At 37.1% G+C, this 68,684-nt stretch overlaps 4 protein-coding genes across 8 annotated transcripts; 3 read left to right on the top strand and 1 right to left on the bottom strand.

Annotated features, from left to right (window-relative positions):
* Window positions 1-15,802: 15,802 nt before the first annotated feature.
* LOC131302206 (uncharacterized) lies at window positions 15,803-18,514 on the top strand. Of its 3 annotated transcripts, none has more exons than XR_009191689.1 (3): window positions 15,803-15,954; window positions 16,071-17,426; window positions 17,511-18,514. XR_009191689.1 is itself a non-coding variant. In XM_058328769.1 (3 exons), exons 1-3 carry the CDS (start codon window positions 15,828-15,830, stop codon window positions 16,429-16,431), a joined length of 336 nt encoding a protein of 111 aa, XP_058184752.1. In that variant the 5' UTR covers window positions 15,803-15,827; the 3' UTR covers window positions 16,432-16,709. The 3 variants fall into 3 exon arrangements, 2 of the variants coding, with proteins under 2 accessions (XP_058184752.1, XP_058184750.1); XM_058328769.1 differs by lacking the exon at window positions 17,511-18,514 and having other exon boundaries at window positions 16,071-16,273; window positions 16,426-16,709; XM_058328767.1 differs by lacking the exon at window positions 17,511-18,514 and having other exon boundaries at window positions 16,071-16,709.
* Window positions 18,515-27,980: 9,466 nt separating this feature from the next.
* LOC131302125 (uncharacterized) lies at window positions 27,981-33,396 on the top strand. 2 transcript variants are annotated; one of them, XM_058328759.1, is made up of 6 exons: window positions 27,981-28,197; window positions 28,313-28,445; window positions 30,380-30,483; window positions 31,153-31,297; window positions 31,385-31,525; window positions 31,711-33,396. In XM_058328759.1, the coding sequence occupies exons 1-6, from the start codon at window positions 28,157-28,159 to the stop codon at window positions 33,085-33,087; spliced, it is 1,941 nt and encodes a 646-aa protein (XP_058184742.1). In that variant the 5' UTR covers window positions 27,981-28,156; the 3' UTR covers window positions 33,088-33,396. The 2 variants fall into 2 exon arrangements, with proteins under 2 accessions (XP_058184742.1, XP_058184744.1); XM_058328761.1 differs by lacking the exons at window positions 27,981-28,197; window positions 28,313-28,445 and adding an exon at window positions 29,960-30,096.
* A 1,043-nt stretch (window positions 33,397-34,439) lies between these two features.
* Window positions 34,440-40,659, bottom strand: LOC131302180 (ras-related protein Rab5-like). Of its 2 annotated transcripts, none has more exons than XM_058328765.1 (8): window positions 40,483-40,659; window positions 39,163-39,240; window positions 38,902-39,069; window positions 38,294-38,342; window positions 36,375-36,448; window positions 35,219-35,312; window positions 34,866-34,990; window positions 34,440-34,674 (listed from the first exon to the last, which is right to left on the bottom strand). In XM_058328765.1, the coding sequence occupies exons 1-7, from the start codon at window positions 40,519-40,521 to the stop codon at window positions 34,890-34,892; spliced, it is 603 nt and encodes a 200-aa protein (XP_058184748.1). In that variant the 5' UTR covers window positions 40,522-40,659; the 3' UTR covers window positions 34,440-34,674; window positions 34,866-34,889. The 2 variants fall into 2 exon arrangements, with proteins under 2 accessions (XP_058184748.1, XP_058184749.1); XM_058328766.1 differs by lacking the exon at window positions 40,483-40,659 and adding an exon at window positions 39,443-39,852.
* A 22,161-nt stretch (window positions 40,660-62,820) lies between these two features.
* Window positions 62,821-63,306, top strand: LOC131302237 (uncharacterized). The gene has a single exon (XM_058328770.1). The coding sequence runs from the start codon at window positions 62,869-62,871 to the stop codon at window positions 63,214-63,216; it is 348 nt and encodes a 115-aa protein (XP_058184753.1). The 5' UTR covers window positions 62,821-62,868; the 3' UTR covers window positions 63,217-63,306.
* Window positions 63,307-68,684: the final 5,378 nt, after the last annotated feature.

Here is a 68,684-nt window from a genome sequence, read left to right as displayed (position 1 = left end):
TTCCAATCAACACCAAAATGTTTTCCCGGTACGCAAAATAAAAACTTAACAATAACAAAAAAAATTTGAAAAAAAATTCAACAATTTACCAATTATCAATTTAACAATAACACAATGGATTTGATAAAATTTGCTAGGTTGATTAGTATAGGGGTTTACCCCACAACACATTTCGACCACGATGGAAAGTGCAGAGATCATCACACAAGCACGTGCTAACATAATTGTCATGATCAATTGATCCTCCTCCTCGTTCAGCCTAGAATAAAGCCATAACGAAAATGTTACGTTGTTTTCTTGTACTTACTTCCAAACTCAAAATTTTGTGGTTAGGTATTATGAAAAACAATTAGCTCAGCCCAAGAACCTTACAAATTTCGTTGGACTTCTGGATTTATTTTCCCTATCAGGGGAAGTCGACAATACACACCCCTTAAAAGGGTGTATCATATGCATATATTTTATGGTTCATTCATAACATTTTAGCGTGTTTCGTAACTTTTGTTCTAGAATTCATAACTTTTCAGCAGTACGATTGGTAACATTTTCATTATGATTCATAACATTTTGGTATATCTCGCAACATTTATACGATTTGTAACATTTTAGCATTACGATTTGTAACATTTTCTCTATAATTCATAACATTTTAAGGGATGCATATGATACACACCCAAATAAGGGGTGTGTATTGTAGTCTTTCCCTTTATATCAAGTCTACAAAACAAGAGAAGAGGTAGACGAGACAACACAGTTGAGAAATTAAATGGATTCATTTTGCCGACTGCAATTGATCTTGACACAAGGCTTAGTTTAGTTTGGTTTGGTTTGGTTCATAGAAAGACTTTTCCACCCCCGCGAGAGTTAGTTTATATGAATTAACTTTTCCAAATGCCAATTACTTGAAGTTCTCCCCCAAAAAAAAACGCCAAAAAAGACAAGAGTACTAACCAAAACTCCAAAATGTCAAATACTAGTATCCTATCCATTGGCCGACATGCACAAGTGTGTCAAGGAGTCACTCCTTCACCAGCCCCTGCCCCTCTGTCTCCAAACGAAACTATTCTTTTTTCCCCATTGGCTTCACACAATCCTTGGTTATACAGTTTATAATTTTTGTAGCATCGGCACCTCCAAAAAACCTAATAATTCCCCCTTCAATTAATCTATTGTAATTTCCCTAGACGTCATCCAACATTTTAAATACCTCTATGAAACCCCAGCCAAGGGGAAAAAAGGTTACTACTACATCAGTTTTGACAACGCGGCATTCATAGGAAGCGAACCCTTTAGATGTTTTATTCCATTTCTTTATATGGTGCCAAAAAGTAGATCATGCAACAATAATAGTAGAGCAACAAAGCAAGAAATAATAGTATATCTTGAGTGGAAATGTATCCAAACTATCAGTCACTTAATTGAATTGCATAAACAGTGATGTCAGCCTCATCTAAAACTAGATCATGCAACAATAATAGTAGATCGTAGTATTGCCGAAATGATAATGTTTTCTCCACCTAGCTTCTAATGGATACAGAGTAAGGTTTGAAAGTAGAGCAACAAAGCAAGAAATAAGAGGGAATTGCCAAACAAATGTTAACAAACGACATATTATATACTAGTACTAGAATAATGCCTCTGTCTATCTCAGATCCCTCAAGTCCCTCCGTTGTATCCGCAAGGACTGTGCCGCAAAACCTCAATGACGTTACACCCAAAAATAAATTGACAATATTGATCTGTTAGAAAAATTAATTTGTAATCTTCTAGAATAATATAGAATAAGTATTTAAATATCTTAGTTAAAAATAATTAGAAGTGTGTAGAAGTAATAATTACACTAAAAGATATTTGTATTTATGCACATGGGTAGAATTAGTTAATTCTAGAAGATGAGAGATCTTTTATGTAATTAAGCATATGTGCTTAACTAGACTTTTATAGAGAAAAAGAAGTCGGTGGAGTAGCTCTATAAATAGAGCATTGATATACTTTTCCAGTGAATGAATGCAAGCTTAAAGCCTTTAACTCCTTTGTATTAATTGCATCAATCATCCCTTCCTTTCTTTACAACCTACTTCTCTTGTCCAATTTCATTCAAAATATAACTAAACACCTCAACATGATCGTCGTCTAAGTTCTTGCGCATTAGGTAGTGTATGTTGGGAAGTGCATCGGGAAGCATCTCGAACAATTCCCGTGATGGTGTTTCAGACCACTTGCGGTCTTCTCTAGGGGCAGCAGGGTCTCTCTCGTGTTCAAAAGCCTCTCGTAAGTAGAGTGAGACATCGTGACCAAATTGATAAGCATCTTGGAGTACTTGACTTTCTGGATGATACATAACCGCACAAAACCTCGGTTGCCTTTGATCATTCAGAGCATACCTATGATCCCATGGGAGCCGGTCTTTCCAATCAGACATTTCGGCCTCGGGAGTATTCCCATCTAAAGGCACAACATCAAAGAAGTACACATTGTTCTCCTTTATAAGCTCGTAAATCTTCTTTTCTTAATCAGGTGATGGAGTTGAGTGTTTTCCAGAAAAAAGTGGTGAAGAGTAATTGTAAAGAGCAACTCTCCTAGCTTGCTCTAATGTCATGTCCCAGTTTGGCTTATATATGCGCCGATTCAAGAGGGGTGCATCCACTGGTGTACAACAAGCCGTTGTGAAACTGGATCAGCTGGAGGTGGATATAAGTGCAAGATATCTTCTAGCATATAGCGAACTAATACTGGATCCCTTAAGATCCCAACGTGTAAAATCTCCTCAGTACACTATCATGGTTGTGCCGGGAACCACACGGTGGTGATAGGTGACACTTTTTTAGTTATTTCAGGTGGCTCTAGAGGTTGAAATTCAGTGTGGACGTTAAGTGTGTCCAACAAGTTGCTGCAGAAGCTGTTTTGCTGGTGCAAATTGTCTAGTCTTCTTGTTATAGCCCCAAATACCTCGAGGAATAGGGGGCCCATTCCTATTACTTTCCCCGAATTCATCTCATATATTTCCATAGGAGTATGACCCAATCTCCATTCCTGATAACTTTGATGAATCGTACTTGTCGTTTCCATAAGAGCCATTGAAGTTATTTTGCCAACCAGATGATTCCCAAGAAGGATGAGTAGAGAGAAGATAAAAAAACAACATTACTCCTGCCATTCGTATTCCAAAATTCGAAGTGTGAGAAACATAATTACCAAAATAATGGGGTCAATTTAGGACTGTGAATGAAATTGTAAATGATTTGTTTCATGGCGTGCACAAGTAGTAAACAAATATCTTGGGTGTATCACGGATTTAGGGTCTTACCCTACAGGTGCAATTTCTCCATTTACATAAGCAACCAACTGGGGCAATCTACTAATTGAACTCCATGATAGCTTTGTAAGTTAAACCTTATATCAATCATGGATTCTGCCAATCCCAACCCAAAACAATCAAACAGTATTAAATAGCTAGTCAACTCCAAATTCGGACCTAAGTAAAAATGAAAGCCAAGCACTGAGACCACACATATTCAATGCATTACCATAGGGATCACCAAAGGAAACTTACAAACAACCATACCCGCCTTTACAATTATAACTTTGTCACTTTGAGTAATGAAAATATCATTATTAGTTACGAAAATGCCATCATTCATCTACATCTCTCTCTTTTCAAAGAAAAATCTACATCTCTCTCACTCAAAAAAAACCTTACATAAGCACTAGCCGGTTAAAAAACTGAAAGGAAGAAAAAAAGTTCCCCACATTTTCCCTTCCAAAAATGCCCTATTTAACCATACGAAATCTAAAAAACTACCTAGCATCTAAACCCATCGTGCGTAGTGTAACGCCCCGATTTTTCTATAGCAATACAAAATACTTTCTTAAGAAAAATTTGCTGAATAAATATAATTTTTAAAAATAAAGTTTAGCTATTACAATCTCAAGATAAATTTACTGATTAAAAAAAAATACATTGACTTCAAAGCTGACTCTAGGCTTGACACGGATCCCAAGCGAACTCGATCTCTGTTCCTGGTATTCCTCTTGTGTCCAACTGCTTCTTCATTGAATCCTGCACCCTCTAGCAAATTGATCGCCGAAGCAACCGATTTACCAGGATACAGACGTATCCGTGAGTGATAAATCACCCAATAGAATAATCCAACCCAACTACCCCTCTTACTTTACAGTTAGCAAGCAACAGGATAATAATAATGTGAAGAAGTAAAACAAGGATTTTTCACATAAGTTGATTTATTACTATCCATCAACCTATCGTGTGATCTAAGATTTCATCTATAAGACCTTTCCTCCCCAACCGCTAGCCATGTCCCGTCCCATGAGATCACTTCCTTTTACTGTCGCAAATACACCTAAGTTATGTACCAACTGTGCATCTCAATAACTACAACAAATGATAAGTTTATCATGCCGTTACATAACTAGGGTTCGCTTATCTTATTCACCACTTCACAATCATCACTGGATTCCCGCCAGTATCAATTCATCACTGGACTCCCACTAGTTTCAATTCATCAATTATAACTGGACTTAATTTGCCAGTTCCAAATTATCATATCCAACTCATCACATCTCAAAATTCCGCCTGCATGCAATTTAAAAATAAAAATTTTCAATTCATCCATTACCTAGCATCATCTAGGTGAATTTTATTCGCATATCACCCCATATCTCTAGGGTCCAATCTAGCATTCAAATCAAGTATCGGTACAATATACAATTAATTCGATAATAATTAAAACAAATAACAATCAATGTAATCACACAACTTTTATGAGTGGGCCGTTGCCCTTAGTCTTGTATGGCCACGATGTCAATAATAAAGTAGAAGTTTTATAAAAATATATATATAATTTTTTTTTTCTAGACTCTCATTAATAATTTCTAAGAAATTAGATTGATTAAAAAAAATAATTACATACATTACATAGGTAAAAATATTAGAATAATTATCATAACCTTAATAAGAGTCTTAAAGGTCCTATGCAATATGTTCGAGTGTCAAAAGTTGGGTTCGGAGGGTCGCAGGATTATTAAAAAAAAGATATTAACGAAAGTTGTCGAAAGTAAAATAAATAGATAATAAATAATATAATAAATAAAATATGTTGAGATTAACAAATTTTCATCCTAGGAATGTAAAGAGTCTAAAAAAAATTATTCGGGCATTAATGACATGAATTATGAGGTTGCAAAGATTTTTCGTTTGAAAACTTTGTAAAATAAATAATAAAAAGATAATTAAATAAAAAAATTTGAAAATAACAAGATATCATCTTTGAGGTGCGAGAAGTCTAGGAAAAATAGTTCAGGTGTCAAAAAAATTGTTTAGAAGGTCGCAATGATTTTTCGTTTGTAAACTTTGAACGAAAATAAGTAAAAATTTAATAAATAGATATTAAATAAAAAGAAAAGATTATGATATTAACAGATATAATTTTTGAGGTGTGAGGAGTCTAGAAAAAATAGTTTAGGTATTAAAAAAATTATTTGGGAGATCTCAAAGTTGTTTCGAAACATTTAAAATTACTAAATAAGAGTATTATTAACTTAAAAACTTTTATTATCCAACTAGATAAATTAAATTGATATAATTGATACGTTTTATATTAAGATGATATTACACTGTAAGAAAATAATATCAAGTAAATAGTTTTCATAATATTAATATCATAAAGATTGTAAAATAAAAATATCAAAAGGGTCATCTTTGACGTAAATAATTACAAATAAAGTGTCTAGTTCAAAGATAATATCAAAATGATGAATATGACAGAAAACACACATTGAGCTATATTTTCCGTTCGGGCTCATTTCAAACCCTAATAACTAGTCAAAACAATTCAATTATACTTAAGGAAATGTGGAGAAGAGATTGGATATGATTATAATACCTCAAGTTAGTAGAATTAGATCAAAAATCGAAACTTTAAATTTGGAGAAGATGACTTCGGGTTTGGTCGAGGGGGGACCTTGGGGCCGAATTGGATGATATTTAGGGATGCTTGGAGTTGTAGGAAGTGATTGGAATGGGGGAATTGGGTTTCGGTTGAACGTAGCTATGAAACCCATTTTTCTCATTCTAACTTTCTCTCTCTAAAACTCCATGGATTGAAGCTTGGTTTTATTCTATTTTTTTCTTCTTTTCTGGTCGGTGGAGTGTGGAAAATTTCGTGGTATGCTCGTGGGTCAATGGGGTGGGGTATTTATAGGTGAATTTTGGTGGAGTAGAATAGGATCGAATTTAATGGAGTTGGGTTCATGGAACTTGGTATGGACGAATTGGAACTGTTTTTGGGGTTAGAGAGGAAGTAAGGAATGGATATGAATGAATTGAATTTTGGATTTTGCTTGGTGATGAAGAAATTTTTTGGTTTGGGCAAGGGGGATGGATTTGATTTTTCTTGAAGGTTAAGGAAGAGAGAGAGAGAGAGAGAGAGAGAGAGAGAGAGAGAGAGAGAGAGAGAGAGAGAGAGTGTGTGTGTGTGTGTGTGTGTTAAGGCGAGAGAGAGTTAAGGCTGGAGAGAGAGAGCTGTGGGAGAAAGAGAGAGGCGGCAGGAGGGAGGAGAGAGGTATGAGAAATGCATGCATGCACGTAGGAAAATAAAATAAAATGCATGCATGTATATATTGCATGCATAATTGAAATATATAATAATAATAAATAATTCTATTATTATTATTAAAGCTATTATAAAAAAAATACGGTCAAAAATCCGGATCGTTACACGTAGATTTACCCATAATTAGTTAACTCCACTTTTGTCCCTCGAAACATTGAAAAATAACTTTGAGGGAAATATTTTTCTCCCGACTATAGAGAAGTGCTAGCTTAATTTGAAAATCGAGGCAACCAAATGAATGTGTATGGGAATAAAATAAAATAAAAACTGGTTAGCCACTCGCTAATTTGATCAATCTATGAAACAAGTTAAGTTCCAGCTACCTAGTCCCCAAAGAATGATGGAAAACATTATGACTAAATGTCCACAGTTACCAACTCATCAGTATCCCATGGAAGTCATGGAACTACTATTTAGAAGCTAAAATGTTGATGTTGGCAAAGAAAAGTTTCAACAGAAGAATCATTCTCATAAATTTAGCCTTATCAATGTGAAAAACAGCACGAAACCATCTCACAAATCATGTAGCTAAACAACAAAAGTTTCACAAACATGGAAGAAAATAAATATATAAAACAAAACACCGAATATTCATGCAAAAGCTACTAGAATAACCTTGAGGTCGACCAAGCACCTGATCAGTGATGAAAAATGAATGGTGGAGAAGCAGCTGAGGTGATTATCAAAAGGGTGTTTGTTGGAGAAGCAGCTGTGGTGAAGTTTTGAGGGGTTGGAGGTTATCAAAAGCAGCAACCTACCTAAACTGAGAACTAATTCTTCGATGAGTGCCAAAAGAGCAGGATGTTTAGATCTTACTGTGGGTCGATTCCTCCTTTGGAAAGCTAGGCAAAGGCAGAAGTACTTGAGGGCTAAAGTGAGCTATAGTCTAGGTCACTTTGAAAAAAAAAAAAAACTATATGTACAAATTTTGCTCAATTAAATTTTTTTTTTAGCCCAACCCATTTCACCAACCTATTTTCTCTCCCTCTTTCCTACGTTCTTTCTTTCCATTTTCTCTCTCGTACTCTCCTTCTCTACTACCATCAAGGGTAAGGGTTCTTGTTGATTGTTCAGAACTGAAAACCCAGTTAAATTGACTCAAGGAATTTCATGAAATCTCATGGTGCTCAATCTTTTGATTCGGATGCCATAGAAAAAGCGACTTCAAGCTACCCATTGGTCAAGATGTCGATCAAAATGGGTTCATTAAGCTACCATCTTCCAAATTGGGTGGAGGACTGACATCTAGGGTTTATGCTAAAGCCAAAAATTGGGCTTTCATTTTTCAATCTTAGAGTCCATCACTCTTAATGAAGCTGGAACATTATCCTAGTCTCCAACAAAGTAAACATGCTACTATTAAAATCCTTGAATCTCTCATTCATGAGGAAAACTAGAATTTCTTTAATCTCTTATCTAGTTTATTTATTTTTACGTTTGACTAGAAATACTATTCAAGTACGTCGAATTGCGAGGCTTCAGATTCGTAAGTATTCCCTTATTATGCAAAACACTAGCTGGTGTGTGCTTAAATTGGCTCTTATATTATTAAATGCAAAGTACTGACCGATGTGCTTAGATTTTATTGATTTAGTTAATGCAGTCATGCAAAATACTGGCTGGTGTGCTTAAATTTTAAATTTTTAGTTCTTACAATCTTATTTTTTAGGTTTAAATTACAATGTAATAACAACAAAAAATCTGAAGCATTTTTTGAGATTTGTTGATATCCAAGAATTTTTATGGGAGCGACTTTTTCATATTGTGCATTTAAAGACACCACTATATTAACTTCTACGAAATAGATATCCAATATTCACACTAGTTACAATCTGAACATTCACAATATGTGAGGTAAATGGTATGATGATACTAGCCATACGCGCGGTGCATGGATTGGATTACAAATCTTATTTATTAGAGATTGCATATTATATACACTATTTTACCTATAGTTGTTAAATACCTACAATACATGATATATACCTACGATTTGTATTGTCTCATTCGGAGAATGATACGTATCCACCCTGTATCCTTTTTGTATATAAATTACACTATACGACCGCATATCCTAATTCGCTATGTATCGTCTGATTTTTTATTTGAAAAAAGTTGAACCTTAGTTCAAGAAACGGAAACCGAAATACATTAATCTAAGTCATTTGATCTGATTATAGAATCATTCAAACCATTTGATAGACATTCAACCTTAATGTATGGCCTGTATAAAAGAAAAAACCATACTTTGAATGTATTTTGCTTGACTTTTCTTTTCCTAACAAAGGATACAGAAAACTTTAATGTAATAGGTCCCAATTGAGAGACTTGATATTTTGCATCTTAATTTTTTTAAAATGTAAGCATAATTTGTTGGTGGTATTAGGTGTATTTGCTTTTTAATTGTCTATTAATTATGATTAACGTTGTTGAATCATAAACTAAATTTAGTATTTGACACAAGAAAGTTAAGTCCAAACAAGTCCAATCGACAAAACCCAAAGATAGAAGATATTATTGAAGAATATATAAATGGTATTTAGTTTTTAGAAACTCTAAAATATGTAGCTTTAGAAACTCTATCCTTGTGAAATATCAACAATTTTTTGTGAGAATTAGTCACATGTGTAATTCTAAAATTACCTCAAAATTTATCGTGTTTGAAAATATCTTTGTACTAGAGTCTTCCATGGAGTAGTATAAATAGGGATGAGTTCTAGCTATTTTGTATCAACCAAAAAAAAAAATGTTGAGTTCAAGTGTCTAATTCTCCACTCTTATCTTTAGTATTCTCTCTTTTTCAAAAATCTTGTTCAATTAAACAATAGAAATTCTTACTCTTTCAACAAACGTATTTTAAGATATGTGACACATATCCCGATATAATCTATATAATTGAAAACACTGATTTTGGGTTAGCCCGGGATAGAATCCATTCTTGATTCTGCCCTTGAAGCTAGGTCAAACCAGAGGAAGGAGAATGCGGCTAAGGATTTTGTAGTTGGGACTGGCGATTTGAGGGTCGATTAGGGTTCCGTTTGGGGATTTGTTTTGAGCAGTGATGATGGCGTTTTGAGGGGTTGTAGCTGCGGCGGCGGTGGTTCAGGGGTCGTAGTAGTCTGGAGATGGAGTTTTGGGGTCCGATTTAGGGTGATTTAGGGGTTTGATTTGAGACGTTGGGTTTTGTTTTGAGGCAAATCTGGACAGCAGTCGAGAGGATTTCAATAAATAGCAAGTGGAACGATGCTCTTTCCACGGTGGACTACTCGCCATTGCTTCTCTTCATCTTCTTTTGCTTGGCGATTACGTCCACCAAAGTTTACTCATTTTTTGAATTGATTTTCTATCACCTGGGGAAGTACGTAGTTCAACTCTTGACGAAGCTTCTGTTCGTTTATCGGGTAAGTCGCTGGAGAAGAGTTGCCAGAGAAGAGGGCTTTCAGTTGGGCATTTGGAATTGGGGGTGCAGATTTGGGGTAACGGATAAGCTAGCTTTTCTCTTTGCCCTGTTTTTTATTTTGGGGAAAAAATGGGCGATAAACTTGTGCGGAAAGAAATGACAGAGAAGAGAGAGAGAAAGAGAGGAGAGGACTAAGAGGGCCCAAATTTATTTCCACGTAGACTACCAAGTAGATGTGTGTATAATATTCGTTCCACCACCACTAGAAAATCAGTAGAAAAGAAAGAGTCCTCCAATGGAGTTTTAGAGAGAGAACGAAAAACGGGTTTCTCACCTACACCACCTCACTATCCGAGTTGAAGCTTCCAACCTTCTAGCACGACCTTGAGCATCTTGGAACCGTTCCCCACTCACCCCGAGTCATCCCCAAAGTCTCATGTTCCGGTCGTCTTCTCTTATTGCCGAAAATTTACCGAAACCGTACACCATAATTTCTGACTGAATTCAATGTAGAATCGTTATCCTACCATCCCCTAAATATATTTAGTCTGTAGATGTTAGTTTTGATGGATTATAATGGCTGGAAACAAACTCATGCATCAAAATCCATAAACCGAATTTTTTCCTCTGTTTTTTTGAAAGCTACAGTAACTTGAACGTTGAGTTCTTAAAATGTTAGACCGAAATTACAATTTGCACCTTATGTTTACTTTAGTACTAAATCTGACCCTTACATGTTACTATTACCTTGTAGATTTGAACCCATTTGGTGATTTTATCTCGTTTCCATGCTACATGACTAACTTTTATTCTTAGGAATGTGAAATGCCTACTATGATCAGTATGCTTTTAGTTGAAATGGATTTTATCATATTATTGTGAACATGTGTTAGTAAAATAAAGTAAGACTTGTTATGTAAAACCAAAGATTTTTACTACTAGTAAATGTTACTCCTACGAGATAAGTAAAACATATTTTATCTAAAATTACCAGGATAAAAAGAAAAGGAAAAAGAAGAAGATAAATATTTATTAAAGAAACTGACTATTTTACTTGTAGTAAAAAGATAAATAAAGTTAATAATGTCATTTTAAGAACTAATAAATTGCTTTAAGAAAATTTAAGAATCCTAATTAAAACCTAAAGCTACTGTGTTACTTTCATAAAAAAAAAAAATAGAATCTACCTAATACACTTGAAAACCCTTAAGTAACTCAACTGTACATCTAACGTGAAGTATTTCAAAATTTACTATATGCCTAAAGTCTACAAATTTATTGGTTCGTTTCTCTAGATCAATGAATGTCCAATTAATGAACTTACTTGTTGATGAAATTTAAATAATTCAAATGGCATCGATCCAGTCATAAAATACGATGTGTTTTATTTATTCGCACAATATCAATTGCTATACTCACTTTCACATTGAAACGTATCCTGTCTATTGATTAAGTTGTTATGAATTTATTATTGTTGTACTTGTTCGATCGGACTTAGATTCACGGGATAGTTTACGATGAAAGAATGAGTAGACGTTGTTAGGTTAATGGAAATCTGGTAATGTGTGGAAAGAGTGTGTGTTGTAGATATCTGAAATGGGTGACTTGGTAGGGCCCAAGGTGCTAACCGAGGCCAGCATGTGATGTGTTGTGTGCGACCCTAACAGACGGTTATGTCATGGGTAACTTAACCCCATGTTATGGTCTAAGTGAAACATATTCGCCTAAGACCCCGGGTGCAGAACAAGCAAGAGGTGGGTTGTCCCATGAAACGGGCAGAGTTAGTGGTGTGGGAGGAAAGGATCTTGTGGAGAAGATTTTAGATTTCACTTTAAGTTAATGGATAGTAAGAAAATGATGACGTGTTAACGTTTCTGTACCTTCTTTTGATATTGATTGTTATATTATTCAACTGTTTGGCTGTAGAGTAAAGGTTTAGTAGGGTTGACATTTATCTACTGAGTGTCAACTCACGACATTTTTACGTCTGGTATCGAAGAAGAATAGTACCACCAACCTAAGGAGCAATACATCATCGAAGACCTCCCGAATCAGGAAGGGGAGTTCGTGAAACTGTGGGTGAATTATTAGAAGAAGTTCTATTTATTTTTAATAATGTAATTTCAATGTCAAAAGTGCTTGCACAATTGTTAGACTCTATTTTATTTGATAATATGTAAGACCTAATTATGTTGACTCAAATTTTAATAAAACTTCCACTGTTATTTAAATGTCTTTTATTTTGAAGAAAGTATTTGGAAGATCTTTTAAATAACATTTCCGAAAATCAGGGCGTTACAGTATAAAAGGTCAATTTTGGACTCTCTTATGATTTTCATTGAACACGCTACAGATATAAATAGAAGGATATATATGATTCTACGAAAACGCATCTACATAATGTGCGTTAACCAGGTGGTTTTTTTTTTTGTTTTTTGTGACAACATAACCAGATGATAGGCATCAATAAATCTAAGAACTTCTTCACCCACTTGAAAATTTTCACGGATATTTTATACGGAGAAATTCTGTATTGTGGTTGAAAGTTAAAGGAAGTCTAAGGCTATATTATCTTTTAGCGTGCTAACATCTTTTTTTTTTTCTGTTACATCTGACTTGTAACTCTATTTGGGTGTTATTATTTGGAGCAATTTAAATCGGAATAGCTTTGTGTAGTAGGCCGGATTAGCATGTATGAGTCCACAGGCCATTTACACCCAAGTCCCACTGGGCCCATAGGCCCAAAGCAAGAACAAGAGTCCATCACCTGTTTGGGAGATACCCGGGTCGACTGTCCCAAGTCGTGTCAGACTGCAGCGGATAAGTACTGCTGCCCCTGTACGGAGAAGATCGGTTGGGCCACGTGGCACCATTATCGTCCGGCCACATGGCAAGGACAAACGGAATGCGACGAGTTTGGCTTAGGGATCGTACGGTCCAGCCATGTGTCATCACTACGAAGGGCCACATGGAGCGGTCCCCTTATGGCCAGAGGTGCGTGCGACTTTCGGCGGTCATCGGTATGGACGCGCAGAACCATGCAACCCTGTGCGACCACGTAGCTGACCAAGCCCCACCTACCGATGACCGCGCAGAACCATGCAACCCCGTGCGACCACGTAGCTGACTAAGCCCCGCCTGACAAGCTGAAGAAGCTCAAGGATGAATCCCTTCTAGCACTTGGGGGCGGACGGTGTTGGTGGTCAGTGACATCATCCAACACGGGACTGGGAGCGTACTCTCTCTCCAAACTTCACCCTCAAGGCAAGCATTCCTAATTCCCCTATATATATGACAAGGATAAACCCTAACAATGTATGCTCTCTTCTACCACTAAGTTCAGTTTCTTTTCTCTGTACCGAAACTAACTTAGTCATCGGAGTGCCTGCCAGCTACTCTTGGCCGGTGGGCATTAACTGTGCGTTTCTTGTCCAGTGACAAGGAAAGATAGAGAAGAGCTAGCAAGTCCATCCTAGCTAAGCCAAACATTCTACATCAAGTGAGATAAGTTTGGGAGTTCAGATTGAACACCACCCCACACTTAGCCAACCTTAGTTCTCCTAATCTTGCTGGAGTATTGTTTTTTTTTCTTCCTTTTGTTGTATATTTCAAATTTAGACCGAGTATAGTAATCGATCTGTTATATTCGAGTTAGGTACTGTAACAATAGTCATGTATATATTTTTTGATTCGTGCCACTACAAAAAACAAACATCACGGTTTTAATTTACCCGTGATCTTAAGCATTTAATCACGGTTGCGAAGACTATCCAGCCGAAATTGCTTCTCCTATCTTTAATCATGTTTATAAATCATGGTTGAAAACTATTAATGATCACGATCTTAAGTTGTGATTACAAACATCCAAAACCGTGATTGATACATGATTAAGATTTCAATTCTTGGTTAAAAACTGTGAATAGACAATTTTAGTCACAGATAAGAAATCATATTAAAATTGTGATTGAATCTTTCAAGTTCTCGTTCTTCTGTGGAATTTTTTTTTTTACTCATAACTCAAGTGCATCAAAAATGAACAATAGCACAAGTCCAAAATTCAGAAAAGATAATTCCAATAAAAAATTATTACTCGTTCATAAAAAATTGTCAGTCCTACAATGACCATCTCATGAATTTTATCACTACAATAAAAGGTGTTACAGATACTTATACCACATAAAAATTGTAAATTGCCTAGTAAACTGTGACATCCCTTTTCAGTGAAAAAATAATAATTTAAATTGACGCAGATTATTAATTCTTTCATTTTGCTTTTTCAAACTTCTTTCTAATTAAAAAAGATATTGATTCCAACCTCGAATAACTTATAGTAATTTATTTTTATACTGTTATACATATCATACGTTGCATGTGCTAGTTAATTTGCATGTGTATATGTAGAGCTGTGTGTATATTAGATTATTAGGCTGCTTATTTTTATTTGAGACGGATTTAATCTTTAAAGTATATTTAATTTATATGGGAGATAACTTTCATTTATTTTTATATACATTGAGGACTGGGTATATATTATTTCAACGAAAAGAGAGAGACCTAGGGAGAGAGAGAGAGAGAGAGAGAGAGAGAGAGAGAGAGAGAGAGAGAGAGAGAGAGAGTCGTTGTGGTTTTGGGTAGAGAGTACATAGAAGAAAAAAAGAAAAAAAAAGACAAAGACAAACAAAGCACATAGTAACCAATTAATAAAGAAAAGATCACTTTCAGATCAATTCTCTCATTTGCTAATTCTTCCCGTGCTGCAAAATAAAATTTCATTACAACTTCGTTTGATGATTGAATTGTTCTTTTCTAGACTTTTATAAGGTCAATTATCTATTCCAAAAATTAGGCTGATTGAACATGACACATCATAATCCTGCTCTTCAACAAGTTGCACTTGTAAATCTCATTTGATAATTGCTCTCGTGCGGTGCCGCAAAATAAAGTTCATTACCATTTGTTAGATGGTGGAATCATTCGTTGTCTAGACTTTTATCTGTCGATTATCTATTACAAATTTACAATAATTACGCAGATAGGACATGGTTAAACATATTATCGTTTCAATACATGATCGTTTCGGGTTTTCTTTTTTCTTTTTTCACTAAGCAAAATAATTTATTAATCATGATTGCTTCGTATTTGCCTTAAGATATTTGAACCGTCAAATCTTGACTACATATTACTCTTAACTACTATATATTATCATCAACCTCTATTAATGGGCCGGATCCGACAGTTCCGGATTCGATAAGACTCAAATCCGATAAGACTCGAATTCGAATCCGAAAAATTCGGACCCAATCTGAAAATCTGAATCCAATCCGAAAACTTTTTTTCTTCAAAAATTTTAGCAAAAAGAAAATTATATATTTCAAAAAAAATATTTTCTGAAAAAATTTTTTGATAAAAATAAAAATAAAAATAAAAAATAAAAATACAACTTCTTAAACATTTTTTTTTCAAAATAAAAAATTTACTATTTTTTTTAAAAAAAATTTAAAAATAAAGTTCGGATTCGGATCGATAACGAATTTAATCCGAATCCGAATCCGATCCGTATTTGGATTACCGGATTCGGATTATCGGATTATCATATCGACGTTATCAGATTCGGATCCGGATTCGAATCGGATTTTTCGGATCAGATCCGGTCCATTGACAGGCTAGCCAAGCCCATCCATTCCTTGTGGTCCGAGAAACACCTGATTTTCTCCCCATGGCGCCAACAACATTCTTGCTCTGCATTTAGCTTGGCAACTCCCACTCATGGTCCTCATGGAGAAAGGTAGGTCTGAATGTCAGCTGAAGATTGTTCGTTACCACTCCCCAATCCCCAACTATTCTTCTTCTTCTTCTTCCTCTCTCTCTCTCTCTCTCTCTCTCTCCAACTATTCCTCTTCACCATTCCAAACCACACCCATGGTACGTTTAATCACTACCCCACTTCAATTTCCCAAATGGGTTAATATTTTTTTTCCTTGTAATCTAACTGTTTTGGCTCTGGTTTTCTCATTTTGTTACGTCTTTCGTTATTGCAGTCTGTTACATCATTGCTGTTCAGGTCACTGATGAGGCTGCTGACAACCTTGGTGGGCGAACCGGTTTCCTCTGTAACAACGTTGCTGTACTACAGCGATCTCCTCCCTCAGAACCTCTTGTTGCAGCGACTGGTTCGACACGAATTGCTCGATCAGGAGAACTATCTGTTCCATTTCCTCGTCAACTTCTTGAGATGTTTTTGGTAGACGCTCTCTCCCCCGTCCCCGATTTCTAGTCTTTATTCGAAAGCGCCCCGATAAAAGGAATTTTGAAACGGTGTAGAAAAAATTCGGAAAATTATTTACGAACTATACGCATTGTTTTTAGATCTGAATTTTGGCATTGACTCTGCAGCAATGACTAAAAATTGGGGACATAATAAGGAGTATATAGCTAATTGATACAGTCAGCCGCGACTATCAACGATTCGACATCCAATGTTGGAGTGATCGATTTTTTCAGCTGTTGATTGAATCGTAGTCGATCCGGCTCTAATGTGCAATAGTGCCGTTGATTCTTGGTGAGGTTTCAGCTTAATTTTTCATTAGGCACTCTGATAATACGTTATATGTATGAGGGCAGCTAGATGTATTGACTGGTGGACTGGAATTAAATTTCAGACATTTTTTCTGAGAAAATTCCCATGTGTTATTTTTTAGGTCTGTTAATTTCGCGTTGCCATGAATGTCAACTGTTGTAACTGTTAAATACGCAGCCACACAGAATTATAAGTTGATTGGCTCGCAAACTGATTTCTTTTTTTGAGCAATTGTGTCACCAGATGAATTGGAGTACCATTTTCATTGAAATGCTTGTGACACAGATGTCAGGAACCTTCCGATGCGTGTGGGTATCACATGCATCGTGTGGAACTCACAAGTATCCGATGGTTCCGTACATCTTTGTGCGTTGTTGTTTGCCGATTATATTCTGGGTTTGACCTACCCGGTCAGGCCATGCCGCAGGGTTCAGGGTCAGCGTCTCCGAAACCTAGACAGGGCTATTGAGATAATTAGTTGTTAATGTAATTGGCATTTTCCGGGTTAAGTCAAACCATTTTGTTTATTTGTAATTGGGTTTTTGGGCGGTAGTTCTAGTTTTGATCGAGTCTAGAATTAATCTCCACCGGTATCTCAATATGTGACGATCAAGCTTATGCAATGCCCGAAGTGCTTGGAACACGAATCTGAAAGGTATACATGCGTACACTTCATTTTGCATCTAGATTAAACATTGTTCATGCATTGTATAATCATTTCTGTGCCTAGATTTCCATCAATTAATGTTGTTCTAAGAAAGTTCAGTCATTAGTCTAGTTGGGGCTGTAAGTAGTACTAGCATGTGTGTGCTCGTTTGTTTTGTCTTGTGATGGAAGTGGAAATTTTAGGCATGGGTGTTGTATGTCTATCCAGAGAGTTGGAGTTTCCTTAGAGTCTTAGCGCTTTGCAGCGCTTCGGAAGACTCAGGCTGTGAGAAAAGGAGAAGCGCCTCCGTGGCGCCTCAGCGCTTCTCCAGCCCTTTAAAAAGGAAAAACGCCTCCTCAGCGCCTCAGCGCTTCTCCAGCGCTGTTCTATCCTTGAGTGGCGCCTTTGTAGCGCCCTGGCTCTTCTCCAGCGCGTTTAAACGTTTGCTTGGCGCCTCCGTGGCGCCCCGGCGCTTTTCTGGCACTTCACCTTTTTAGCTTACGTGTCTCTCTCTCATTGGTCCATTGTAGGGCTCCGGTTTATATACTATGTAAACACATTTTAGGGGAGGCTTTTGCATCAGCCCACTTCTAGAGATAGAAAACCCTTTCACTCTCATTTACTTTATGTTTTGATGCATTAGAATGATCTAATCATTTCACTTGTCAATCTAGTGTTATTCTCTAATACTCCATGAATACACTCTAGATTGATTACTTTTGTCCAAAAATCTTCATCACACTCTCATATGATATACTTGGGCTTTTCTTACACTTGGATGATTTAAATTTAGTATTTGATCGTCTTTAGTCAATCTAGAGAAATACTCTAATAATCATGTATTCTCTCTAGTTTGACTTGTTTTTCAAAATCCTTCACATTTTTCCACATTAATTGTTGCCTATGATACTATTTGGCCGGATGATACTGGAGCAGTGATGAGGGGAAATCGAGGCGTTGGACTCGTGGTGGCTATGGGATCAAGAAGGAGCTCGGGGAGCTACATCAAAGTGGTGGAGTTAGGTTAAGCTTTTGGGGTAAAGTTGTAATTCCTCTCTTTGCACTTTGTAAACCTTTTGATCTATATCAATTTGATAGTTAGGCCGTGGTTTTATGATTAAGGTAAGTTTACCCTAAGTAGTTTCCACGTATATCCTTGCATTTGACTTCTTTAGATTTATTGTTTTTGACTTTAATTGTTAAATTGTTAGAATAGCATGGAACTCAGTTAATGGATTAAAATTGGAGGTTGCGTGAAATTTTAATTAGTCGTCCTATGCAACACCACCACACACACACACACACACACACACACACCCCCCCGGACTCTTTTATTGCTTAATATAATTTCATTAGTGATATAAACCCTAGGTTATAACTACATGCTATACGCCACAAATGTAACTCGTATATATAAATGAAAATTGGTGTGAGCCGTAGATGTAATCATCTACACAATTGGGGAACCATGCAATATCTCTGTTTGTGGCGTTTTTTGGTTTACAAAAATGCAATGCTGAATCGACAGTAATTATTTGATTAACACAGTGGCATAATTTGTTGTTAGCAAACTGTTTTCACAACCATATCTAAGAATCTGAAGCTTCTAAGTTCAATGGATAAGGGGGTTTTGGATTTTGACCTTAACAGTAACATACATGTATATAGAAACTAAGAAAACATGTTATTTGTGTAAGTTATCCCTTATTTGTCAAAAACGAGTTCCATCACTTCTCCTAAATTCAATTGGCGATAGGGAGTGCTTCTGGTCCTTATGTTTTTTATGGCACTCATCATATTGTACCAATATTGTACCGTATGTCTATTTTTAGACTAATTGCAAAGCGACATTGTGTTCCCGACAATTCAAAATACTAGAAGGCATAGAAAACAAAGTACTAATAAAAGGGGCTCCATTTAAACTGGGAGCTATGTTCTTTGCGAGCAAATACTCACACTTTTGTCTAATCGTTTTCATAGAAAATAAAGTACTAGTAAAATACTATACATCTCCATCAATAGTACAAGAATAAAATGATAAATTAATTTGCTGAGGCACCCATCATCTTCCATCATAGATCTTTTGCCTTTATCTACCAGAATCTCAGTTAAACAATGCTTAATAAGTTCAGGGAAAAAAAAAAATCCAAGCAAATTAGAGATATTAATCCTGAAAAAGGGAAAAAAGAAAAAACACCTACTAAATCTTGCTTCGCGATAGCATTTGACTAGTGGTAACCGTGTGACACTACGATTAACCATGTGGGTAACCATGCGTGCTACTACGATTAACCTAGAAACCATGTGGTTGGTCTCACCGAAGTTAAAGTGTAGGCCAGTGGTTGACATGGGACATAAAACCAGTATCAAAGCAACATTTTCACATTATCGATTGGGTCCGAAACCTTGCGACTTATTGACTATGGCCACTAGCAAAAAGACATGTGAAATATTTTGTGGTGACTCTAGTATTCAAATCCTCAAGAGCGTGCGAGACCATAAAGGTGGAAAATTGTGACCCATCGTTCCACCTTGAAAGTCTATATATATGTGTGTATATATATATATTAGTCCCCTTCTTATAAGGACTACTTTATTTTAACAAAATGCGGACCTCCTTTTTTCGATCGAATTTTGATGATCCGAGCTGCTCAATGTGTTCAAAACGTGATTTTAAGGGTACCTTCTAGAGATCAACAAAAAAAAAAGGCCGGAAAGGGCTTCATCCAAGCAGTTTTTGTTTGTTTTTTATCTAACGGTTCAAATAACAACTGCTCAAATCAAGCCCTTTCCGGTCATTTTTTTTGCCGATTTTTCACAAGTACCCTTAAAATTACGTTCTGAACACATTGAGCAACTCGGATCATCGAAATCCAATCGGAAAAGGCGAGAAATGGGAGGTCTGCATATAAGATCCTCATTTTAAGGTCCTTACCTGAAGATTTATATATATATATAAATATAGAGAGAGAGAGAGAGAGAGAGAGAGAGAGAGAGAGAGAGAGAGAGAGAGAGAGAGAGTTAGGTTCCGGTGAGGGATCCCTCATTTTATTAAAATGATATAAAATGAGGGACTCCCCTTCCCGATTGAATTTCGATGATCCGAGCCGCTCAAAGTGATTAGAACGTGATTTTAAGGGTCCCCGTGAGAAATCAGCAAAAAAAATGCCCGGAAAGGGCTTCATCCGAGCAGTTTTCATTGAACGGTTCAAAAAAAAATTGCTCGGATGACGCCCTTCCCGGTCATTTTTTTTTGCTGATTTCTTGAGGGGCCCCTTAAAATTACGTTCTGCACACATTGAACGGTTCGGATTTTCAAAATTTGATCGGAAAATGAAAGTCCCTCATTTTAACAAAATGAGGGATCCCTCACTTGAAAATTCCTCTATATATATATATATATATATATATAAAAATCCCCTTCTTATGAGGACTACCTTATTTTAATAAAATGTGGACCTCCCTTTCCCGATCGAATTTCGATGATCCGAGCCGCTCAATGTGTTCAAAACGTGATTTTAAGAGTACTTGCTAGAAATCAGCAAAAAAAAAAAAAATCGGGAAGGGCTTCATCCGAGCAGTTTTTGTTTGTTTTTTATCTAATGGTTCAAATAACAACTGCTTAAATCAAGGCATTCCCGGTCATTTTTTTTACCGATTTCTCTCAGTTATCCTTAAAATCACGTTCTGAACACATTGAGCGGCTCAGATCATCGAAATCCGATAGGAAAAGGCGAGAAATGGAAGGTCCGCATATACGGTCCTCATTTTAAGGTCCTTACCTGAAGTTTTCTGTGTGTGTATATATATATACACGGATATCGTAGATTCAAAGTTATCGCATAAAAGTTTCTTAAATGACACTTTTAATAATGTTAATTTCAAAAGAGTGATTCTTAATAATTTCCAGGCAGAAAGTTAAAAAAATAATTTAAATTAGAGTATTATGATAAAAAAAAAATTTAAATTAGATTCAAAAGCATATTGATTTTATGATTTTACAATACTAACCTTCACGTGATTTTTCCCGTGCATAGTACAAATTTGATGCTAGTGGACAGAAAACCATTGGGATCCATACAATTACATCAAACAAAACAATAGTAACTTCAATTGGCTTTCCTTCTTTAGTTTCGTGGGTCCTTAAAAAAATATTTTACATTTAATGAATGGATTGGATCGTTTATGTGGGACCCGTAATGGACTCCACATCGTGATCTGTGCATGATTTGTGTGCAAAAAATCTGTGTGTGTAGACTTACTGTTTCACAATTGAGTGTTTTCTTCCAAAAATGGTGTTTCCGGTAGTGAATAAATTGTGAGAAATTTTTTGTAGCAACAAGTTGTTATGTTTCCGATAGTAAATAACTTGTTGGGAAATGTCATATTGTTTCTGATGGTGAATAAGTTGTAGATGAGTTTGTGAGTAAAGTTATTGTAGCAATTTTTTTTTTTTTGTTGACAAGTTGTTAGTTACTGTAAAAGATATGGTAAAATGCCAAAACTTGTTGATTTGTGCCAATGACATGCTAAAAACGCCTAGGTTTTTTCTGTAAATTGCTATTGGACACTCTCTCTCTCTCTCTCTCTGTTTTCTTTTTGTTTCCCTCTTCTCGGATCCCCCTTTCTCACTGCCTGGACGTTGTGTCCACATATAGACTGAGCAACAAATCACAATTGCATTTGTTTTCTCCGCTCACCCACGTCACGTTGGGTATTTGGACGAGGTTACAAGAGCTGTTCCCCACTTTGTCCAAGTGCCAACGTGAGATTTTCCATTCAGATTTGCACCAGTCGTATTAGTTGAACATGGTAGGTTTGTAGTGTGTAAACTTTTATCGTTTATCATTGCATTTTTAACGTGTTCCACATTCATTTTTGGTGCTGGTCAATTGGCTAAGGAACTGCCAAAGATAACAACTATACTCTTCACACGTGGTACCCGTTTGGCACATCCGGGCCGTTCAAGACACTTTTGGACGGCTCGGATTGAAACCCTCTCTCCTCTCACCCCAACACTTTCTCTCTCCTTTTTCTCTCTCCAAATCCGAGCCATCAAAAAACGCAATGGACGGCTTGCACTGAGCGGGCACCACATGGTACCCACCAGGTACTGATTTTTTTTCCCTTCTCTCTACTTTCTCTCTCTATACTCTGCAAGTGGAGCAGAGTGCAGTTGGCCTCCGTTCATACTCTCATGCACAAGGATAGGGTTTGATCCCTGTAAGCTCCATCCCCTCCTCCAATTCCCCTAGGATAGTTTAATTTAGGATTAACAAATGAAAAAAAAAAAACCCTCTTTCTCTGTTAGGGTTTGTCTGCGCGGGGTTGTGTGGAGAGGCCGCCTCCCACCTCCATCTCCCCTCTCTTTCCTCTAGTCGGCCGCCCATCACCACCACGCCGCCTGCTCTTAACTCTCTCCTCTGCCTCTCACTCCTCCTTCGATCTAGTTCTACCTTTCTCCGCCTCCTTCTCTTGAAACCCGCCTCCTCCACCGCCCTCTCCCTCACCTCCTCCACCCCTTCCATTGCTATCATTGTCCTCCTCCGCGGCTTAGGTGTGGGTCAAATTAGGTGCTATGATGCATCTTGGGTAGCTTGACTTTCCTCCGGTGAATAAGTTGTTTTCTGTTTTCTATTTTTGTTATTTTCTTGTCTCCCTTCAGTTTCGGAGTGGTTTGTTCGCTGCGTTGAACTTGTCCCACTCTCTATGGGTGTTTCTGTTCCCTCAGTGAGTTGCGTGAAAGGGAGGACGGTGAGATTGGTCAAATTACCGCTACCATTCTCATTACCTTTAGCGTATTATCCTTGTGTGAAGCTTATTTTCATGTGCATTTGTGAGTGTCCACCTTTCGTCTTGGAGATCGTCCGTGTATAGCACGATCGTTGAGGTCTGTACGTGCATGTACCCAACGACGGGCTTTGGTGTTTGAAAGTCTGTAGCCGAACGCGGGCAGTTTTTCTGTTCTTTCTTGAGCAATGAAATAATCTGATAAGTTTGATATCCAATAAAAAAAAAAACAACGCGTTCGCAAAAGTAGTCTACCAAGGAGCACGAGTTATGAGGATCAAAAAAAAGGAGCACGAGTTAGGTTAGCAAGGCACCTAAACTTAGCTAAACAGAGTGCACGTGGTCCGTACTATAGGCACATGTACTAGGTTTGATTTTGTGTACCTCATCATTATTATTATTTTTTGTAACCTTTTGATGTTATCAAGCCATGCATGTGCTGAACTTATTTTAATTTCTTGCTAAATGCATGGCAAAAGAATAAAGAAAACATTAACTTGAGATTAATGTTCCTATGAGGGAGTTAACAAAATTACTACCGCCGTCCTAAAATAAATGTATGGTTTGCAATACGAGAACTTAAAAATAATACGCTTAAAAAAAAATTCAACTTCTTTAATAAATTAACAAAACTCATGGATATCTAATAGATTGTCGAAAAGAGTTTGAATTTTTCTTGACAAATTCGCATTATTTTTAAGTTTTCATTTTGCGGACCAGACATTTATTTTGTGACGAAGGGAATACGATTCAACAACTTGCAAATGGATTTACAGAGATTAACAGAAAGTTGCAGAAAACTGTGAGCGGTGAGGCGAAATGCAGCAGTGAGAGGTTATCTAACCAAATGTTTATGGATTGCGAACAAGAGTCCATAGGGAAATTTTTATAAATGGTCCCTCTAGTTTGCATGAATTTTCATTTTCGTCCCTCTAGTATCAATTGTGTTACTTTTAGTCCTATAATTTGCATTTTGTCTCAATTTCGTCCCTCTCGCTTACGGCGTTAATGAAACAAACGGAATTGGAGGACAAAATTGTCATTTCTCCTCACAGAGGGACTAAATTGAGATTTCATGCAAACTAGAGGGACTATTTCTATAATTTTGTTTTTTACTTTTGTTTTTGTAAATAAATTTAAAATACATCATATATAATATATTTCTCATCTCATTTTATATTGAATAATAAAAAATATGTTGAAATTTTTTAAAATTTTTATTATATACATCACAAAAAATATGAGAAAACTCGAAAAACAACCTTTATATTAATTGTCTTGGTCTTGTATTTTTTTTTCAATTGAATTTTCACTATCGTTATTTTTTTTTATCACATAATTAAAAAGAAAAAGTTGTTCAGTAGTATTTAGAAATCTTGTAATTGTGTTTAATTAAGCAATAAAACACTATTAAATATTAAGAGATCAAATACATTAAAATATGGGTATAAGTGTATTTATTTTGGGACTTACTCATAAGATCAATCATATAACAAATAAACACGGATTTTAAACATTTTTTTATTGGGTGAAAAAATAAGAAGATTATAAGAACATGATACAAAGACATTAGCTAAGGGGTTGATTTGTGCATTTTCTAATATTTTTGTAATGTGTAATGAAATATAAATTTTTCAATATAATTTGATTACCCAATAAAAAATAATTCTGTTGTCAAATACATTACTTATGGTCTTTTTTTATTTTATTTGAAAAAAACGAAAGTAAAATGTAAAATTTTAAAAATAATCCCTCTGGTTTGCATAAAATTTCAATTTGGTCCCTCTGTGAGAGAAAATGACAATTTTGCCCTTCAATTCCGTTTGTTTCATGGACGGCGTCAGGGAGAAGGACGAAATTGAGATGGAATGAAAATTATAGGGTTAAAATTGATACAATTAATAGTAGAGGGACGAAAATGAGAACTCGTACAAACTAGAGGGACCATTTTTAAAATTTTCCCGAGTCCATATCCATTCCCTAACAATTTCCGAAGAGTTCATGTAGCTTTATTCAATACTCTCTCCGTTCCTAAATGAGATTCCATTTTCACTTTTTCCTGTAATTTTTATTTTGTTTATATCTTTTAATTTATAATATTTTTTATAATTTTAAAAATTGTCTAATAAAATCATAATTGAGATCTATCAAACAAGATTCACATTAGATATTTTTAGCATTATATATTAAAAGATAAAAAAAATAATTTTTCGAAGCGTCCGAAATGGTAATATGAACTCTCATTTAGGAACGGATGGAGTAATTCTTTCACAAATCTATATCTGTACATTCAAAGTTTTCAAATAAATTTTTTTTTTAAAATTACACTCTGAATTACAATGAGAATTCAAAAGAGTGATTCCTTAATACATTAATCAAGGCAGAAAATGATTTATAGTCATATTCCATTTTGTGATTGTACATAACTAAAACTGATCACATGATTTTCTCCCCATTTTGTGATTTTCTTGCTAAATGGCAAAAGAAAAAAGAAAACATTAACTTGAGATTAATGTTCGTATGAGGGGAGTCAAAAAAAATTACTACCACCGCCCTAAAATAAATGCCTGGTTCGCAATACGAGAACTTAAAAATAATACGTTTAAAAAAAATTCAACTTCTTTAATAAATTAACAGAACTCATGGATATCTAATAGATTGTTGAAAAGAGTTTGAATTTTTCTTGACAAATTCGCATTATTGTTAAGTTTTCATTTTGCGGACCAGATATTTATTTTGGGACGGAGAGAATACGATTCAACAACTTGCAGATGGATTTACAGAGATTAACAGAAAGTTGCAGAAAACTGTGGGCGGCGAGGCAAAATGCAGCATTGAGGGGTTATCTAACCAAATGTTTATGGATTGCGAACAAGAGTCCATATCCGTTCCCTAACAATTTCTGAAGAGTTCGTGTAGCTTTATTCAATACTCTCTCCGTTCCTAAATGAGAATCCATTTTCACTTTTTCCTGTAATTTTTATTTCGTTTATATCTTTTAATTTATAATATTTTTTATAATTTAAAATTTGTCTAATAAAACTAATATAATTGAGATCTATCAAACAAGATTCATATTTAATAATTTTAGCATTATAGATTGAAAGATAAAAATAGTAATTTTTCGAAGCTTCCGGAATGGTAATATGGACTTTCATTTAAAAAAAAACAGAGGAAGTAATTCTTTCACAGATCTATATCTGTGCATTCAAAGTTTTCAAATAAATTTTTTTTTAAATTACACTCTTAATTACAATGAGAATTCAAAAGAGTGATTCCTTAATACATTAATCAAGGCAGAAAATGATTCATAGTCATATTCCATTTTGTGATTGCACATTACTAAAACCTTCACATGATTTTCTCCCCAAATGCATGGTACAAATTTGATGCTAGTGGACAGAAAACCACTCTGAACCATACAAATACATCAAACAAAACAAATTCAATACTCCCAGTAACCATTTTTGACAAAAACAAAAACAATAACGTTGGGTTCGTCTTTTCCTTAAAATTGCATCTCAGGATTTGACCGTTGTAACGGCCGTAATGCTTTGGTACCCTTTTTTCCCTACTTCGCCATAATGGTCCCCGAGACTTCTGACACCCCTCTCTAACAAGCATGTCAGCACCATTTCTTTCCATGCATGCGACACCATTACACGCGGTAGAGTCGAGCTTGTTTCCCTCGATTCTGAGCGGTCCACGTACACAGTCTCAACCTAAATCCTCAAATAGGCTGTGCTCATCTAACGGCCACGGTCTCTCGTAGCCCAATTCGGCCGCCCAACCCACTACTACTTCTTTCTCTCCCGGAAATACCCTTCCTTCTTAACAAGGTAAAGTATTCGGTACCTGTTCATTCTAAACTTCTTTTGTATTTCTGGGATGATGCGGTTTGTTGGGAAAAAAAAAACTTTTTGATATTTCTTATTTCAAAAATAATTGCACTCTTTTTTGAATTTTGTTAGATAAATGTTAGTACATTTTTTAGAATTAATAATTCGTCTCCATAAAAAGAGTGGAAATATTAAAACTATTATGATCAAATTGTAAAAAAATCACTAAAGACGATAAAATACCAAACATTTGATTTTTATTTTATTTTAAGTGTCGTCTCATATGATTTTTTTTTTTAAATATTTCGATTCACATTTATGGTTTTCTAATTTCTATCATCGAGAAAATGATGAATACCATAAGATACAACGAAAAACTAAATAATAAATTACGAAAAGTTAAAAATGAGTTGATCTATGTCAACAAATGTTTGTGTATAGACAGCTTTGTGGGATCTAGTTGCTCGGTTAAAAATGAGATTGGATCATTCACGTGAAACCCTAAGTGAATTCTACAAAATCGTTAGTGCAAAATGTGTGCACAGGGCATTTGTAGCTTTTTGAAAAGGCATAATTCTAAGGAAATTGACGAAATGGATACCAATGGGGTACTGGGCACACGAGGCTTATTCTGAATCTCACACAGATGATTTGTGCCGTTCAATAATTTTTTTAAAAATTGAGCTAGTCCATGAAAAATTAGCTCAATTCGATATGCATAAATGCTCGATCCTATCTTCCATTTTTTATTCAAATTTCAAACCAACAAAATGGATACTGATGGAGTACCGACTGGCATACGGGGCCCATTTCGGGTCCACAAGAATTGGTTCAATAATTTCTTTTGAAAAAAATATCGAGTGAACTTGTAAAAAATCAGCTCAATTTAATATATATAGGTGCTCAATTTAATTTTTCATTTTTTTAATTCAAATTTCAAGATACGTATAGACGGGTTCCCAATAAAAAAACTTCGTACTGTACGAAAAAGTATGCGGCACTAGTGAAGTACGAGTATGAGGTCAATTTTGTCCAATAAAAAATTGATGACTTTTGAAAATTTGTTAAGACCCCTGTCGTGTACTCGCATTCAAGCGCACGTCTCTCTCTCTCTCTCTCTCTCTCTCTCTCTCTCTCTCTCACACACACACAATAAGTATATGCAGAGGGGAATATAAAAGTGGATCTAATCTAGTAGTTATCAACTAATTGCTTCTTTTAAAAGCAATTTGAGCTTCCGAGACCATCGACGACGAACAGAGATCAACTACTATGTTGGACGGAATTCTAGGGCGAGGGTTTACCTCCAAATGGTTACTCTTTCTCTCTCTCTCTCTCTCTCTCTCTCTCTCTCTCTCTCTCTCATATACATATATACATATACATATATGTCTGTACGGCGTTGTTGATTAGCGCATGGTGGTGCAGCAAGTCGTTGATCAAGCCGACGAGGACTCGAATCGAGCTGATGCGGAGGAGGGAGGAGGCGACGCAGAGGTTTCTCAAGGGAAATCTGGCTAAGCTGCTGTCTAACGGCCTCGACATCAACGCCTACGGAAGGGTAAAGCCAAATTGAACTACTCAACGATCCACTGTCCGTTCTTTTACGTCGTCGTTTCTGTTACCTATTTGATCTGATTCTTGGTTTATTGATTTATCGTGGTATACTGTTGATCTGTTCTTTTGTTTGTTTAACCCGAGAGAATTTTGGAGTAACAAAACGAAGTTTGGAATATCATCACGTGTTAAAAGTCATTAGCATGATTATTGAAATCTGACACTTTAATTTTTAATTTTGTATGAGGAGTTTAACTCTCCGTTTTTTTTTAATAAACGTGCTCTTAAGTCGGTTTGTCTATCGTTTGTCTATCGTATTAGATGGTTGATCCGAAGAAAACTTTCAATGCAACGGGCAACGGTTATTTGTAACAGCTCTTTCACATGGGTGGGACCTACACATACATGGGGCCCACATTATGTGAGACGACGTTACAAACAATCGAGTTGATGCAGAATTTTCTTTCAATGATCCGGTCTTTTGTTTGTTTTACTGGAGAGAAATTTGGAGTAATAAAAAGTAAAAATAGAAGTTTAGAATCTCACGTGTTAAAAATCATTAGCAAGATTATTCAAAATCGGATTACATCACTTTCTTTTCTTTTCTTTTCTTTTTTTTCTATGATGGTTTTCGCTCTCGAGATTTATATTTATAAATGCACTTAAAATTTGTGTCGCAGACTTGCATGCACTTGTGTTTAGAATTACATGAGACATGATTTGCAAATCACACTCGAAAGACAAAGTCGGAGTGCACTTGTAAAAAGAAGTGGAGAGAGAAAATAATTCCTTCACTTTCTATTCTATTCCCCTTCATTTTGAGTGCAACTTTTAAGGATTGCACTTAGATTTTAGACTAGTTATCCAGTTATCCTATGCCGTAATAAATCTTGAATTTGTTCCCTGGGGGATTGTTATCATCTTGCTTTATTCACATATATGCCTGAAGCTCCGATTGACTGCTTCAAGTAGCAAGATCATATCTACTTTTCTTACGTTACCAAAAAAGCTTTGATTATTCTGTACAGCAAAGATAATGTACTACTGAAAAAAGGGATATAGCTAATAGAGTTTTCAGGGAGTTTGTTTTGATCTTCCAAGGGCTGCTTTTACTCTTCATACTTAGTTTGTCTGTTTTTCTTAGTTCCATGTTCATTTCTCAAGTTCATTGCTGCCCGTGAGTGGTATTTACTGGAGACATGGTAGTAAACCGTGGGTACTGTGCAGATCTTGAAGAAGAGACATGTATATATGCTATTTTTCTTCTTTAAAACTCACTTGGTATTCAGAAGCAGCAGTTTTCTTTGAAATCATTTAAACTTTGAGCTTGATCAGCTGAGGTGTGCATCCGCAAATCCGTGGTTTCTGTTTCTTTTGTGACATCTTAAACTTCTTATTATAAGAATCATCTTGCATTTAAAATTTATTTCAACATCTATGGAAGAGAATCATGTTTTTTATTTCATCTGCTAAAGACTCGAGCATTGGAATTCATGCCTAATTTGTTCTTCTCTCAAGACTGTGATTTGGTAAATTGGTGATGTCATGCACTACGTTGGAAGCGTTAGATATTTGCAAACGATGCTTTGCCTCGCTCAAAAAGGCGGAAAACGCGGAATTGTATTCTCGTGCTGAACAGGATGAAACAAGAGTGGGTAGTAGTTCTAATTTGTTAAAGATTCTTTGTTAAGGTGTTATCCCCTGCTCCTTTAATTTCACACACTTATCTTTGACCAGTGATTATGAAGGAAACATGTTTGTAATTGCCAATCCTGTATGCACGCTGTAATTTCAACTTAAAGAACAGAATTGACTTAAGCCATATTGATCTTGCCATTCATTTTTAGGATGAAATTTGACATTCTTTAGCTGTCGTTTTAGTATGTACTATTGAGAGATCTCTTATGATGGTATTGTTTTATGTGAGGAGGTGAACAGACTGAAGAATATATTGCTGGATTGAACCTCTTGTCATGTTATGACTTCATCGAGCAGTCCTGTGAATTCATATTGAAGCAGCTTCGTGTCGTCCAAAAACAGAGGTGTGGGCAGATTGCAGTGGACTGTTCATAAAATCTACATTTTTTACTTTGCGATAGTAGACATTATCTGCGATTATGTTGCCCATTATATTTGTACAGACTGTCCTTGTTTTATATCTTGGCTTGTGGGACAAAGCATAATGCATGAAAGTACCAAGAAAATGGATGTGCCCCACTCCCAACTGGATGTTGGATATTTTTATAGTCTAGTGGAGTTTAAGTTTAGATTGTACATACTATAGGAAAACATATAAAATCATCACTTTTTATATGAACTTGTGTATTAACGTCTTGAAGTTAATGATGTCAAACATGCTGAAAACTATGTGAAGCTAAATGGGGAGAAATTAGAGACGGAAAATACTGCTAGAAACATACTATCCTTATGTTACTTGTAATCCACCTGTTCAATGTGCTATCTCACTTTTATTTCCTGGTCTCTGACTCTTTTTATATCTAATCCAGTCATGTTTGTGTTAGGACAATACATCACCTTCTAGGTGTATACAGTGGATAGATTAAGGTAATAAGTAGTGTCCGTCCTGATTCCGTCAGGAAGATAAACATATGCTGTGCAGTGAAAGATTGGGTGCTGTGATATGTGGTCTTTGATTGAAGTCATTTGGGATTAAATTGAACTTTGAACTTGCTCCATTATTTTCTTTCCAGGGAATGCCCAGAGGAATGCAGGGAGTCTGTGGGATCCCTGATGTTTGCTGCCGCAAGGTTTTCTGATATGCCTGAGTTACGCGAACTCAGAGACACATTTCAGGAGAGATACGGAAGTTCTCTGGAACATTTCGTAAATCATGAGGTGATTTTTGAGAGATATACCCTAACTAATATAATGAAGAATTCATAGTTTCGATTCTCCTCCTAACCTCCTCGATGTTTTCGTCAGTTTGTTGAGAAAATGGCTTTGAAACCTCCCACAATGGAGAAGAAACTCCAGTTGTTACAAGACATAGCATTAGAATTCTCGTTAAATTGGGACTCCAAGGGTTTTGAGCAGAGGATGGATAATCCCCCTGCATTTGCACTGGTATGTCCTTTAGTTTTTTAGCCTTTTCATCTCAGGACATTCTTCCTTCTATCATAACGTCAAGGGGATTGTGTCTGTCCTTGAATCTTCAACCACTTTTAGTAAATTTATCTTCACATGGGAATCCTGTTTCAAGACTTCATTCGAGCCTAAATTGTTCTGCATCTTCTCCGAAAATTTTGCAGGACCAACCAAAGAAATACATGTCTGTACACGGTAATGATGAGAAATTCAAATTACCTATTAGCATGGAAACAGCCACAAAGACTGATAAACGAAATGAATTGTCTAAAGGGAGGACAGAGCCTACAAAGGACATGCGCAATTGCAAGGAAGATAGTTTCTTGAAGAGAGATGAGTTGGACCGTCAGTTCTTGAGAAGAGAGGAATTGACTGGTGATAGGGATAAGCCACTTACTCCGAAAAGAGACAACAATGGTATTCCCTATCAAGGAAGACGAGAACTTGTTGCAGAAAAGCATGATTCTCTGAATGGGAAAGAGGATAATGCCCTAAGAATAGTTAGACCAGGCCATTCACCACGCGGGAAAAGGACAGAATTTGTGGAGTGTGGATATGAGGTGCAGAATGGTATGATGAACATTGTCTCCAAACGAGATGGTCAGGCCCCCGTAACAGATAGAAAGCCAGAAGTCACTGCAAGAGTTACAACAGTCCCATCAGCTGGTAATAGCCATTATGGTCGACCAGAAATGGCTAACCCAAGAAGCTCAATTCAGGAGGAAGAAACGGAGAGGTTGAAGTCGTACCCAAGTAACGCCCTACCTCCACCATACCTGAAATCAAAAGATAAATTCGTACCTCCACCCTATATAAAGTCAAAAGATGGAAATTGTGGAGCTAGTACAGAAGCTAAGCATGCCAGTTTTGAGTTTGATGGTACTGCTGTGAACCCTTCAATGCGTAACAGAGACGGTGTGGTGCTAAGGTCAGAGAAGGCCCATAGAGAATCAGATCATTCAAGCCTTGAGGACCAAGTTGTTGGATCCACGGAGAGAGTTCTACCGTATCGGAATGATATACCGCTGCCAAGGCCAAGATCAATTAGGAGAAAGCCCTCCAAATTGTCATCCAATCGTGATGATCTTGGTAATAGCGAAGATGCCGCAGGAAAGGGAAGTTCAAGTAGCAGAAGAAGGGACGACCCAAGAAGGGGTTCGCCAATCTTGTTTGAAGAGGACCAATATTGGAAAGATGAAGAGGAAAGGAAGATAGATAAACTCCTGCTACATTACAGTACGAAACCATCAACCTTTGACCCAGACAAACTAAGGAGAAAGTCTAGACCTCATGCTTCGGACCAGATACCTGCTGCAGTTGGTGAGACATCTCATTATAGAATAGCAGGCCGCAATACGGTGGAAGCGATGGTTCCTCTTCCATCAAGATCTGTTTCTCTCCCTCGTGAGCCAACTGCTATGCCAGAGGTAGTAAAAAATTATACTCGTGCCAATTCCTTTCAGCCGGAGAAGCATGTACATCCCAAATTACCAGACTATGATGATTTGGCCGCCCGGTTTGCTGCCATGAGGGGGCGGTGAAGGGGGAAAAGCAATCACAAATTCAGGGTTTAGTACCATTGTTTACTCACATGACTGTCTGTATCCATTAGTTCCCGTAAATTCTCCTACAAGTATTCTTCCATGCTTGGACCTACAAGTACATGGCTTTGCAATTCAATTACCAAACCGGAGCTGTTTTTCTCTCTTGTATGCAGTTGCCACATATAGGGAGTTTGATTTCCTTTCCTCTGCTGTTTGGTTTAGTGGTTGTAACAATTAACAAAACATTAGATACGACATTTTCCAGATTAGTACCTAGTATGTGAGTTGAGATTGAGATTGGTGCTATCTTCGTACAGTATTCACTAATAATAGTTGTTTGAAAGATGATTTTGGTGCCAAAATTTACGGTGGAGGATTGGCGATGCCATTTGGTTTCTGCTTGGATTTTCACCAGGTAGTCGTTGCTCTTTATGTCGGATCCAAGTAGTTGGTCACAGTATTTGGTTAAAGACACATTTGCAAGATTTTTTTCTTTTTCCCTGATAACTCATATGTATGGACCAGCTTATTATTTGCTGATGAAGGCGCCATTGCCTTCGGTTTGGCTTAGTTTGATTCGCTTCCACATTGTGCTTAATTTAGACGGGTTCTCTTTATTTTCTTGTTCCCACACCATGTTCAGGTTTATTTTCGCGCACCTCAAGTAATACACGGGAGATTAATTCCACTAATCGGGTGTTTATGAACAGGAATCTCCCATCCACTAGCTGGGTGTTCTTTACAAACAGAGTAATTATTCTACATATTGAGCACCGTCAATGGGTGTTCTAACATTCTTTTGCACTATATATTTTTGTGGGATTTATACACTTAGTATTGAACCACCAAAAAATGTATGGTGAATAAGGGCGTCGTGCTCCAAAACTATGTAATGATTTTTCCTACTTATGAGAGAACCTGACTTCATTAATTGCATGTACTTTTTGTTCCAAATAAGGCTGCTATCGGTTTTTGGGGTGGGTGCTACACATTAATGGTGAGAGTGAAAGACTAGTCAAAATTAGTCTGCTCAATTAAGGCTCAGAAAACAACGCTGCCGACGCCGGTCACATACCGACAGCTATGCAAGGCTCACTCCAAGCCCCACACGGATAACCTGACACACTGGCACCTAAGTGCCTCTCACGACCGTTTGAGCTACAACTCATGGCCATTTGTGGTGGATTTATCAAGGGGGGAAATGGTAGGAAAAACCTTGGCATTTTGTAACCTCATTATCTTTCTTCTCATCTTTTCCTGCAACTTTTCCTTCCCTTCATAAATCCCTACAAAACTATAGGAGATACATAACCAGCCATGGTGCGTACTAGCAAATCTCCTAGTTCTAAGGTCACAAATACATTCTAGCATCTTTATTCTTTTTCAGTTCAATGTTACCATCTTGTATAACTTGGGCACGTAAAACGAATTCGATTGTGTCACAAATACATCAGTTTATTTACATACAAACCAATATTCAGAACACATGGCTTCTACAAAGCATCGCGTGTGCTTAACTTCGATCAGCCAAAACGAAATTTCCATCTTCCCGAATCAATATCCTTGCAAACAATTCTGGAGCACCTGTTTATGTTAAACAGGTGGAAGAAAAATGATGTTTAAGTGTGATAAACCATAGAAAAATAGCTTCCAGATAAGTACTTTCAATACAGAGAATATGATTTGCAGCTTCATACCAGCAAGTGATGAATCACTTCACAAGTACAATAACTTTTCAGGAAAATCCAAGGATTACAACCGAGAAAAACACTTACTGTTTCTCTTCACAAATGCCGGGATCAGCTGGAACAACAAAATCCTCTTTGCCCTTCTTGTGATCTTCTTCTCTGTAATTTCATCCCGCCCGGCTTGGTAGGGGAAGCTTTTGCCAATCTCTTTCCTGCAAGAGATAAATAATTATAAGCAACAACAGATGCTTGTATATGAAGGCTTGAATAAATGAATACCAGCCAATTGAAGCAAAGAAAAGACAGTGCCAGGTATTAGACCTCTTCAGTCCTTCGATTAATGCAAAAGATCTCTTTTGAAAAACTTTTTGGCCTTTAAGCAACAGATATTGTCTAAAATATACCTGAACTGCAAAATGATAAGCAATGAATGTACTCACCGATTTCATAGAAAAGCTCATTGACATTTTGTGCAGTTTTTGCAGAAGTTTCTAGGAACATCAATCTATTATCTTTAGCATATTGCTCTCCTACCTGCAATATTAAGGATTTGAAATGTGATTTCAATAACTTAGATAAATATATGAAAGAGCATCGTCCAAAAAAAAAACAGCAATACACGCTTGATAACTTAGAGAAACGGGGGATTGACGCGTTTGTAGAGAAAGATCACGACCTTGATGCATGAAAGTAAATGAACCAGCAGGCCAACAAATAGCTTCGGTTCTAAATACAAGATGAAGGGATGCGAAATGGTGAAGGCGCAATATGCGGGGTTCAGATGGCTAGTTTTGTCAAGAAAAGAATAAGATATGTGCCTCCAGAAACATTGAAACGTGTGTTTAATTTCCAAAGAGAGAAAACAATAATTATTAGTTGAAAGGACCCAAGCTCATCAATATATTATCAATGACGTCTTTAATTTGCTAATACAGATTGGTGAATTTTTGCTTAGAACTTTGAATGTTAATGAGCTGTGAAAATAATGCAGACAACTTGTGAGGGTGATGTGTTTTCTCCATCTCACCAATTGGAAAAGAACCAAATTAGTCCCAATAAGAGAACCTTGAAAATTTAGAGAGTAAACAAGTGAAGAAACGATCATACAGCAAGGTGCAACATTACCAATGTGGACCAACTCATGCACAATTAGTGCATAGGAGCAACAAGAGGGGGCAAAATTCAAAAGTTGAGGCCGTAAGAAAGGGTATGCTTGACTTGAATTGTCGAGGAATAGTTTCACGAAGAGCAAAGTGGTGAAGAATGATCTAAAACCGACTACGAAACAACTTTGGATTTTATCCTTTAGAGTCAAACTGAAAGAAGAAAAAATAATAGAAAATACAGTGGTGATCTTCCAAGCAAAACTAGCACACCCAGGAGTCATGGGAGGAAGTTTTCAATAACAGGTGGCCCTTTCTTGCATTGGTACTGGTGAAACAGGGAAGGATAATATGAAAGAGAATATACACCAATTTAAAAATTAACATGCATATTTCTCTTGATCCATGATTCCATGAACCCATACAAATTTTCTTTATATATCGATGAATCATAACATGAAGATAGGCAACGCAAAGAAGATGAGTAGAATACCTCATTCTCAACCTGTCTTTTTGCTTCCAAGTCAGCCTTATTAGCCACTAAAACTGTTACCAAGTTTGGATTACCTACAACAGCAAAAGGTTACCTTTTATTACCTGTTAGATAAGCAAAGAGCCAACTTAAACACTGAGTTAGGTACTTAGTCCGTACTGATATGATGAAAGATGTAACTAGCGGTACAATTTCAGATGTAATTAGTGGTGGCAATTTCAGGTAATGCATATATGCCGAGGAACTAAAGAATGTCCAATTTCGAAGATATGAACCATCTACGGAAGTTTGTATACCATGATAATTCCAACACAATTTAGAAATGCTATCAGTCCCTCTCCTTGAAATTTAATGGAAAACCTAATTTGAGAAAACAAAAACAAGAAGGATCTAAGTGATGTTTTTGCTCTACTCTTGTCAATCCTGCTTTAGTGGAGTCTAAATCAAGCGACGAAAAATATCTTCCCAGATTTTTGTAGAACACCATATATTATCTTGTGGCAACAACTCTACAAGCAAACATGCCTACTTTTATCACCACAAGCAATAATAATTCTGGTTCCAACCAATAAAGATGTGGATACTGTCAGTTGGTGCAGTTATATTATTATTGCTCATTGCACATAGCCAAGTTATACTTATCGATATTTCATCACTTTATCTTCTATTGAAGCCAACCTCAACCATCTGACAAATTTGTTACTTCCTTAAGCAGTTGAGCAATACTTTCAGTTTTATTTGGCTGTCCACTGTTCTAAAATACAGCCCGCATGCTTATAGTTGTCTTGTTGAAAGTTCCTTTTACATATGCACATCTAGATGCTACAATAAATCCTTCTCAAAAAAGTCAAACCACGATTGAGTGTATCTTACTTTTAGTGTAATGTACCCTCAACATCAATCTCTTTCTCTGAATGTACAATAAATCCTACATGTCAAAATCATTCACTCTTTGCCCTTCAGTATCAACTAGCCATCAACATTAATACACTCTCTTTGCATTCCGGATTTGACTAAAGTTAAATTCCATGCATCCCATAATTCCAACTCTAACCTTATTTGTCTTAATCCCTCTTGATTCTACACCTTCTCACCCGGCTTTTAACCTAGCATTTACCTCTACTTCTGTTGCACCAATAGATTTCATCAACCACTACATTGAGCTGCTAACTGCTGTTGCCAATCTACTATGGTGATGGAGATATTGCTGGTATCTCCTCCGAGTATTAATATAATTGCTGCAAACATACCTCCCATCAAAATGACTCATTTCCTAGCTGCCATTCATGTCTCTAAGCATCCTATCATGGGCTATCTCTAAGCCTATAAAATCTATATGCATATGTTTCTCATTAACTATGTTGACCTCTAAGGCAATCTAACGTCTAAACTAATTCTCTTACTCTAGTTCCACGTCTCAATCTGTTCTTTTTCATTCATTAACTTCATAGCTTGCAGCATTATAGTATTGGAACTATAATAAAAAAAAAAACTTGTGCTTTGAAGTTGGCTAAAAGGTGTGCATTAATTGGACTTTTGTGTGGGGGGCAATTGTAAATTCATTACGTCATTGGAAAGTTAAATATAACCTTTTGTTTGAAGATATACTCACAAAGCGTGCCATCAAAGATTCAAAACTGAGCTAAATGGTACACCACAATAAGGATCACAGGATACTAGATGAAGATGGTTTGCCAGAGAAGAAAATCTAAAGGAACAATAAATGACAACTACACCAGACAATACCACAGCAAGTACTACAAACTTCATCCCACACTCAAATTCAAATGCTTAAGGGTTCAAAAGGAGGAAAAATATTCGGTCTAAGGGATATCAAGAACGCTGAGTGGCATGGCTCTATATCTCAGCCCATAAAAGCCCTCAGCTCAGGGTGCATGGCACAGATTCAGGTAATTTACCTTGCCTTTGTAGTTCTCGCACCCACTTTTTGCCTCGTACAAAAGAATCCTGAAGCCAAAGCACCGAGTGAATGTTTGGTTAAATGATATCCAGTATTTCAAACTAACAAATATGTGAGTATTAATGCTTTTGTACAAGAAAAAAATGGCCAACAGATCCTCTGTTAACACAATGCAAGTACTGAAGCTTTTTTAGTGACATGAAATGAAAGTTCCAAAACCTTTAGACGGATATAAGTATAACTATAACACCAGATATCATCATCCTGTTCAAAAAAGAGACTGATCTGACAGACTCTTAGAAAAAAAAATGGATGTGTTGTGTCAATAAAAGAGACACCCTATTACTAAAGCAGAAGCAAGATATAGCATGTGCAAATACTCCACTTCAAAAGAGCAAGGACGAAAAAGGGAAATCTATGAGCTTTTGTTCTTTGACTTGGCAAGATGGACATGTATTCTGGGACATTCAAAACTGGACATGTATTATGTGAAGGAGGGAGTAGCAAATCACAATTCAAAAACCAGTTTATAATAGCAAATGGAATCATATATGAACATCTGCATTAAAAAGCCACTAGGGAGTAGTAGTTTGATAAATAACCTACCATGCTGGTGATGTCATAGACCACAACAGCAGCAGCTGCACCACGGTAGTACATTGGAGCTAAACTATGGTAACGTTCTTGTCCTGCTGTGTCCCATATGTCAAACTTAATCGTACCCTCGTTTAGTGACAAAACCTGAGTGAAGAAGGCCGCTCCGATGGTTGACTCCTGCAGATTATATCCATGTCAAGGGGCCTGCAAAAGAGAAGGTGTCGAACGGAACAAACTAAGAACCAATAAAAGACAGACAGTAGAGTGAACCTGGAATTCATAAAACTGGCCTTTGACAAATCTCAAAACCAAACTGGTTTTTCCTGCTCCCATGTCGCCAAGTAATACCTGGGAAAGTAAGGTTAGCAATGTTAGAATGTCAAGTAGCATAGCCATCAATTGGCTGAGCAATCAATTTCAAAAGAGAGGTACAAGAAGGAGCTTCATAATGATATTCCGAAGTACAAAACTCGTTTGATGTTAAACTCAACTGGTAAAACGAGGAGCAAATCAATAGGAGTCTAAAACCAATGCAATTTAATAGTAGTACCTCTTTGCCGCTATGGTATCTCCTCCTTCAATCAATTTTCATCATCCCACTCAAACGCAATTCCATGGTATGAATTTCAATAGTAGGTATCCTCCAACAAAAACACCAAAAACTCAAGGATCACGGCAGGCGTTATCTAAACTCTTCCTATGGGGAAGATTTTGATTGTGTTTGGAATGTCTAAAAAAGCCCTCTTTTTTTCCCCTCTCTTGGAAAAAGTTCAGTGCCAAGAGGCCTTTGGCCCAACGGCATGTGGTTGGAAGGGAAGTGCACATTTGTGAGACCATAATTAGTCGGGATGCATAGGGGAGTCGAACTACGAGCACAGAAGAGCGTGGTACCGCTGCTCATCTCTAAAGTAAAGGTAAGATTCTTAGCCCTCTTGGCATCAGGGGTGCACTTACTTAGGTGCTAGAAGTAAGGAGGTCAGGAGTTCAATTCCTCTAAGATGCTATTCTAACTATTAACTTTCGCCGGGCAAAAAAATGAAAAAAGTTCTGCTAAGACACAAAAAGGGCTCAAATTTGATTCTTTACCACCTAATCTACCCATTGTATTATAGCTTTGGCTTTAAAATTCAGATTGTTCTTTTTCTTCTCTCTTTTTTGTTTGTGTGTGTGTTGTGAAAGGCTAGGTGAACTTGGAATAAACACCGATCCACTTGGGCTGGCAAGTTCAAAATCAAGATGTTCAAACCTCCACCAAATTTATTCTTACGGCAGTAGGCGTACAAACAAATCCATCAGAACACCACTTCTCTTATTGAAGATATCGAAAGCCCAACTAACGTACAGGAATTTAATAACAAATTTCATTTTTTTTGTTGAAAACAATTCAAATAGTTGTTCCAGTTAAGATCAGAAACCAAAATCTTCACATGAACTCAAAAATTCACAACTGATTGAAGTTCACAACCAATTGACAATCTACGGTTTGATATGAAGACTCCGTAAGCGAATTGAATTGAAGAGCATACGAAATGGAAATTGAAGTAAAAAAAGTTAATAGAATCGTGAAAATAAAGGGAAAGACATACCCACCAGCTTGGCTTGTACGTTCTTGTTTCCTGTCCTCGCCATTCGATCGTATTCCGGAAATCCCACAGAGGGAGAGAGAGAGAGAGCGCTCTAGAAAGAGAGAGAGAGAGAGAGAGAGAGAGAGAGAGAGAGAGAGAGAGAGAGAGATGGATAAGTTGACAACGAAACGCGGTACACCAGCTTCTACTTTTTCTATATCTATGCGAGAAGTGATGAGAGAGAGAGAGAGCGCGGGGGAAATGAACGTTAGGTTTGATTTCTGTTTGACTGGTAAGTTAGTTTTGCTCAGCTGTAATCCAACGGATTATCTCTTCTTCTTTTTCCTTTTCCAATTTAAGAAATAAGTACTCCGTCCGACCATTTTTTAGCGTTCACTGCGGATCTGCGTGTTATTTTCAATTGCTTAAATTTTTCGACGTATATTGTTAAAACTATGCAATGTGAATTTTGTTTAATAGATCTCAATTATTTTTATAAAATAATAATTTTAAAAACATAAAACATAATATACGTCGATAGATATAAACAATGAAACGATAACAACAAACAGGGCGTCACATCTGGCAATAATCAAACGCAAGACAATCCTTGTTGGTCTGGGAGGGACACCAAAATAGACTCTATTTTCAGTAAGCCTTTGAATATAAAGAAACTTGTCATTCGGGGTTGGAATTTTCTCCTAATTAGAACGTTCAGCCATCCTTGGAAATTGACAATCCCTCAGTTTTTTCATCGAGCTTGTGTCTCAGTTGTTGAGGTATGCGCCAGAAGGAAGTTTATTTTTCTAGTCATGTATGTTAGTTAACGGCAGTTTAGAGGTTATCTATAACCATGAACCCCAAACCTGTTTCCCGTGGGACTCGAACTCAGGAACACCAAGATAGACTCTGTTTTCAGAGAGCCTTTGAATATAAAGAAACCTGTCATTCTGGGTCGGGATTTTCTCCTCGTTAATTAGAACCTTCAGCCATCCTTGGAAATTGACGAGCCCTTTTATTTTTTTCATCGAGCTAGTGTCCCTCAGTTGTTGAGGTATGCGCCCGAAGTAAGTTTTTTTTTTTTTGTCATGTATGTTAGTTAACGGGGGTTCAAAAGTTATTCATAACCCTGAACCCCAAACCTGCTCTCCGTGAGACTCGAACTTAGGTCACTACTGAGAAAAGAAATGAGACGACCAACTTGATTTCCCTCAAAAGTAAGCTTTTTCAAGAACCAATGAATTGTGACCTAAGTTCTTTCGCCTCAACCCAACGCTTCCACCACAATTAATTGAGATAGAAAGCATGACTTCTCGCGAGCCCGTTCTACTGTGGGTCGGTTTACAAACTCCATCTCAGGAAAGGGGGAATATGGATAAAAAAATATCAAACGGAAGGAAGGACAAAGTGATTTTCGCAACGCAACCTCTGGGGAGGTCCCACTATTTTTGTTAGAAACTCAAGGCGTGGTGAGTTGAAAATTGAAATCGCAGAAGATTGGAATCATCCCCCGCTTATGCTTATCATTCTCGCTTTGCCTTCGCGTTTTCAATTCTCATATTCACGAATCTTTCTTAACACTCATGAATTTTAATTGTTTGTTAGGTTTTGATGGACGCTTTCATGTTCGCAACCGCACTCCCGCCACCGCCCTTCCGCGCATTACATGACTTAGAGATTAGGTATGTTTTAGGGCTTCCGAAAAGGCGAAACCCTAGAGGATCTGCTACCCTTCCTTGTGTCGGAGAGGACATTGCCGCAAAAGATCTCGGTTTTTACCTGTAATCCTTTTATATTAATTACGGTTTTAAAACCGTAGTCTATGGAGCCGTTATTGATTTCTCTCCTTTTTTTATCACTGTTTTTCAACTTTTCATGCATTCTCATGAAAACACAATTATTGACTTGTCTGGGGCCTCCGATTCATATCTGTGGGGCCCACGTGCGATGGCTGAGGCAGAATTTGAATTTGGAGGTGACACTCAAGAAATGATCATGATATTCTCGCTCCGTCTGGAAATAAATATCTCCGATCAGTCAAACGAGATTAAAAAAGAATATGCTTTTTATTCGAACAAATTCTTAAGTTTTCTTGCGGGAAAAAAAAAAGTTGAAATGTATTTTTTAAGTTCTCGTTTTTAGAACAAAAAGAGTATTTAATACCAAAAAAAGTAGTATACGTGTTCTAAACGTAATCAAACATAATAGCCCCAAAAAATTGATTTTGTTAGGTTAATCATCCATCAAATATACTACAGTTGCGAATCAAAGCAGCTAGCGCATCGATTTTTGGGGGAGGTTAGGACCCACCGGCCCACTCTGTCTCTGCAATTGGCTTTGCTTGAAGGAGAGTGTTATGTACAAAAAAAAAATGTACCTGAAAATTATTCCGAAAAAACAAATCAACGGTACAGATGCACTTTAAAGTGAATCTGTACCATTGATTTGTCCTTTCGGAGTAATTTCCAGATATGTTTTATTTGCACTTAGCATTTCTCTTGCTTGAAAAGCAATGCCTCGCATGGTAAATATAGATGTCATGATTTTCGTCAAACAATAATTCAACGGTCAGTTCTCTCGGTCATTCTTTAGACACTTCTCTCTCGCATGTAGTGGAGCCCGCTGCATATGAGAGGAGAGTTGCATATGAGAGGAGAGTGGCCGAGAGGCATGACCATAGCATTTTCATTCATCAAATGCTTTGTTTCGCATTCTAAAAGGGTAACAACACAAAAATACCAGGATTTTTTTTAATCGAAATACATATAGTAGGACAGTCGAGTGAATTTGAGACGACACTAGTCAATTTGTTTTTTTCTCTGCAAGTTTTTTTAATTAATCTTTGAAAAGGAAATACAAAGATTAAACGGATCAAGGACACAACGCCAATCGCCACCCAAGTTCCAAATCAGAAGGCAAGACGCCAACCAAGAAAGACCAAGTGAAAAAAACACCCAAACCTAAACTACCAAAACACCTCCAAACCCCAACCTCGAAACCCAAATCGCAGAGAAAACCAACCCGGAACCATAGAGCACCAACAACTGTAGAGAAAACCCACACAAACCGAAAACAGAAAACATACTCAAAAACCCACCTGCTATAGAAAACAGAAAATGTATTCTTTACATTTATTGAGATATTTTTTTAACAAATGTTCTTTTCAGCAAGTCCTACAATTTATGCAGTTCAGATCACAGGGATACCAAGTATATGATTGACTAACTTTTGCTCAAAATTCATTCAGTATCCAGAATCCTAAATTTAAAAATGAAAAATTAGAAGATGAGATCAATTACTTATAATTATTTGATTGAGCTAATTTTTTACAAGACCGCTCCAATAATTATTTAAAATAATTGAATGTTTAGGATTATTTGCGCGAACCCTGAAGTGAGCCCCATGCAACGATCCGTACCATACAAGAGCGAGAGAGAAGAGCAAAAGTATTTGCCTAACCTAACTTGGCCAAAACGACAGTGTTTTGGGGCGCTGCATCCCATCCCTTTTGAGGCGCTACAGGCACCCAGAATCCACGTTTTACAAAGTTCCATACAATATATTTTTGAAAGTTGTTCTTTGTGTGAGGGAGAAATGGACGCTGGTTAAGTTTGCCAAAGCAATTGTCGATGGTGTTCTACAATCGTGGTCTAGCCATTTTATCCTGGAGATTGATACGACTATACCAGTTCAACCCTCCAACCTCCTCAGTTGGGCGGCGAATTCGTTTTGAGTAGATTGCTTATAATACACAACTCGGTTTGCATTTTCATTTATGTTTGGGGGATGCTAAGTACAAAGAACTTTTAGCCAAAAATGACCTGGAATATACTATTTATAACCGGTCACAAACAACTTGGTCTTTTATGAGACCGATCATAAATAATATACTCCGGGTCATTTCCAGGTAAAATTTCTTTACACATGGCATTTCTGTTTGTGTTTTGATTATTGTTCGATGGAATTCGCTGTTTGTATGTTTTTCCCAACAAAAAGAACCGAAAGAATCCGGTAAAGGATAAAAATAATCCATTTTTATACTATTAGGCAAGGTTTTTTTATTCTGCCTTTCCCACACATACATGATGGTGACTTGGTGAGATGTATTGGGACGTTGCCTCAGAAACATAGGGTAATTAACCCTGAGGGATTGGCCTCTCTTCCTCCTAGAGTCTCCAAATCTTCTATGTGCGATCAATTCCTTTGCGGATCAGTTTATATAAAACTTTGTCCCGACTTGATTCGGACTTCCACAACTGGGAAGAGAGAATATTGTTGCGTGCCTCCTCCTGATTGGTTGATATGCACAAGACGACCCGGGCATATTACTCAAGAAAAAGAAACATAGGATAGGAGTATTCCACCCACTGACAAATGAAATGAATACTGGTAAAATGAAAGCATCTGGCTACGTGTACAACGAGCCAGACCTCTCACATGAGAGCCTCATCCCTTTCATGCAGCTATCACGTCACCACATGTGCTTGTTTTCTTTCTCCTTTCCGAACCCACTATCATTGGATTCACATAAAGTTGTGAGATTCCCAATAACATTTGGACCAATTTCAGTTTCATCCCTATCTTAAACAAATTAATTAAAAGGACAGTTTTTTTTTTGCCAATACTGTCTGCAGAGTTAGTGAGAGAGTTAGTTAGGCCCCGTTCCGCAACGTGAAATAAAAACTTATTTTTTAAAAAGACAATTTTAAGCTCAAAAATGATAAGTTTATTAAAATCTAAAAATATGCAATATGGATCTTGTTTGAAAGATCTCATTAAGATCTTTAATACGGTACAAAAAAAATTAAAAAATTATTTTTTATTTGCATTATTTTTTAGTTTGAAAATATGAAATAAGTACTTATTTTGTAAGAAGATGTTCTGGAACGGGCTCTTAATCAGTCCACAAGAAATCCAAAAGGCTAGGTATCTTTAATCCAGAACCCCAAACGCCTCTGATGAGACTCGAACCCTGGCCTCTCTTGTGAGAGGATCAGGAGATAACCGCTGGGCTACAAGCCCTGTGGTTAGGACAGCTTAATTTATCACACTCCACTAATCAGAACTTGATCTTTATCAATTACTCCTGTCGGACTTCAATCATTTGGTTGAATGGAAAACTCTTTTGACTGTGAATTCCAAAGAGCAATTTCGTTTATTTTGAGCATCAATTTATAACATATGAATATGTAATTCGTTGTGGGTAATCTCATTGGTCGAAATTGAGCTCCTCCATCAATGTTTTAACCAAAAATTTGCTCCTGTATCGGTTTTTTTTTTCTAATTAAAATCAATTAATCTCGTGTATCGATTGCTACAATCGTATACGATTTTTCGATCACTTTACGGCTGCAACGATTCATGCTTGATCGTTGTGACGTTTCAACCACTATGGCGCCAAAAAATAATACTAATAATACATACTTTGTTGTTGCAGTTGATTCTCGTTGCGTATTATTTGATATTTCCTATAATTGTTACATTGCTACCGTTATCGTTACATCGGTTGCTACCACTTTTTAAACCCTTTGCACCTACTATTATTGCTATCATAGAAGAGCTCTGAAAGCACTGAATGAATATACTCCTATCTTTTCTTTTCTTTTTTTATAATTAGATATTCGGTTTAACTTACGCGCACCTCGACTAGTATATTCTTATCTTTATATTCCAAACATTTTTTTTTTTAGATTCTGCAACATAAACGACATGAATCATAGTTAATTTAGAATGATAATACTCTTTATTGTGACATGCATGAGAGCCTGCAGTCAGGTTCAAGTCGAATCTAATCAGAGTTAGGTTGTTTATAAAAAGAAGGTATATTCGAATTTTTATTTTATTTTTCCTGTTTTTTTATGTGCTTGGTTGAGTATATTTTTATAGTACAAAATGATAATAGAGTGATGACTATGTACTTTGAATGTAGTACTAAAATAAAGCATGACCATTTTAGCAATACTTTACCCATCAATTATCTATGTAATTATGTGTTACTTGGTGCAGAAGGAGAAATTTTTGGGTGCGCGCCAAGCGGGTTTGCAGCGGGTACCCGTTGGCGATTCTAACTATCCAAACGTGTTTTGGGCCGACGGTCCAGATTAATTTATTCCCCCTCTCTTCCCTCACCCTCTCACTCTCTTTCCTCTTTTTCTTTGTCTAAAATGCGGACCGTCCAAAACAGATTTAAACGGCTTGAATCGCCAGTGAGATATCACGTGCGTGGCATCTGCCCGACATTCAAAAAACTTCTCCTGCAAAAGACCAATGGTGCAAAGTCAATAATTTGCACCTGCGTAATATTTATATTCGCTGATCGGCTGATGTGCATAAGATTACTCCTATCATGTTGCGCATAATAATGTACCCTCTAATTAATTATACTTTCAGCCTCTCATTTTTGCAACAGAGCAAAATTAGGAACTCGACTCCGACGCCGAGCACGGTTGCATCCAAAATCGTTTAATGCATGTAGTTTCATATACATGGGATTGGTCTGAACACAGTTGCGTTCGAAAATTGTATTCCTATACTTTTTGTTTGCGAAGTCCCTTTTTTCAGTTGGGCGCACAGCCAGAGAAACAAACAATCAAGGGGCGCCACTTGATTGCTTCACCAGCGCCCCTGACCTCACACTGCATCAAGATAAAAATCCCATTGATTTTATTTTTTTTATTTTGTCGTTTATACCTATAATATACAAACACGAGAAAAAACTTTGTTTACGCTTTCCATGAAAAAGTGTTTACGGAGCTGAATTCCGCGCGTCTAAGGTGTTTTGAACGGTCCGGATTTAAAGAAAACATTTTTGGGGAAAAGTTAAACCCTTCCCCGGAAAACTTCGTTTAAAATTCAAACTGTCCAAAACACTCTTAGACGATCCAAATTCACCCCCAACTGTAAACATCTTGTTAAAGCGGTTCCGTGAATACGGGGGTATTTCCACTAACAAACAAGTTTCAACATTTTACCTTCTCGTTTTCACTAACAAAAAAGTTGTCGATAAAAACTTTTTTTGTTACTGTAACTCTACTCACAAACCATCAACAACTTAATTCCTACCGGAAACAGGTTGACATTTCTCAACGTTTTTACTATCGGAAACACCTAACAACTTCTCAATCACAAATAAAAATTTACAAATTTTTTCACTACGGAAAAGACCCTAAGTCTTACTCTACAAACACACACGTATATACACACACGCAGGCATATATATAGTTTGAGTTGCCTTTGGGAATTTCATTTGCTTCTGATCAATCCTTCCCTGTAAAAGAGATGGACTCCTCTTGTGGAATCAGCGTCACCACCACAACCACCACATCGCCCAAAGCAGGGAAGGGATCAACTGATTCTGCAGTTAGTCCATCGCAAAAAGGTGGTCAATGCCTGTGTTCACCAACCACCCATAAGGGCTCATTCAGGTGCAGGTTCCATAGATCAACCACCACCACTCCTCCTCCTCCATGGTTCAAGAGGTCCAATTCCATGCCCCTTGACCGCAGTGTCGCGAACTCTCTCTCTCCCAAATCCGTCGACTCCTGAGGTCTCGGGCTCACTGGTGGGCGGTTATGGATTTGATTTCTTGGATTATGGAGGTACGCGTAAACTGATCCGGATACCTGAGTTGTAAAGAAAAAAAAAGTATCATGTAAACTAGTACTCCCACTACTAGCTAGGTACTTTTGAATATCCTCTTTTTTTTTGCTTCTTCACCTTTGTGATGTGAAGAATTGTTGGATCTCAATTGCTGTTCTTGGTATATGGGTTTTTTTTTTTTTTTTTTTTCTCCCAGCACGAATGTTAATAATCACAAGGCTTGCGTGTTTTTCTTTGATTTTGATTTGCTGGGATTATTATATACTCCTTGACGCGCGCCCGTGTAGATGAATATCCGACTGCGGTCAACAACTTGCTAATTTTTGGAGTCATTTAATTTCGTGACTATGGGCTAGAATTATAAGGAAGCTAGAGGGGGGCTGCTGCCCCAAGGGGGCAGCAGCGTGCTGCTGTGACCCGTTTGCGGGCCCACTCCGGTCTCGCTCCGATGATCGAAAACGTTCACTTTGTAGAACTCGTTGAGTAAAACAACTATGCAAAAAATCAGCTTAATTGGATATCATTAAGTGCCTAATCGAAACATTTTTATCTTGAAAAGAATGGATCCGAAACACTGAATCAAATCCATTGTAACCCATGGACCAAGAGTTATATGGGCTCCGATCAGGCACTTAATGATATCCAATGAAGCTGATTTTTTGCATAGTTGTTCTACTCGACGAGCTCTACAAAGTGAACGTTTCCGATCATCGGAGCAAAACCGGGATGGTCCCGCAAATGGGTCACAGCAGCACGCTGCTGTCCCCTTGGGGCAGCAGCCCCCCGCTTCCGAACTATAATATGTAAATAAAATTAGACGTCAATTTGTGAGTTTCATACTCTACCGGAATTATGTTTTTTCTGATTACTTATGACTGCTGATTTTGCCACTCCCTTTTTTGTTAACGCCACTCCTCTGCAAGCGTATTTTTGATGTAAAAATACAGTTACAGTGGAGTGGCATTAACAAAAAGAAAAAGTGGCAAAATCATTTCCCATGACCAAATAAGTATGATTTTTCATGTTTTGCAATTTACCATATATGGATATATTCTCTCCCGACACTTTCATAATCTCTTTTTAACACAAATTCTCCATGATTGGAGAAAAATAGTTGTCATACTTTCAGCATGGATTAAATTAGCAGTGTTCAATAGCGTACGTCTTTGACATGTGTAACTTAGGTAGTGGATAGTAGCCATATATAGTTATCCCCTTATCGCGATAAATATCTTATACATTAGGATAATATTTCTAATCTTGGGCCAAAACCAGTGGCGAAGCCAGAATTTTAACTTGGGGGGCTTAGACATAAATTTTTCATTGGAACGTATACATATTATATCATAAGTTTTTTGCTTTTCAATTCATTACATTTGTACATTAAAATGATTCTTTATGCTACATCAATTATCACGTGCTTATTTTTTTTTATAAAAAAAAATTGAGAAATTAGAATGTAAAATAACTGGTTTTCTTATCAAATCGAACTAAAATTGTTGAGATTATCAGTAGATATACATGAATAATTATCAATAACATTCAAAATTAGGTATATACAAAATAAAAATTTTGGAACTCGAACGTTCACGGAGCTGGGGCCGGAGGGGCTGGGGCCCCCTTGGGCCCCAATATAGCTCCGCCCCAAAACAGAACTTGGGAGTTTGGTCAAGTGAGCATAAGAAATCTAATAAAAGCACGTCCTTCATGAAGTTGTGTGTTCGAATTTCACATAGTTCAAACATTGGGGTCACTAGAGGCTTTGTTCAATTGTTAACTTCAAAGTTCCGGAATCAGTCAAGTGTGCGAAAGTTGAGCCGAATGTCCGGTTATTAGGCTGTGTTCTTATGAACTTTACTTAAATTTAATTTAAATATGAGAATTTTGTCTTTATTTTAATTTTTTTCCATTTGTTAGTTTTTTTTATTAGCTCCATTTGTTAGTTTTGTGCCAAACTTTTGTGGTTATTGATTCGTCTCGACGAGAGAAATCGGAAAAGTAAATTTTTTTTTTAACTTTTGCCCATGTATTTTGAGAAATAACCATTTTTTAGAGAAAAAATCGCATTTTTTGCGCAAAAAATGGTTATTTTTTAAAATATTTAGGTAAAAATAAATTACTTTTCCGATTTTTTTGGTCGAGACGAATCAATAGCCCACAAAAGTTTAGCGCAACACTGATAAATATAAAAAAAATTCAAATAAGAACAAAATTTCTAAATTTAAATTAAGTTCAAATGGGTAATAACAAGAAATGTCTTGGGCTGAAACGGTGGAATTTATCTTGGACGCTGCTATTCGCAGCTCTTTATTTTCTTCCATAACCCACTAAATTTCGGTAAATGGTTGTTGAAAATGATACTTAACATTTCAGTAAATAGCTGTTGAAACAAGATTATATTTCGGTAACTACATGTCGAAAATATGTTTAACTTTCGGTAAACAACTGCCGAACATACATTTTCGGTAAATAGCTGTTGAAAAAAATATTATATTTCAGTAATTGAATGCTGAAAATATATCTCAATTTTGGTAACTTACTGTCGAATATAATTGAAAATTTTTAACGAATTATGAAAAAAAATAACGGGCTGCGAATAGCAGTGTCTTTTATCTTTGGTGATCAATGAGGCGTTTCCATTGTTTAAGAGTTGTAGGATCTCGATTCTCTTGTTCCTATGTACTTTTTGTCTAGAAACGAGTGATTGAATAAGTGACCGTTGCAGGCGTGCCAGGATGGTAACATGATCCAAGTGTCGATTAGAGTGTATGCAGTGGAATTTGGAAATCCTGCACCGCACTACATGGTCGTATGACAGCCGATCCGGTCGTTTATTTTGACATCGATGGCTCAAATTTAATTTGAATTTCTAGTCATCTGAATCGTTTATTATTTGGATTAAAATCCAAACTATCCATTGTCGAATTGGACGGTCGACAAGATCCAGTGGCTCAACCTTTGCTGAAGGTGGTTGAACACTTCCAAAAGTTATTTTTACGGTAATAGAATACGGACTTCGGGTTGGTACTGTGCAGTGCATAACACCGTGAGGTGCAGCTCTGAGCCGTCGGATCGTGCATCCGACAGTTCGGATCTCATCTCGACAAACAACGATCCAGAGCCGTTCATTGCCGAGATGAGATCCAACCTATTGGATGCACGATCTGACAGCTTAGAGGTACGCAATATGATGTTGCGCACACCACTGCTAGGAATGGCAACAGGGTGGGGCCGGGCAGGGCGGGTTTTGCCTCACACCGACCCGACCCAAAAATTTAACCTTGCCCCGAACCCAGACCAGGTAATTTATGGGTACCCTTGCCCCTATCGGGTATCGGGTTTACCCGCCTTGCCTCCGCTCAAAATTTTTTTCATTGAGAAAATATGTTCTAGATTTTAAAATAAGTGAGCACAAACAATAAAAGTTTATGAAATAACTATTATAATTTAAACAAAATCTATTATCTAAAAGCAAAATGAAAGAAATAGTTAATATTTTATGTGTAATTTTAGTTGTAAGAGTAAAAATACAAGAATAAAAATAATTTTTTATGCATAAAATAATTTTGGGGCTGGGCGGGTACCCGAACGGGATAACGCCAACCCGAACCCGACTGGGGTTCACCAATTCTCAACCAATCCCGACCCGAACCCCGAAAAATACAACAAAAATCTGGCCCAATCGGGGCGGGGCGGTTTGAATTGTCATCCCTGACCACTGCACAGCACCATCTTCCAATTCATAGAATACATGTAAGATTTATTTTAGTATTGCCTTTCTTAAACACTCTATCCAAAAATATTTGAACACTCCACCCAAAACACAGCCCACAAATCAATCCTATGTTTACAACCCAATTAATAGATTTTTTTTTCTGTATATATAATATAGTTATGGCTTCTAAAGACAATAGAGATTTCTGAACACACTTCTTAGAATTTATGGAGCCGCCACTAAACGTATGGCTTCAAGTGTTAACTTCAAACTGAAAATTGTGCTACAACTTATTGGGGAGGACTTAGAAGAATTTGGTAAGCAATGATAAGGGTAACCAACAGGGACTAGTTCAGTTGGCATTGACTCTTACATTTTACTAAAAGGTGAGAAGTTCGAGTCTCTTCACCTGCGTGTAGATGTTCTTCCCTTAATGGATTTATTTGTTTCTACCTTATAATGAATTTATTTCTTGTATTGGTTAAGTTGTTGGGCTTGGTTGTATCGTGGACTCTCATAATTGATGTTGTTTCCTAGATTTGTACTCTTTACTTCATAGTAAAAATGATCTCTACTATCAATTGAAAAAAAAAACCAACTAAATGATAAGAATGAAACTAGGGACCAAATTAAGTGATCAATCAGAAGTTCCAAAAAAATGAAAGTGATCTATCACAACACAAGAACGAATTGGCAATTGAAAGGAAACATATTGCTCTTTTTCACACTTGAAAACGATTGACTTTTGACGTTTCATTTTACCCAATACTCGGACCCACGCGCCACATGTCACTTTATCATTGGGTTAAAAAAAATGAAAAAAAAAGAGTAGGCGTACCCAATCCTATAAATAAGTATATCACCCACTAATTTACATGAATTTTTTCTGGACCTCATGAATTAATGGTTGTTGATCAGTTTTGAATGGCTTACAACGAGGATGCCATTCTTTTGATCTGAGAGACGACGACTTGTATTGTATGCATGATTTTTTTGAAGGCTTGATATTCTCCAAGAAATTTCAAAAAATGGTGATGGGATTGCACATATAGGGACATTTCACATTTTATTTTCTCTTTCGATAAGAGACATTTCACTTTCGAAACAAATACTTTTCCATGGAGCCAAGAGGCCTTAGGCCCGATGGCATCAAAGAATATACTTAGGTGTTAAGAGAAATGAGGTTATGAGTTCATTTTTTTTTTAAAAGTGTCAATCTAACTATTCTAACAATATTGACTTTTTTTGATTAAAAAAAATAAGGCTGAGGCCATTCAATCGCTATCCTATGGACCGAGCTTCCTGTAGTTAAAAGAGAGATAAGGCATGCTGGTTTGATAGTTATGTGCGTCTTGGATAGGACATTTGTCTAGATAAAGAAGCATAGAAAATAGGGCAAACTTCATTTACAATCCATGTGGTTTGCTCGATGTGCGGGTACACATTCTCCCCTTCAATTATCAGCAGATAACTCCCCTGTCCATTGTCACAGTTAATATTTAATCCAAAATAACGAAAATGAATCTCACACGTGCCTATGTGAAATTACCAAAAATGGTGATGGGATTGCACATATAGGGACATTTCACATTTTGTCTTTCGATAAGAGACATTTCACTTTCGAAACAAAACTTTTCCATGGAGCCAAGAGGCCTTAGGCCCGATGGCATAAAAGAGTATACTTAGGTGTAAAGAGAAATGAGGTTATGAGTTTATTTTTATTTTTTCAAAGTGTCAATCTAACTATTCTAACAATACTGATTTTTTTTAATTAAAAAAAATAAGACCGAGGCCATTCAATCGCTATCCTTTGGACCGAGTTTCCTATAGTTAAAAGAGAGATAAGGCATGCTGGTTTGATAGTTATGTGCGTCTTGGATATGACATTCGTCTAGATAAAGAAGCATAGAAATAGGGCAAACTTCATTTACAATCCGTGTGGTTTGCTCGATGTGCGGGTACACATTCTCGTTTTCAATTATCAGCACATAACTCCCCTATCCATTGTCACTTTTAATATTTAATCCAAAATAACGTAAATGAATCTCACACGCGCCTATGTGGACAGTAATAAATTTTTTTGAGACAGAAAAACCCTTCCTATAATTTTGAAATTTACATCTTTTCTTTCACTTCTCTCTCTCTAGTCCATAACCTCCTTCTTCACCCCTTTGTCGAGTCATTAATAATATTATATTTTTGTCGATAAAAAAACCCTTCCTTCTTCACCACTACATTTCAAGGGGGAATCCCACACCTTGTTTTTTGATCCTCTGGGGCCACACCTTGAGACCAATTCATTCTCCGATCGATTGTTGTTTCATTTTTTTTAAAAAAGAAGGGCATTGATTTCGATTCAGGTTCCAAGTTGGGTTTCACTATGTTTGCTAAATTCAAGGGTGATTTCGGTTCAGTCCTGGGGATTTTAACAACCGAAAAATCGATTCAGATTTTCATATGTAACAACCGAAACCGACTGAAGAGGTGATCGGTTTTTTCAGTTTTGGTTCAATCGGTTTCGGTCAATTTGCTTCGGGTTTTTTGGGCCTCATAAAATGAAACAAAGTAGTTAAACAACTTATTATTGGGCCTCATTTGGGCCAAAAATGAAAACTTTGTATCTTAGATTACTTGCCCTCACTTGGGCCAAAAAACATAAACAAATTCCACAATTCATAATTGAGGCCCAAAAATGCAGAATTTGTAAGATATTACCACCATAATGGTCATAGCCGAGTGAGATATCTTATATACAAGTTCAGAAACGTGATACCCATATTTGTATTTCCGAAACATAGTATGTATAATTCGGTTTGGTTTTTTCGGTTTTGACCTCCCTAAAACCGAAAATTGAGCCAAAAAAATTATATTTCATAAAGCAAGACCGAATCGAACCGAACTGAAGCCATCCTGGAAACCGAACCAAACAGACTATTTCGGTCCATTTAAATATCACCCTGATTTGGCTTCTAACTGATTTTTTCCGATTTGGGTTCGTCGGAATCGTTGAACCAAATGCATATGCTGGATTGAATCAATTAAAACGAACCCATTCCGCCACCCAAATTGAAGAACCAATGTCCTCCCCTCTGGATCGTCCAAATGGGTCTGTTTTCACCTTGATTTTTGGATTATGCACACGGACTTCGCCCACAGTTGGAGCAGACAAAAAAAGTTTCATAATCTTCGTTTCGTCCGCCAACAAATTAGAGCTACGACAGGGCTTGATTTCTCATTGGAATTTTTGGATTGGGGCTTAGTTTCGCATTTCTCCCTTGTTGGAACTTGGGTGTGTATTTGTAAAACATTGAGTTTTTCACTAGTCCCACATTGGCTAGTCACAAAAATTTTATCTACTTTAAATGACTTTGCACACTAATGGATTTGTGAACGAAGACCCAAGAAGAGGTCTCGCGCGCTCAGGTAAATGGGCGGTGCGTCACGAGTTAATCGCGCAGGGGGGGTGCAAATTGGAAAACTGATTCGGAAACCAGTTAACCGGGTGTGCGTCACGAGTTAATCGCGCAGGGGGGGGTGCAAATTGGAAAACTGATTCGGAAACCAGTTAACCGGGTGTGCGTCACGAGTTAATCGCGCAGGGGGGGGTGCAAATCCGGGATTTGAGCCTCGCGCACGTACTAGTAAGCCCACGTTTTTGCTAAAATAATTATTTCAAAATGGAAACCTGATCAATCAAAGCCATCTGACTAAGAAAGAAAAACGTGCTTAATCAGTGGGATTCTGATTTTCGGACTGATTAAAAAACATGTGCTAAATCAAAGCAATTTGATTTTTGCTTCCAAAAATCAAGCCTAGCCTGCACCTATAAATGCAGACTTTCGGAATTGGTTTAAAACACAGAAATACAACTCTCTCTTCCACCCAAAAATGTTTCCTGAGTTCGAGCAATAGGTCGATTGTGTTTTTGTTTTTCGGTTTTTCTTCCGTGCAGAGAAAGCCGAGCAGAGGTACTGAATTCTGGGCTGTTTTATCCTGGGGACGGCGGGGCATTGACGAACTGCTTGCACAACCTGGGCAGAGCCGCGAAACGTCTTAAAGAAAGCGACCTAGTCCGCGACTCAACCCAGCCGTCGTTCTACAAATTGGTATTCTGTTTTCAATAGTAGAATTCGAGGTAATCCGTTCTTGTTTTTAAGCAGTCAATACAACATCCCTCATAACTCGATATTCAGTGCAGTTATGTGATAGTACGAGCAAGTTGGCACATCTCCGTAACTTCTGTAAAAACTGATGCATTTCTTTGATGGACATATAGGACAACAAATGAATCGAGCTGCTCGCGGCTCAGCTCGTTAAGACTCGGTTTGACTCTTTTAGTAAACAAGCCGAGTTCGAACATTATAAAGCTTGACTCGGCTCATTTGCACCGATAGATGGACATAATTGGAATGATGAAGTCGAAGATCTGCTTTTAAATTTTTACTTTACAAGGAATAACGAAAATAGAAAACTGCCTGGATTTCTGCATAGAAATATAAGGAGAAAAAGAAAGAATTTCAATAATATGTATTACTTTTCCATTAGTAAAAGGAAAGAGAATATGAAAAATAAATGAAAAAGATTAATGGACGAGGTATGTAATTGCAAGTGCCACGAGTAGGAGGACACAGGCAATCCCTTGATCAATCGCTGTGCCTGCATTAAATAAGAACAAAACAGGACAAATTCAGAAAAATTCCAATGGCAATAGTTTAGCGAAATTGAGACATTTTTTTCCCCAAAAAGTATTCTTATAATAGAAGTATTGGTGACAATTAATTAATTCAAAATGGTACCCTGACCTAAAAGGGTGATTTGGCTCTCTCCGGCAAATAAGTCTTCAGATTTCGTGCCGGCGTTTGTCCGGTGACGTCTTCAAGACCGGAGTTTTCTTTTCTATTTTTTCTTTGTTTTTTTAGTCTAGTTTTTTGTTTTTTTTTAGTCTAGTTTTTTTATTTTGTCTCAACGGGTTTCCCCCTAGGGTTATGTTCCGGTCTGATTTCTCCAAATTTGGGGACTGATTCCAATCGGGTTTTATGTTGTCTTTGATATGAAGCTTCGTCATCCCGAGGCATCTGGTGTGTGCGTACTAGCTCTACTTAAGCCAATCTTTGATCATTACGGTGTGGAATTAGCGATGGCTCTTGCAAAGAAGTTAGACATCAGCTTTGTCTCTTTGTTTTTTTTCCTTTATATTACTTTTAGGGCTTGACTGTGTTTTTGTATATCTGTATTCGGATGAGAATTGTTTTATGCCGTAGGACCTGCTCTGTATTCAATGTTAATCTGTAAATTCCGTATGACTTATTTAAATGAATGCTTCTTCCGTTTATAAGGAAAAAAAAAACTGAAAGGGTGATAAATTTCCCCTCAATTCTTTCTACCATGATGCCCATGCTACTTTATAAAATTGACAAAATACACTCTCTTATCTCTCTCGCTAGTTTAGTAGGGTAGAAAGGAAAATCACTAGCATGCTATCAATAATTCCATTAGGTAATTTGGCATAAAACAAAAGCGGAGATTGAACTCGCACCTTCATTACAAATCCTACTCATTACGAATCTAAAAACAATTATCAGATATGCGCTAAAGAAAATAAACAAAGAATGTACAACGTACATACCATCACTGGTTGGAGCGTTTGGGGCAGGAGAAGGAGCGAGTCCCTGTCCGCGGCTATTCTGGAAAAACGCCATAACGAAGAAGCTGATGATTGGAAGAGCAAACATCCTGATTGATTTCATCTTCCAATCAACCAATATACAAAATTTCCCACAAAATAGAAGAAGGCAACTCAATAGAGATGAACAGAGTTTTGAATAAGCAAAGGAGAAACGGAGTATGGTAGAAATGAAATCCAAAGAAACTGAATCAAAAGGGGTGGGAAATTTAGATATATACGAGGTGTTGGAGGGCAGTAGGCCAGTAAGCACATGAAATTTCCGAGAAAGTACTCGTTTGAGGCACTTTTGGAATGGAGGACACAATTTTGACTGGGTCGGCGTCTAAAATCTGACTAGGAACAGCCAAGTGAATATGTTAGAAGAAGTTGCACCGCAATGGCTTGGGGAAATGAGCATGAGAAAACGACAAATGACTAAACAGCTTGTCACTCAAGAGATCACGAGTTCGAATCTTATGAAAGTCAAACATTCAAAACCTTGGGGTCATTAGAGGTTTATCCGGTCGCTAACTTTAGGGCTTTGGTACTAGTTAAGATGCGCGCAAGCTGTCCTGGACATCTGATGATTAAAAAAAGAAGAAGAAGAAGTTGGAACCCTTTACTGTCTATTTGGACTAAATCTTTTTATTTAGGCTGCTGATTTTGTCACTCCATTTTTTGTTAACGCCACTCTCCTACAAGTGTACAGGGGAGTGGCGTTAACAAAAAAGAGAGTGACAAAATTATTTCCCTTTATTTATTCTTTAATTTGGATTTGGTAAATTTCATTGGCATCCGCACGCTCATGTTACTCCACATGTCTCTATATATATATATATGGAAGTGCTCTAATTAACTTAATTTACCAGTAGAAGGCCTAACTAAATTTGCTTCTAGTCGGGCCATCCACAGTGGCATAATCAAAAGCAAATTATTTTTAAAGTTAATAATGTTGGGGTAAAAGATGGCTCATAATGGTATAATCAAACTTAACAACATTCTTAGAAATAATCAAATTTTGGGCTTTGGATAACCAAAACTAGCAACATTTTTCAATAATCAAAATTTGTGGATATCACACAGCATAAGTTAACTGGTTCTAAAATTTATGTACACGCGTGTTTCAAATGGTATTTTCTTATTATTTTCTTCGCGTGCTCTATATCTCATTTTCTTCGGCCACAAACTCTTTCTTTTTCTTTCCCTCCAAAAGTGAAGCTCATATCTTTCAATCATTTACAATTCAACTCATTGTCGCCGGATTAAGGTATTTCACCTTTTTTTCCGTTTTTTTTCGTTCCTCTCCTTGTGGTTGAGTACATGAAGAACCTTGCATTCTTTTACAAATTCAAGAACACATATGTTTTTTTTTTTTTTTTGTGAGTACATAATTTTTTTTTCCAAATTCATAATATGATGGAAGGAAGTCACCAATTTTTTCTTCAAAATTATGAGAGAAAATAGATATATTTTTGCCAAAAAAAAACTGTAATGGAGGAAAGTGATCAATGGTGGAAAACATTTGTCGCCGCATTAAGGTATTTCACTTTTTTTTTCCGTTTTTATTTTATTCTTTTTTCGTTCCTCTCCCTATGGTTGAATACATAAAGAACCTTACATTTTTTTACAAATTCAAGAACACATCTGTTTTTTTTTTTTTTGAGTACATGATTTTTTTTCCAAATTCATAATATTAGGGACGGAAGTCACCAATTTTTTCCCCAAAATTAAAGGAGAAAATTGATATATTTTTGCCAAAAAAAAAGTGTAATGGAGGGAAGTGATCAATGGTGGAAAACACAAAGGGAGAGAGAGTGTAATTGTAGTGTATCCCTTATTTTAGTTATGGACTAGAAGTGACCATTGTGGACCTCAACATTGTTAAGCTTAGCAACCTCTTAAATGGATAATCAAAATCTGATGTGTCAACTTTTGGTTATCCATTTTTGAATGTGCCACTGTGGATGGCCTCATAGCAATGGAAACCAGAAAGGGGTGCAGCTCCCCAGGCACCAGAACCATCCGGCTAGGGCGGGCCGGTGGGACAACGGCCGCATTCAGGTGGCAGATATGTCAGCATGTCAGCCACCACCAGAGAATCACGGCGGCCGTGGTGGAAGTTGCTATATATGGAGAAAGCTGTTCAAGGAGAAAAGGCGGGGAGTCCCCAAGCCTGATGAATACACCGACCCACAGAATTTCGATGAACGGTCGGATGAAATCGATAGCCTTGAAAAATCCTACTCTGTGCGTTGTGCTGATCCCACTATAATTTTCTTTTTCTTCAAAGAAGGAGATATGTTAAGAATAGTAACGATGTTCATAAAGTTTTGATGATGATTATGAATCAACCTTGATTCCAACCACTAGGCCAGTAAGCGCATGAATTTTCCGAGAAAGTACGCGTTTGAGGCACGTTTGGAAGAATGGATGACACAAAATTTCGACTGGGTTGGCGTCTAAAATTTGACTCGGAACATATGAAAGAAGAAGTTGCACAGCAAGAGTTTGACCAAGCGGCCATGAGAAAACAAGCTTTATTAGAGGTTTATCTTGAAATATTTTAAGGTATGCGTACGCTGCCCTGAACATCCGATAATTAAAAAGGAACAAGAATAAGTTGGACCCTTCAACTGTGTATTGGCACTAAATCAATTTAGTTATTCTTTAATTTGAATTTGGTAAATTTCGTTGGCACGCCTGAGTTTTTTCCTTAATGGAAAATATCCTCTCACGGATGAAAAATGACAATGAATCTATGTGATTTTTATGTGTATTTCGTCGATACCCCAAATTAACAGTGGTCTATCAAATATGTGATGGAATGAGCAAAAAATGACTTATATCTAAAAATTCATTCTCTGGTTACAAAAATGGTATGGAACATGAAACTCATCCATGAAAATGTACATGAAAGGGAAATAGACGAACCTTCATGAATCCGGGGTGCATCTTGTCTGCAAGGGACAACATGCATGTTGTCCCTCCCAAAACGACGTAGTTTTGGAACAAGCCCACATGGAAAACAATACCCCGTTCTACACTCATTTTTTGAGGCTAAGGATAGACATTAGATTGTCTTTTTTGAATTCAAATTCTCAAACTTACATTTGTGATCTCACTTTTTGGGTAACACTCGAAATTATTTTGGGGATGATTAAGTTATTCGAGACTATTTATTTTAGGGATGATTCAGTTATTAAATTAAACTTGTGAAGGATTTTGTTTATGATTGAGAAACTAAATGCTACTATCTGTGCATGAGAATTTTGTTTAGCCAATTGATTTCTGATCGCATATTTTTTGTTCATAATAGATGACGTTGAAGGATTTTTAGTTCATAGAAGATAACTTTTGTTCATAGCGTATTTGGGTTTAGCCAATTGAAGGATTAGGGTATTGCAATCACTTTGGGTTATCAAATTCACGCAGCTTATCCTTTTCTCCCTTCCAAAGAAAATAAATGGGTGTAATACGTACAGTCTGGTGGTTTTGTTTTGAGATAATGTGGCGAATTTGACAAATTAAACCAATTTTGTTGCCAAATTTAACACTGAAAATCAATAAATAATCAAAACTTAAGCCTTACTAATCAATAATCAAATTTAGGTATTTTAATAATCAAAAGTAACAATGTGAGATTTCACATTGCTAACTTTAGCAACCCTCTAAATGAATAATCAAAAACTGACGTGGCAAGTTTTGATTATTCACTTTTGATTACTCCATCTGTCCCTAAATAAGTATCCGGCGCGCAATCCTAAGCCTTACAAAAGATGCATATTTTTCGTTAAAAAATCTAATTTTTTTCCACAATCTAATAAAACTCATTGCCTTCTATTGATTTGTGAAAAAGTTTTGATTTTTTTAACGAAACAAATGCGTTTTTTTAAAAGCCTAAGTTTGCGCATCGAACATTTATTTAGGGACGGAAGGAGTATTACATTGGAGATGCTCTTAGTGTCAGGTCATTAACAAGAGTGTTCTATATATATAGTCTCATCTCTCTTATTTGACAATCTTCTAGTCTTGTCTGGCCCAAACCCTTTTGAGATAGATCCACCCACATGGTGGGTAGCGCACTCATGAAACCATCCGATCCCACAATGGTACTATCATACTTTTCTTTGACTGAATCACTCATGATCACAAGCATGCTTTGATTGCTTGTAACATAAGAATTAAGAGAAAATCTTGTTTACGGATGCTATTAACACTTGTTAACAAAACTTGATTGTGACCGTCCAAACGTATTTTGGACGGTCGGAATGTTAATGAAACTTTTCTGGGAAAGAGTTAAATTTTTCTCCGAAAAAGTTTCGTTAAAATCCGAACCGTTCAGAACATATTTGAATGACTGTGATCGGTTGGTGCTGTAAACAACCTCTGTAAATGAGACAGTCTCAAAAAACAATCATGAGATGAGAACCCTATATATGAACATGTATAAACATTAATAATTATATATATATATATATATATATATATATAGAGAGAGAGAGAGAGAGAGAGAGAGAGAGAGAGAGAGAGATGTGTATACGTGTGTGTGTGTATATATATATTTATGTATATGTATATGTATATGTATATGTGTATCTCTCTCCATATGTATGGGCGTTTATCTGTGTGTCCATTTACATATATTAATCCAATAACAAATATTTTTGACCTAATTAAAAGTGTAACTGGTGTTTTCCCGATTGGTTAGGGTATCAAACACTTTTTCAACAGGTCAAGTGTTTGAATGTACTAAAAGGATAAACAATCGGACATTAATTAGTGTCACATTCCTAAATTCCATCTATGCTTTTCAAACTTATCCTCCGACAACTATATATCTCACGGAATTGAGACGAGACCTACGTGATTATATCCACTCGAGAACTAGTCGCGAGAAAAAAAGGTTTCTAATTCTTCTACAAATTATTGGACTTACAGGTATATTATATGAATCCTTGTGTTGCTTAATTATTTAGAATGACATCTAATTAGGCATTGAAGTTGATTGGCCAAACATCCCTAATTCTTGATGGCTTGGACCAACCACATATCCCCTCTAGCCAATTTGGACCATTCTAGTCTCAATGTGCTACCTCAACAACCCTCGTCAATTGGGGATGGTACTGTGCAGTGGTGTGCGCAGCACCGTACTACGCACCTCCGAGCCGTTAGATTGTGCATCTAACGGTTCGAATCTTATCTCGGCAATGAACGACTCTCGATTGTTGGTTGCCGAATGAGATCCGAGCCGTCGGATGTACGATCCGGTTGCTCGAAAGTGCGCAGCACGGTGCTGTGCATTCAGTGCACAGCATCAACCTGAAGTATAGGACCCACACACTCATATTAATCCACATGTCTCTATATATAGAAAGAGTATTCTAATTAGCTTTACCAGTAGAGGGCCTAACTAAATTGCTCTAGTCATAGCAATGGAAACCAGCAGAAAGTGGGGCAGCTCCTCAGGCACCAGAACTATCCGGCTAGGGCGGGGCTACAGCCGCGTTCTGGTGGCCAATATGTCAACCACCACCGGAGGATCGCGGCGGCCGTTGTGGAAGTTGCTGTGGAGAAAGCTGTTCAAGGAGAAAATTAGGAAGACGATGCTTGAGTATTCTAATTCAGTGCATTTGAAGGGAGTCCCCAAGTATGATGAATACACTTACTCGCAGAATTTCGATGAAGGGTTGGTGTGGGATGAAATTGATGGCCTTTCTAGATCCTTCTCTGTGCGTTTCGCTGATCCCACGATAATTTTCTTTAAGAAAGGAGATATGTAAAGAATAATTTTTTGTAGTTGATTGTGGAAGTTAATAGTAGCAATGTTCCTAAAGTTTTGATGAATGATTATGGATCATTAATCTTGATTCCATCCACTAGTATTTCTATTCTATGTTTCTCTGTTTTTTGTTCTTAATTTGCTTCGAAAACTATGTTATTCGTTTCTTCAAGAAAACAAAATTATGGATGAAACTGTGGTGGGCCGAACCTGACTTTGGCCATGTGCTGATCCAGATGACATACGGATTCGGTGGACAGCACGCGTAAGTTGGGCCAAACATAGTGGGCCGAGCCCCATGAGCCTAGGATCCAAGCCCACCGGTAGGTGAGACGGGCTGAGCAGTGATGGCCATGCCGAGCGGTCCATCTTGGGCGGCCCAGGTGTGAGCCCATGGGTCATGCCGATGGATCGGTCGGCACCATGGGTTGGCCGCCAGACGTCACCTTGGCACATACATCACTAACCAAGGCAGTTGCGTGTGACGTCATGGACATGTGGCGATCACGCCTAACTTGGAGAGCAAGTACATTTGTCTATAAGTACCGGAGGATAAACCCTAAAGAAGGTACACTGTCATACCTTACTACAATACTCTCATTCTTTCCTCCCTCTGGTACTTGGTACTTACTTGCTCATCAGAGGGACGTAAGGCAGCTAACAGCCTAACATCTTGTTGCAGGTCACGCGAAGGCTCACGAAGAGCGCATCTGGGAAGGCCAAGTGGAACCCACCACCCACAGAAACTGTGAAGATCTAATAATTCCAGCCACATACAGAAAGACAAAGAAAATGATAGATGAAATTTTGATCCCTTCTAAGGAGTCAGGCTTGATTTCCCTTGCCAGCGACTCTTTTGGTCACTTCACCCACATGTATAAGCCTTTGAAACGACTGTGTGAGAGGCTGTAGGAATTTAATCCGAAGTGCGTGTAAGCTAACCCGAGACTTCCTACATTAACCCCAAAAAATATATATATAGGAGAGATGAAATAGTTTAGGTGGCATTCCTTTAAGGGAAAATGACGGCCAATGACGTGTTTTGATAGTTAATACCCGCCAAGGACATGCTGAGAACATTTGTTAATGCTAAAAATGTCATTGACAAGTATTAATTATCAAAACACGTTTTGGGCCGTCATTTTCCCTTCCTTTAATCACCACCAAGTTAAGCTTACAAAGACAGCAAAGCCTTGTCATGGTTCATCCAGATCATGAGATTGGGCCAATAACAGCCCGTCACCCAAGGCCCATAGTTAGCTGCCAAACTTGTAACTACAGCCAGTACTCTCCAGTAAAAGCCGGTTATGGACAGGCCCAACTGCAATGCCAGATCAAGCCCCAGCCGAAGCCACACTTGGGTTACCCGATCTCTCAGTGGAGTGCAGCCCAATTAAAGCACAAGGAAACCTCTCTGCATTTTGCATCTCTCTTTCGTTGATGCGCACCTCGACTAAATTTGGGGGTCAGTTTCATCATTCATCGGGGGAGGGGGAGTGGCTTCTAAAATCATATAAAAGCTCTGTATGGATTGACCCCAAAAGAGTTAATAACAGTACTTGAGAGATTTCGAATCCTGAGATCTAAGGAGTGGAGTTTAGTAACAGATGGACGGATCCAGACGTTCACCTTGAGGTTAATACCAGTTATACTTGCGTTTCTGAAGATGAGGCTTCTCATTTTGCATGCACATGCTGAGGAAAAAAGAGAGGAAATTGGCTTCACAAATTAATGAGAGGGAGAGTAGTTCCTTGTTGATTCGGATAAAAAAAAAGAGTAGTTCCTTGTTTTTGTTGTAATCGTGTACACCTTCCTTTATCTTTCCTAACACAAAATAACAATAGTAAACACAATAATTGAATAAAGAAAAAATATATATATATTCCAAAAGGATTCCATGGTTATGGCTTCACAAAATTGCATGAGAAATGCCAAGAAATAATACTGTTTGAATGTGATATTTGGTGGGTTCACGCTATTGACTCAATGATATTTTCGGTATTTAGTTTATTCAAGACAACCCATTTCCAATAAGTAAATGGACTAAATGGTATTTTCGGTATTTAGTTTATTCAAGACAGCCCATTTCCAATAAGTAAATGGACTAAATGGTAATTTTGGTGCAAACAAGTGATATTTTGGCATTAGTTGAAGACAAAAACATGACGCATATGAACTCACCTGCTATATCACATCCAAGCAGTTTGGTTCCGTAGCAGTTCTCATGCAATTTGTGAAGTCATGGAAAAAAAGCGAGATCGTTTTCCATCAATTTTGTGAAGCGATAACCATGGAAAATAAAAGAAGTCGTTTTCCATCAATTTTGTGAAGCCATAGCCATTGAAATTGCCCGTCAAACTACAAAGGGACACGTGAGGGGGAGTGTTAGACTTTGTCCCACATTGCTCATCTAAGCCAGCTAAACTTTGTTAATATAATGGTTAAGTCTCTATCGCATGAAGCAAATCTCCTGGTCAGCTCAATTCGCACCTTCATGTTCATCCGAGCTGCACGTGAGAGGAAATGTTAGACTTTGTCCCACATCGATCATCTAAGCCACCCAGATTTGATTAATATAATTTAAAAGTTATTCCACCTATTGTCAATTAATTTTAGGTTAAAACCCTTAAAACAATCTAACAAGTATCAATCATGAGTATATCATTTCTTTTGTACCCATTTGAATTGTGATGGAAAGATGTATACTCCTACGTTTGTTTTGTTCCCCCACCTCATTAATTACGACGCAATTATTTCTTTTGTTTTTTTCACTTTTACGAACCTGACACTTTGAGTAGTCACATTTTTAACGTTCAAGTATCAGCGGCGGCTCTACTAGGATTTGAGGAAGCCGGGTTCCTTGAATTCAAAAAATGTTTTAAAATTTTGTATATTTTTGTATATAATTTGATATCTCTTTTTTAGGGCCCGTTCGGATAAATAAGCCACAGTGGCTTATTTTTTGTCTTTATTCAAATTTTTTTCGTATCACTTGGCTTATTGTCATTTTTTTGGAGATTATTGCATCCTCACGACAAGAGGAATCTAAAAAGTAAAAAATTTTGACCGAAATCTAATTTTTTTTGAATAAAGACGAAAAAATTGGCTTATTGATCTACTTTCGTCTTTATTCAAAAAAAATTGGATTTCGGTCAAAATTTTTTACTTTTTAGATTCCTCTTGTCATGAGGATGCAATAATCCCCAAAAAAATGACAATAAGCCAAGTGATACGAAAAAAATTTGAATAAAGACAAAAAATAAGCCATTTTGACTTATTTATCCGAACACCCCCTTATTGTCGACACTGAATCAGTCATAAGTGAAAAGCAGAGTAAATGAAAATTTATTGAAATTTGTGGATAATTAGATTATATAGCAGCTGGGATTGTAACCAACAACTTGAATGTGGCGGTTATATGGTTTCCAGATCAATATTTTGTACCGGTACGTATCATCTGGATCAATTGTTACTTTGGTTTCGACATCGATTGCCCCCAAGAAGAGTATAAGATTAGCATGTTTGGAAGAGCGAGAAGCCTAAGGATGCCGACCCATGGGTCTTGAAACTACACCGACAGGCAAGCGGGGCTCACTCTAGGCCCCGCATAAATGATCCAAGACGTTCAATAATTTTTTTTAAAAACCATTGAGTGGGCACATGAAAAATCAGTTCAATCCAATATGTGTAGATGCTCGATCCAAACTTTCAATTTTAAAAAAATTGGAAAAAATGGGAAGATTGGATAAAAAATGGGGTGATTAATTAGATTAAGTGTCTACATATATCGGATTGAGCTGATTTTTCATAGGCCCATTCACTTTTTTATTTTAAAATTACTGAACAGATTGGACTATCTGTGCGGGGCCCAAAGTAGACCCCATTTGCCCGTTGGTTCAATTTCAGGACCCCATGAGTCGGTGGCTTTAGCCAATGGCGAAGCTAGGAATCCCAAGGAGGAACCTTTTCTCAACAAACTAAGAAAATCTATATTATAAAATAGAGCGGTTTTCCATTAAAATGTCTATGCATACTGCTTAGCTCCACAACCTTGCCTTCCAATAAGGTTGAAACACCCCAAGCGTAAGGGTAGGTCGTCGATAGCATAATAACTGAAAAGTTCGGGATCGTACCTACAGAGAATCGAAAATAGCTTAATCGGATTGTAGGTTTAATAAGGTGGATTGTGGCGTTTAAGACGGCCAACTTGGTTTTGCTTTAAACGGTGGAAGACTAAGGCAAAAAACTAGAAAAGAGCTTTATAAACTAAAAGAGGCAAGTCTAGGGATCGTCTAACCCTTGACTAAGGCCTTTACAGATTCTCAATATAACTAAAGCAAGAGTCACAACCGCGTGCTCACGCTCTAAAAATTTAGCTTTAATGACTACGTTTATTGAAAGATGTGATTAAACGGAGGCGAACCAACTTGTTTGTCAAATTAATCGAACACATAGGAGGCCACGAGCCCTCGGTGAGCTGCTTATCAAGACCGCTTGATTAAGCTCCTTACCAAGGAATTGACACCCTTTTGTTTAGACCAAAAATGCAAGTTAGGCTCTATTCCGAAAACTTTGATTTTAAGCATGAGGGTTTGAGAGCCGAATAATCACCTAAGTCCTCGGGAAAGATTATCCCGAGGCTTAGCCAAACGATTACTCATACATAGCTAAAGCATAGAAAAAGCATAAAAACAAGACATTATTTTTAACCAAAGAAATTGAAAACAAGCTTGATATTAACAAGGATCCAAGTCATAGCTTCAACTTTAATAAACGAGAATTGAACAAACGAGAAGTACTTAATTGAGTTCTATGAAAATTACGCTTGAAAAGCTTAAGGAGCTCTAATAGAGAAAAAGACTAGAAAGATAATGGACTAGATACAAAAAGGGTGAGAGAGGGAAACCTTTTATACAAAGTGGTTCTCTCTTTCCTTCAAAATATCAGAAAATATCCAAAAAGTGGGAAGTTGCCACTTATGGAAAGTTAAAAGCTGACAAAAAGTAAGTCGGTAAGCCTCCCGTATCGATACTCTATAGCCGTATCGATACTGAGCTGTCTTGCTCTAAAACCCAGGATTCTCCATAGACGACCCGTATCAATACACACAGAACCGTATCGATACGCTGAAGGCTAGATTTCCTTCTGTTTTAAAACCGTATCCATACTTTAGGAATCGTATCAATACGGTTCTACTTCCTGGCAGATCAAGCTCCTCAAGCCTCGTTTTGCCACCCGACGGCCCATAGCATGCTCCGGCTTCTACGGTTCTTCATCCTTAAGCCCCGACGGCTGGCTTTTTCAAGGGCTTGCCCTCAAAGGTTGTTCAAAACATCAAAATAAGCCCTATTATTCGTGTATCACCTGAAACGCTCAATGGAAAATCTTACGTGCAAAATCACTAAAAACGACAAATATACATTAAATAAATGACATAAAAACGGAACTAGACGCACCAAATATCTACAA

The sequence above is a fragment of the Rhododendron vialii genome, chromosome 1a (genome assembly GCF_030253575.1).
Source record: "Rhododendron vialii isolate Sample 1 chromosome 1a, ASM3025357v1".
Lineage (NCBI taxonomy): Eukaryota > Viridiplantae > Streptophyta > Magnoliopsida > Ericales > Ericaceae > Rhododendron > Rhododendron vialii.
This window is presented reverse-complemented; position numbering and strand designations above follow the sequence as displayed.

What these genes read in the sequence shown, in the direction of transcription:
- LOC131302237 (XM_058328770.1), top strand. Translation starts at nt 62,869, where the DNA reads ATGGAAACCAGCAGAAAGTGGGGCAGCTCCTCAGGCACCAGAACTATC.
- LOC131302206 (XM_058328767.1), top strand. Translation starts at nt 15,828, where the DNA reads ATGTCAGCTGAAGATTGTTCGTTACCACTCCCCAATCCCCAACTATTC. An exon ending in CATTCCAAACCACACCCATG is followed by an intron (nt 15,955 to 16,070) that starts GTACGTTTAATC and finishes TCGTTATTGCAG; the next exon opens with TCTGTTACATCATTGCTGTT.
- LOC131302125 (XM_058328759.1), top strand. Translation starts at nt 28,157, where the DNA reads ATGTTGGACGGAATTCTAGGGCGAGGGTTTACCTCCAAATG. An exon ending in CGAGGGTTTACCTCCAAATG is followed by an intron (nt 28,198 to 28,312) that starts GTTACTCTTTCT and finishes ATGGTGGTGCAG; the next exon opens with CAAGTCGTTGATCAAGCCGA. An exon ending in AACATTTCGTAAATCATGAG is followed by an intron (nt 31,298 to 31,384) that starts GTGATTTTTGAG and finishes TGTTTTCGTCAG; the next exon opens with TTTGTTGAGAAAATGGCTTT.
- LOC131302180 (XM_058328765.1), bottom strand. Translation starts at nt 40,521, where the DNA reads ATGGCGAGGACAGGAAACAAGAACGTACAAGCCAAGCTG. An exon ending in GCCAGTTTTATGAATTCCAG is followed by an intron (nt 39,070 to 39,162) that starts GTTCACTCTACT and finishes TATAATCTGCAG; the next exon opens with GAGTCAACCATCGGAGCGGC. An exon ending in GCGAGAACTACAAAGGCAAG is followed by an intron (nt 36,449 to 38,293) that starts GTAAATTACCTG and finishes TTGCTGTTGTAG; the next exon opens with GTAATCCAAACTTGGTAACA.